The following is a 56,139-nucleotide window of genomic DNA, read 5'->3' as shown; positions in this document are numbered from 1 at the left end:
TATACTACATACTTTACCTTTCAAAAAAGAAGCAATCTGTCTAAAATCAAAATGTACTATATGTACTGTATGTATGTATGTACTGTATCTGTATGCATATATGTATTTATTTATGCATGTATCTACAGTAAGTATGTATGTATGTAATGTGTGTGTACCGGTATGTATAGGGTAAATAAATCACCATATTTATCTGTTGAACTGGCAGGATTCAGACGGACAACACGATTCACATCTTGACAGCGCAAATGAGATTAGTGGTCTGGATGACAGTTCTGACCAAAAGATAAGGTGTGGATGCAAGCGCTTACTTTTTTACAGCAAATAGTTAAAACAAAATTAAGACCAATCAATGTACACCTGCATTTCATATTGTTTGAAGGTGAATGCACTTTTCTTTGTCATCCATGAACCATTTCTATCCTCTCTCTCTGTCTACTTTTTCATCATTCATCACAGCACAAAAATAGACGAGTTAGAACAAAGGGTTCAGGACCAGGTTGGCCAGATCAACGAGAACCGCTGCAATGACCAGGAGATGATGATCAGCTTCCAGGACAAACTGACCAACGAGGTAAAGTGCTCTTTTCCCATGTGTGCCTTCTGGTCTTTAACCCATTTTAGCCTGGAGACACATATATGCTGCATTCAGGCTCTTGAGATTTGAGGGTTTTTATTAAACATGTGAGTATGTTAGGCTGAATGAACAAGTTCTAATGCAAGATGTGGATCCTAGCTTTTATGTGCAACTTATTTGATGTTTGTATGTGCTTCGGAGGCTGAGATATTTAGGATTTAATAGGCAGAGGGCACCCTGCTTTCCCAAAAAGGACTTAGGATAAAGTGGGTTAACCCGGCCCCTGTTATAAATATGCTGTTACCAGGATGACAATGACGAAGTGGTAATGTATCACTAAAGGCTCTATGTAATAGTAGTGTAGTGCTATGGAAGTTGTCTTTTCAACTTTTTGGCTGTTACAGCTCTCCACTGGTGGAATAGCGTGCATTATGGGGCAACACTTTTGTGGGCTTTTTGCCTTTATTGAGATGGTGTAGTCACTGAGAGAGGGGGTGACTGGAAAGTAGTGGGAAAGACAGAGTAAGGATTGGGAAATGAGTTGACTTCGGGTAAGGGTTATGTATCACAGCGGGGGGAAAAAACTTAATTTAGTTGAAAAAAAACATGTAATGTGCCTGGACCAGAATGAATGTCTGTTTGAGAATGAGAACACTTTGAAAATTACACCTACTTTACAATGATGCAAAGTCAAATGATTCATGAGTTGGGGCAGCTTTTATGTTTTCTGTGTGTGTGTGTGTGCGTGTGTGTGTGTGTTTGTGTGTTGGACTGTTGCAGCTTAATGGCTGTGATATGAGATCCCTGTTGACTTCCTGAGTTGTGCATTTGATGTGATGTGATCATCTGACCACCCCTCCCTCACCTCCTGTCCATTTCTTTCCCTCCTCTTCCCCCTCTCTCTCTCTGTCACCCATATGATATGATGCAATCTGACCACCAACTCCCCGCCCCCTTGTTGTCTTGTTCCAGCCTTCCCTTTCCTCTTCTTTCCTGGGTGAGTGAGGTGTGTCAGCACCCGAAGGACCACTTGACTAGCCTGTACAAAGAGAACTTTGACCCTTGACTGAGCGGTACATGTCATGTGATCCAACCCCCCACCCCCCCACCCCCCCTCCCTCCACTCTTCCTTCCACCTCCTTCACCCCCCCTTAACCTCATCCCCCCAGGTGAGAACAGTGTGCCAGCACTTGAAGGACCACCTGATCGGCACGTACAAAGAGAATGTGAATTGAGGTGTGACTGAATGAGCTGTACATCTGATGTGATCTGACTCTTCCCCTCTTCCCCCCCTCCACTCTCCCTTAACCTCACCCCCCCAGGTGAGCGTGGTGTGCCAGCGTCTGAAGGACCACCTGATCGGCGTGTACGAAGACAACAGCCAGGTCATGGAGTCCCGGCTCACCGAGCTCTCCCAAGTGCTGCAGAACTGCAGCCAGCTGATGGCCGAGCTACAGGCCGTCAGCCAGGACCTGGCCACCCTCAACACAGCCTTCTGTCAGCCCGAGGACTGACTCAGCCGCTACCGTCTTAACGGTCTCCTGAATTAGTGTTTGACCTGTCAGTCAGCAGATGCCATGCAGCAGCCTATGAATCTGTGAATAGTTGTACAGTAGTTGGAAGATCGATTTAGTAGTTGTGGTGGATACAAACGGTTTACTTAAGTATGTTCCCTTAAGATATTTATATTAATTAATTGATTGATTTATTGTATTAATTTATGTATTAGTTTATTTTAGTTTTGTAGTCATTTTTAAATTTATTTTACTTATTTATTTAGGACCTGGTGGCCCTAAACACGGCCCTTGCTCTGTCAGCTGTCAGAGGACTGACTCAGCTGTCAGCCGTCTTAACGGTGTCCTTAATTAATACGTGACCTGGCCATGCAGGTACCTAAATAGTAGTTGGAATATCGTAGTAGAAGTTTTAGTGAATTCAAATATTTTACTCATATGCATGTTCATGTATTTTCATTCATCCAAGTTTCCTAATAATTAAATGTTTTAATGTAATTATAAATATATGTCCTGTATTGTATATTCATACAAATAGGTGGTGCTGTGTTGCAGTGAATACACGCTTTAGTTATTTTTCTATATTTTACTTACTGCATGTGTTTATTTATTATTTGTACATTCATGTACATGCTGTAATTAACTTATAGAATACAAAACCATTATAGTGACAAAGTGTTTTCTTTAAATATCATCTGCACAAACATTTCTGCAATAACATTTTTTTTTTTATCTTTGGCATTTTCTGTATCCTGCTGATGTCCAAGCTGCAAGCAATGAGGACCCTCAATCGGGTTTTTCTGTCAGGCCGAGGACTGGCTCATCCAGTATAACAGTTGTGAACAGCAGTCACAGACTCAGTGATTTTAAGTCAGCCTAGTTACCGCCAAGCTTCCTGTACATGTGTGTAGCCTGGCAGCATCTGACTTGAAGTGAATAGCTGTAGTTGCAAGTGAATATAAATGTAACCATTTTGCACTTTAGTGAAAACTTTTTTGCAGACTTTTATTTCAGTGATAAGTTTGAACTGAGTTAACCTGAGTACCAGAAGCTTCCTGAACATTATGTTTGGTCCGACAGCCCCTGTCATGCAGCAGCCGGCTGTGAATAGTAGTTGCTGGAGTGAAAACAAGTTTTTATTATTTTTCAATGCTACATTTGCGCATGTACAGTGTGTTGTGAATAGGAGTAGTTGGAAAGCGATGTAGTAGTAGTAGGAATACTTGGTAGTTTTTTCCAACCCCCCTTCCACTTCTTAATCATTTTCTACATACTTATTCTACATACTAACCTTATTACATATAATTTACATTCAGATGTACAAGTAGGTGACCCAGCGGCACCTGGCATGTACAGTAGCAGCCAGCTGTGAGCAGTGGTTATAGTTGTAGTAGTAGTGTAGCCCAGTGATTTTATTTATACTGTATATGGTACTTGTGTACGTATGACATTTGTGCATTCATGTGTACAAACACAGTAGGTGGCTGTTTAGGCTACTTAATAGAATAAACCAAATGATTGAGTCACTGTGTTGTATTGCCCTTTAATATCACACCTGGACAGCACAAGCATGTATACATTTCTGCAATAAACAGTGTTGTAAGTCAATGGAAAATATTTTCTTTCCTTTAACACAAAAAACTCACTAAAATTGCTTTTCTTACCCTCTATAACGCACGTCACAGAATGGCAAGAAATGATGACTATTTGTACAGTCTTAATGGATAAGATCAATTAAGACAAAGTTAGAAACTGAACACGGCAAATAAATAAAGAGAATCAAGTTGATCATCACAGTAGCATATTTTGCCAATGTTAAAAACATTACTTATCGGAAGTTCAGTTAAATGTTGACACCACACTTAGCTTCACACTTATACAGTCTTGATATGTTTGTTAAGATTGAGATATCTTAAATGACATTTGAAAAAAAAATGATCATGTGTCAGGTGGCCATCCACACAGAATGCTTCGCTAAGACTACACTGCAGTCCTATAAAGTGCTATTGTTTTTTTTAAAAACTTTTTACAACTCCATAGAAATCTAAAACGGTGTTGTTTTATTTTTGTTTATAAAACGGTGTTGTTTGTTGTTTTATTGTTTTAAAATCCATGGCTCATGGCTGATCTGTAAACTCAACCAGGAAAACAGCTACATCACTTGAGGCACTAGTATCAAAGCTTGGACCCAGTTTTTTCAAACAAAAACAAAAACTTTACTGTAAGAGTGCAATGCACAACATTTAGAGGCACTTCAAAGAACTGAAGTACCAATTAAAGTCACTGAGGTTCTGTTGTGGCTTCAAGTGAGGAGAGGAGAGATGAGACAGTTGGATGATTCCACTTCCTATGAGCTCAGTTGTCAACGGTGAATGACTGCAATCCCGTGATGGCACGTCCCAGGATCAAGGCGTGAATGTCATGGGTTCCTTAAGAAAGGGAAAAAGACAGAGGATTGATTGATCAGGCGTATTGTTTTCTCAACAACATCAAGTGCAGTATGCAGGTTAGAAACTTGCTTGAGGATGACAGGCAAAACCTGTACAGTGCTGCCCTCTTCTGGTGAAATGTATGTAATGTACTGATTACTCAGCTTCAACACTAGACTGGGCACATGTGGTACATTGCATAACAGAATATATAGCTAGCTGGCACTTGATCCAAAGCAACTTACAATTATATTTTCATATACAGGGTAATGGTTACAGTCCCCAGAGCAAATTGGTGATTTGGTGACTTGGTGCCTTGCTCAAACACACAGTCTCGTCATTTATTGCACTGATGATGGATGATGGCTGATTGTACAATAAATAATGAGATTCAGCTCAGTGGTGTGATTTTTCATCCTCTGCAAGATCACGTTGTTGTCACTGTTCGCAGAGAAAATCTAAGTATTTTGCTGTTCACAAGCGCTAAGGTCTGTGGCATGAACACGACGGCCGCTTCGCGATTAGGTGCGGGAATGGGCTCCGACACAGTTCTCAGTTGGCCTGGGTGCTCTATGAGATCTCTCTATGTGATCTCCCTCCTCACCCTCGTATGTGTTGACGGCCTCCAGGTTCATGACGTGGCGGATGATGTGGTACTCGTCGGCGATGCCGTTGCCGCCCAGCATGTCGCGCGCCTGCCTGGCGATGTCCAGGGCCTTGCCACAGCTGTTCCTCTTCAGCATGGAGATCATCTCGGGTGCCGCCCTGAATGGCGTTAAGAAAGACAATTGCTACGTTTACATGAGACATTTAATTCGGAATTAACTAGCTTTATATGGCGCAATTAAACTTTATTTAGAATTAAACACCTCTTAATTCAGAATTAAAACCATCATGTAAATGTAGCCAATGTGTGCAATAAGCCATTTGCTTATTGTTCATCTTGACTTGGAGCAGGCTTCACCCTTAAATGTGTGTGTGTGTACCTCTTCTCATCAATGAGCCTGCCCAGAGCAAGGCAGGACTGCAGGCCGAGGGTGATTTCTGTCAGCATGTCTGCCATCTTCTTTTGCATCAGCTGGTTTCTGGCCAGCGGCACGCCAAACTGGATTCTGTCCGCAAGACAAAGACATACACATGGATGTTCATACTACATATCAATGATGTGCTTGATTATCTACTTACGTGTATTAGATTTCAATGAAAGGAATCTCTGTTTATTTTTTCTGTTTCAAGGGCAGTTTCATGTTTCAATAATGCGAGGAATATCAGCCAAACAAATTTCCATTCCAAAGTAAGTACATACGATATTCATACCTGGCTGCTTGATTACTGGTATGGATTATTACACATTCCAATTCTTTATCTTTATAAATCAAGACCGTATTCCGTACCTGTCCAAGGTGTACTGGCGGGCTGCGTGGAAACAGAACTCGGCGGCTCCCAGTGCTCCCCAGGCAATACCATAGCGGGCGTTGTTCAGGCAACCAAATGGACCCTTGAAGAGAAACATCATACATGATCATTCAATCTTAACTATCATTTATTGTCATAATTAAGGCTCAAAAATATAAGCCCAATTTAGGAAAAAAATAACATGATAAAATGAACACTCCAAGGTAACACTCTATTTACGAAGTTAGTGCTTGTTAGAAAGGTGTAAAACACAAAAAAAGAAAGGGTGGGGGTGCTGTGGCCCATGAATACATTCCAAAATGCAGACTTCCGTCCTCCCTTGCTCATTTGCCTGCTTGTGACCTCATGATGACGTCACTGACGACAGATAATTAATTCAATATCTTGCCAAAGCACAATTCTAATGTAATTTTCTCATTTGCAATTGGGATGGTGAATGAAAAACAACATTTGTTGTGGCTAGGCATAATTGTCATAATTAAGGCCCACACAGCCCAAAAAAAAATCAAAATGACTCACTCCGAGCCCCGAGACATGTGGCAGCAGGTTCTCCTCGGGCACCTCCACCTCGTCCATGAGGATCATGCCGGTGATGGAGGCGCGCAGCGAGAACTTGCCCTCGATCTTGGGCGTGGCCAGGCCCTTCATGCCGCGCTCCAGGATGAAGCCGCGCACCTTGCCGTCCTCGCACTTGGCCCACACCACGCACACGTCGGCCATGGGGGAGTTGGTGATCCTAAGGTGGACACACAAAGACAAAAGCAACGAGACCAGTGGTGAAAAGGTTGAAAACAGACATGTTGGCCACTAGCTAATACAGCTAGACATACAAAGTGTGATATAGTTCACTTAACCCAGGGGTGGGGAACCTATGTCTTGAGGGCGGTTTGCAGCCCCTCAAAATAAAAAGGTTCCCCACCCCTGACTTAACCCATTAATACGCAACATTAACCTTGACGCCTGGAGCTAGGAGTTGGTAATCCTGGGGTGGACACACAAAAAGACTTTAAGGACTTATTGTTACTGGTTTATCACTGGTCCATCACCGTCACTCACCAATGTAAAATGCTCAGTATTATTTATTACCTCATCACTTTACTGTTATTGGACCATCAGAGTTACTTGTCCTGTCTTGCACTTTAATGTCAGTCTGAAAATGTCAGTCCTGTGAATGTCTATGTCCTTCATGAAACTGACAATAAAAGCTCACTTGTCTTGACTTGACTTGAGCATTGAGTACATTTTGCTCTACGTGTATAACACTGATGACGTAAGGTGAGCATGCAACGTACGTCATGGCACATATGGGGCAGCACAAGACTCAAGTGACAAGGACTCAAGCTCCAAAACACTTCAACCCAGACAGAAGTAAGTGGAGTTTGGTGACACCTGAGTCACTGCCACCCGAGCCACAACACTGTCACCACCACCAACCCTGCCCACTGTCGCCCCAGTGTTATGGAGTGTTAGGAGAATAGGTTACACTTTACTTGACGCCGGCATCACACATGACATAAACATTACAGTACAGTGTCATGACAAGGTCATGGATGAGTTATAAACATGACATGAACATAATGTTTATGACACATGCGTGACATGTGTAACAATCTTTTAACAGTTTGGACACTTATGTCATAAGCATGACGCCGGCATTACGTTAAGTGTTACCAGAGAATATGTTTAATTTGTCCACTACGTGGCCCTAGGCATATAGGCAGCAAAGACAAACACTATGTCCACACTTACACTTCTAGAGTGAGTGAGTTTTACTTGCCAAATATCTCACTCTCTAACCCATTTACGGTTAAATCTAATAATCATTTAAGCCGTGTGCATTAAAGGCATTTTAAGTGTTCCTTGTTGCCATTTAGTCTGACATTTAGACTGACATTTAGACTTTTTTTTAAGACTACATCCTAAGAATTTCACTGAAAGTCAGGTCTGTCTGGTTCAAGCCAGATTACGTACTATTCGTAATAGACCTTGTAAAGTGTCCTTTCCAGTTTCACTACCTGAGCTCCTCATGACTATGTAAAGATCAGCAAAAGAGAACTCACACCTCTTATGACGAGTATAAACTTTTAATAAATAAAGTGCTACCCAAATGTAAGTGCAAACCATGTTCCAGTCACAGTCAGACCATCACAAGTCTTTGGAAAGTACCGTCCCTACTGGGTGTCAAGATCCCCACAACGTGTCCCGTCCCGTTTCACAAGCGGAACGCCTCGTGACTAAGTCCCCAGCCACAAGGGTCGTAACCCGGGCACATGGGAGAGCGCTATGGTGCATGGGTGGGGGGACATACCTGGGTGTGGAGTTACAGGGGGTGTGTGTGGGTGGTGGTGGTGGTCCATATATGGGGGCATAGTGCAGTACAGAACCTCAGATGCCATTTCTTATATAAGCCGCCTGCTCCGGAACCCTGACGGCTACTGTATAACCTTCCCGTTACACAAACATTGTGCAACGTTAGCATGCACGTGTTTACATGTGATCGCGCTGAGCGACATATACAAATATCACTGATGCCAAGGACATTAGGTTCTTTGACGCACCGTCACTGAAATTCAACCCGTCAATATCTCTGTTGGATAATAGCGTTTTTTAAATATTGTAGGTTTGGTAATGCTTCAGAAGCTTTCCCCTACAGAGCCAATTCTGTACATACAAAGAGACACAATGCCTTTCATACAGATCAAGCAGGGATAAGTGCCAAGGATAGCTCCCGTTCGATCGCTATTTCATCTATGCCATTTTTCAACAGGTGGTTAATGGGGACTTAACAAAACAAACAAACAAACCAACACACAAGAAAGCTTGTGGTACAGCATACATAATGGTGTTTAAAGTTCATCATGGGCCTACTTAACAAGTCTCCATTAGCATCCTTGAAGCCCCGTTTCTGGGGTACGCATCTAATTATTTGTACAATACTATTAGAGTAGCAGCATCCTTCTCACTGGGGAGGGGATGTATCGAATCCTCATCTCAAAGGTTTCTGCCTAATATCGAATCCACTGCTTAAGATTAAAACGAATCCGAAACCGAATACCAAATCCTACTCCGAAAACTCACCAAAAACGAACCCTGTCAACAAGGCCAAATCTGTATGAAAGGGAAACCGAATCGTTGATTACTACTTCTTACCATGTCTTGGCTCCGCTGATGGTGAAGGTGCGGCTGGAGGGGTTGTACTTGGCGCGGGTCTCCATGCTGCTGGGGTCGCTGCCGTGATTGGGCTCCGTCAGGCCGAAGCAGCCCAGGATCTCACCACGAGCTGGGGGAGGACGAGGAGACACAACAACAGTGGGAATCGTTACTTTGTCATTTACAGCTTATGTTGTTTTAACCTATTTTCAGAAAAAAATCTCTGACCAATACTTCACTTTCTCACTCATTTCCCACTGAATTTTTAATTATGAATCCCAGCCAATCCCCAAAACATCAACTGAATTTTGAATTATCATCATACTATTAGGGGACTGAAAACTTCAAATGAAGTCATGAGCAAGGTGTGAAGTAGTACGGTATGTGGTTTATGTGAGGTTCACCGCTTGAAAGCACCCCTATCATTGTCTGGATCTTGCTCGACCTGTAGTTCCGAGCAGCTTCGTGAGCTCCACTATTAGGGCTCCAGAGCTACACACACAGAGGTCTGGTAGAAACCAGGCTTCCCCTATCATAGTATAAATGTGGTTCCCCACAGTGCTCACCGAGTCTGGGCAGGTACTTCTCCTTCTGTTCAGTGGTGCCGTAGGCGTTGATGGGGTGCATGACCAGCGAGGACTGGACGCTCATCACGGAGCGGTAGCCGCTGTCCACCCGCTCCACCTCCCTGGCAATCAGGCCGTACGCCACGTAGCTGACGCCAGCACAGCCATATCCTGGTGATGACGACAACACACCGTTAGATCATGTCACTATAATGGATCTAGGATAGGAGTGAGTGACACTTATCATATCTTGTTTTTAAGGTATGTAAAGACTGAGGTGACAATGACTGGCAATGATTTTTAAAATTATATTGTTGTTAGTATTAACCAAGTCCAAGTCGAGTAGTCTTTTGATGTTCAAGTCCAAGTCAAAACACAAGCCTTTAGACATTTTGTCAAGTCGAGTCAGAAGTCATCAAATTGATGAATCTCGTCAGACTCGAGTCCAAGTCACATGACTCGAGTCCACAACTCTGGTATTAAGAACATTGAGCTGCATGTCTTGTATAAATTGTGTAACACAAATGCAGATGTTTTTATTAGTGTCATCCATTTAACTGGGGGTTCTTGGTTATTATTCATACAGCAAAATTGAGCAATTGATGTGTTCTACAGTACAACTGACCTAGCAGTGTAGAAGACCGTAGAAAAAGGCGAATGTCATGCTTTTGAGGTGTCAACACAGTACCACAGCTTCTAGAAATGTCAATTCTGTATGGTAATTTGGGTTCTTGGTTCTAGCGATTGTTTACGGGAAAAAAATCAGACAGAGTCAAAGTAACTTCTGAGACGTAAACCTACCTTGAATAGTTGGGCCCAGTACACCGAGATCCCCCATCTCGTTGACAATCTCTCTGTGGAAATCTGTTCATAGACATCACCAAAACACAAAAGTGCCGTTTTAAGAGACTGAAGTGTAAGAGACACAAGTTAGTGTGTAGCCTATGGCACAATCAATTCCCAAATTGTTTGCACATGTTTAGTGTCTTGTGTGTGATCACTCAAAAGAATGTGATATGCACGTCTCATCCTGAAGTCTGTGTGTATATTTGCCTACATCAGCAATTCATTTATGGGAGCTTTTGCAGGAGTCAGTCAGATCAATCACTCATCAAATACAGTATGTTCTGCCCGTCTCATCCTAAAGTATGTGACTAACACAAGCACATGTATGTACATATTATCTATATCTCAGACATTTATTTGTGTGAACTCTTAAAGGAGTCAAGTCACTCATTCAATGTTAAAAAAAAAGACAGAAGGAAAGGGATCCTTGGCCCAGGCTCTTCAGTTGATTGAAGAAGTAAAAACAAAAACAACAACCAAATTTTAGTTTGAGCCTGGACCAAGGACCTTTTTCCATCAGTCTTTTTGAACATTGCAAACTCCAAGGGCACCAGTTGATTTTGAGGGATACTATTAGCTCTCTGTTGTGTCTGTGTCTAAAGTTAGTGAGTAGGCAGCACGTGCCCCAGCCTAGCCAAGCGCCAGTGCTCACGTTCGTTCCTGTTGGCCATGAGGACGCGGGGCATGAGCTTGTCCTGGCAGTAGTCCCGGAAGGAGTCTCGGATCATCACCTCCTCCTCCGTCAGCAGACCCTCCAGCTCCAACGCATCCCGCCAGTTAAACTGCACTTTTGCTGAGGAGGAATTCAAATGTCAAAATTAAAATTAACATACAATCCAATTTTTTAAAAAATCCTCTCTCCAAGGTGCTGAAATACAATTAAAAATGTATAACAAACATACTACATGAACAAACATGTAGGGGCTACAATAGTCTTCAAATTGTGTTACATGAGTTTGAGAGTGTGACTTACGGGCTTTCTGGGCTTTCTTTGGCTGGACATTATCTGAAACAAAAACAAAAAAGATTTTACATTAGGCCTATCAAGTACCAAAAACGAAAATTGTGTCTTTTTTATTATTAAAGAAGCGGTTTAACAACAGGCATGCATGACTATCCTACATTCCATGCTGCATTCCCCTTTTTTCATTTAAGAACAGAAACAGCCATAGACCTACCTTGTGCTGCTACTGCTGTTCCTTGTGCTCTGGAGGCGGTGGCCAGAGCACACCTTGGAGAAGCGAAGAGGCGAGTTGCAGCTGTCCTGAGAGCCATGGCGCTTTAAGTTCTGAGAAAGGAAGAGATGGGCAATACATGTCACTATAGAGTTCTTCAGCGGAAGCGGAAGCATGTAGTAGATTGTAGTCTTTCATGTTAGCATTTAAGGACGTCCTGGTTCCTATCGGCTTCCGGCCTCCATAGGGAATGAATAGGGGTAAATTTCAAATAAGCTCCGAGTGCAAGCACGCGCTTAGCGAACCCCCGCAAACTGTCGAGGGTGTTAAAAATAGGCTGTAGGTATGACATGGTTGATCATTTTGTGTCAAACTTCGACATAAATACGATGTTGCGTCCATATGCTAAACCCGGAAGCTTTTGGCGACTACAGAAACGGCGCCAGTATCTAACGGCATGTACGTGCGGAAGGTTGTACCCATGGCAACCAAAGGAAAGTATGTAGTTCGGAAGTTTTAATGATCAGAAAGGGGTTAGCAATATTGAATTATAATCGTCATGATTTAACATGTGAATACACCAACATGATGATACGATCCGTTCCACTAATGAGAAAGGGATGCGGGGACACGCTAATGTTCGTTGTTGCCGTGCAACTTATATTTTTGCCAAACCTGAATCTCTATGGCGTTTTGCAATGTAAAAAATCGCCAGGGAACCAGTAGTCCAAACGCCGCATACAAGTTGACGTCAACGCTGAAGAGCTCTATTGCTCCTATACTAGTGAATAGATAGGCTACATGTTAAATCACCATGTGTTAGCAGGACTGCACTGTTTTGGGCCAAAATTCAGAATTTCAACAGTTAAGCGCAGTATGTTTGTGTTATTGTATACAAAATATTGCATTCACAGCCAACTTCAGTACAGTTTTATAACTGAACAAGTACCAATTTCAGTGTTTTATAACAGTTTACCCCAATGTAGCCTATTATCTTTAAAAAAAAATCTATATTGGTTCCAGTTATCTTACGTTTCGTGCCATGTCTCGCAGAGCAAAACGTTTTGCAACACTGCCTACAATTGAACTTGTACCCGTTTAAAAAGTTGAATTATGTCATGAGAAAACGTCAATACAATGTTGCACGTGAGACAGCAACTCTTGCGGGCTACGAACTGCGAAAATGTTGAAACAAGCTGCCTCAAGTTGTATCTCTTACAAAAGTCAATGTTCTTACATGTAGTTGCAATTTAGAAACATAATGAAAACTGTGCCATACCTGTTTTCTTGTGTTATGTCAGAGTCGCGGCCGATTGCTTTGTACTTGTGTAACTCTGAGGCGCACCCCTCTTTATAGACTGCCCTTCAGCGCTCGCAAGTTTTGTAACTGTATGTGGTGAGGTCACCGTCGCTGCAGAGGACGACCTGTTCTGCCATCTTTAGTGAGGCAAAACGAATGCAAAGCCTTTCCTTTGGAGATGGTAGCCTATTGTCATCATAACAAAAGTATCGTAATTCACTTATTTGAGTAGGTTTATTTGAAATAGAATAAGCATTTTCACTAGAACTATTGTTAACTTTCAGAGGGACCCCTTTTGTCAATGGCAGATTTATGTTTGTAGTGAGGTAAAATACAACGTGTTTATGGCAAATACCTTTTGACAATTGGCGCTTCAGGGGGGTGTGCTTTGACGATGCCAAGCGCACTACTGCATGCGCGCGTGAACGTGTGCATTCTATTTTCTACTGCACCCTGAACTTGCCTTTACCAGAGAGGAAAGAAGAAGAGAGGGGAAAGTATCATTGTTTCCTGCTCGTGCGTGAAAATGCCTTAATCAATGTATAGTAGACATTCAAAACATTTGACTCCCAAGTCAGGTAAAAAACACGTTTCGCCTCACATGCGTTGGCTCCCAAAAAGTTAACTGACATCGGTCATGAAAACACCTAGAAGTACTCTAGGGGCCTACAACAGTCAAATGATATCATGCACATTTCCTGTTCACGTCAGGGTGAACATTAGGAGTGAAAATGGAAGTTTGGAATAAAAACCGGAACAACACAGCAGCAGAACTAACGTTGGTTTAGTGTACTTAGGCACGTATCCTTTTTCTGAAGAACTAGCACTTCTAGAAATTACACATGCCCATCGGACAAAATGTTCGCTGGCTGATGAAAATTTATGAAACTGGCCGGGAGACTAAGGCTAAAATTCCAAACAACGACTGGGAGGAGATGTGTTAACTTCCATTTTATACTTACGAATAAAATAGTTATACTCAACATAGGCCTAATAATTTAACATCATAGACACTTAGCTGTCCATGGAGATATGCTAACGTTAACGGCCGACACACATCACCCACTGTCCAGAAAGATCCATGAATACAACCATAATATTAAATCCATTTGATGACGAATATAAAGATAATGACGAACTTACTGCTAAGTGGATAGTTACTTGTCATATTTATGCAATACAAAAACATTAAGCCACTTGCCTTTTCAGGAAGAGTCAGCGTTGCGTCTAGAAGTTCCCAAAAAGGAACTTTTTTGTAGAGTTGCCGTTTCCAGTCATCACGGGTTTTTTTTTTAATAAAACGTAGAAATCAACTATTAATCCCGTATCAAATGAATACAATGCGAAATAAGTGAATTTGATGAAAATGTGGTCGACAGAGAAAACAACACACGGTTTCATTCCTCACTCATGTATGAGTCTGAACATTGTGTTATTTACATGGAACGTCCATATCTAACAAAATCAAAATGGCGGCGCGGTGACGCCATAGAGGCAGCTGTTTCCGCTCTCTTCTTCTTTCCTCTCTGCCTTTACTTAGCGCTGCTTAGAACTGTTCAGTAACATTCTGCTTCTATTAATAGAGGGTTAGAAATTCCTAACTATACCAATGCATGATTATCCAATTCAAAACAGCTGAAAAAGTCAACTAATGGTGGCTTGTTGTCCTTGATACCAGTGATGCTTGGCTTTTTTTGGACACTAGTTTTTTGGCCCAGCATTTTTACAGCAAGCTCTTTCTAGTGTTGCTTTCACAATGTGTACACCACGTACCCCAGGTAAACAAGTACTTAACCACTAAGAAACACTATGAGCTCATCTTTGATATTTCAATATCAAATGTCCCCCTTTCTCCTTGTGATTGTGGCCTTGTGACGTAAGGCAAGACATCAATGATGAGAAGTTGTATCAATATAGTTTTGGGTAGGGTGCGCACATCCAAAAACACTTATTGCAGGTGCCAGACAAAAAGTCAGACAGTTGAAAAAGGTAGGTCTGCACACTGCTGATCAGCTCCAAAAATAAACTTTATTATTTAAAAAGCAACGTTTCGATCACGTTGGATCTTCATTATCGAAACGTTGCTTTTTAAATAATAAAGCTTATTTTTTGAGCTGATCGGCAGTGTGCAGACCTACCTTTTTCAAAAGTTGTATCAATATCTCACAAAAGCACAATTCAGTTGTTTTGCCCAACAGTGGGGAAACAATTGTTTTCTCCATGGAGGCAATGGCATGAGAGAAGCACAAGGACACCAGCACAAAGCAAGGATGGGAGTTCAGAGAATGAGATGGACCCATGGTAACTACCCGCCACACTGAAACCTTGGGGTGCTTTGTGGGGCTGCCCCGTTGCACGGGTGAAGCGAAAATGAAGTTTTATTGTGTGCACTCACTGGGGTGTGTGTGTGTGTGTGTGTGGGCATGTGGGAACGAGTAGGCTGAGAGGATGACTATGCTTCCCGACGGCCAGGATTGGGAGCACCAATTCTATGGACCGACATTAGACAACCTGGGGGGTGAATTGCAATACATTTGCAGCCACTTAAGAACGCCAACAATTCCAGTCGATTCATTGCATTCAGATCAATTTATTTAAAAAATCTGAACTCTGAATATTCATAGAACATAATTTTAACTGTGCTCCACAGGCAAACTAAAACATTTGCAACATTGGGGATTTTTTTTTTTTACACTTGTGCACATTCAATTACAAATATGTATAACATTATAAAGTTGAGAGATGTGCAAAACATTAATGAGTCAATACAAAAATAAACAAGGAAAGATCTTAACATTGATACAAAAATGGTCCAAGCTCCAGTTGCCCCTCCCACTTGTGATGTGCGGTGCTGAAGCGCTGGAATAAAGTTCACTCATGGGGAGGTCAATAGAGGGGAGGCCTGCCTCCTTGATTGATCAAGGAGACGTAGCCAGATACAACATCCTGACTACACGGTTGGTCAAAGCGTGAAGGCACATCAGGAGGTCAATAGAGGGGAGGCCTGCCTCCTCGATTGATAACGGAGACGTAGCCAGATACAACATCCTGACTACACGGTTGGTCAAAGCGTGAAGGCACATCAGGAGGTCAATAGAGGGGAGGCCTGCCTCCTCGATTGATCAAGGAGACGTAGCCAGATACAACATCCTGACTACACGGTTGGTCAAAGCGTGAAGGCACATCTGGAGGTCTGGGGATCTTCAGCACCTCTTCCACATATGGAGTGGGGTCCGGGAAGACCTTGTCAAACACCAAGTCCACCAGCTCTTCTGCATAGCCTCAGAAAAAAAAATGAAATTGAACATTTTGGAAGTTGTTGCTGATGGATATGCATTTTGTAAAATTTTACATACTATGTAGGTTATGTAGGTTGATAATATTGGTTTCATAGGCTAAATAAATGTTACCCACTTACTACTTATGCAAGTGTTTGTCTTTAGATGTATGGAACTATCTATGAAGAAAAACACTTACGGTATGTTGGCTCCACCTTCACAGGCTTGTCTGTGCATTCTCTTGTCTGGGACTTGGGAAACGCCACCCTGAACAGGGGCTCACCATCAGCTGAGGTCGCTTGGGGACGGCCTGAGTTTTCATTAAAGTGCAGCGCTGCCAAATACAACCTTGGAGGCAGATAAAATACACATGTAAAGTATATTAGGTTCAATGTAAGCATTTCCATTTCTTTACAGTTTCTTGGGTTGGAAAGTGGTAAACCTTGCCCATACAGTAGGTGTTCATGGAACTAAAAAGTATGTAATTTACCACCAATTAGGGTACTTGAAATTGGTGACGGTGGTAGAAAAGGACACATGTGAAAGAGAAATACAAATGTTGATAATGAACGCTTAAAAATACTACACAAGATTTTTTTGAGCAAATATAGACACAGACTGTTCTTGTGATTCTTCAATGATGACACAAGGGCACTTCATTCACCTGCATAGTCTTCCTTGATAAGGCAGAATCACATGTTTGGGTGTGAATCGCGTGCTGACGCTGCGGAAATCCTCAAGTGAAGTTGTGTGGGGATGAGGGCTGAGTTTCCATATATCTTTCAGGATCTTCTCAGTGATCAGTACCATCCTCAATTCGTCAAGGGCTTGCGGTACTTTCGGGGACAAAAGGAAAAGGGCCAAGAATGAGTGAAGGTCACTCATACAAAACAACTTTTCTTTACTGTTTACAAATGTTTACAACACAACAGATTTACAAGTAAAAGCACTTCTCCTGTGAACGCACCATCTATCAGCTTTTTTGGTGGATCCTTCTGTGGTTTTCGTGAAGTGTACAGATTCTCAGGGAATTGAGAGTCGCCGTGGACATGGAGATTTCGGATGTGTTTCATAAGAAGTCGCCACTTTGCTTCTCTCTCCGGTCCTGTAGTGGAGGTCTCTGCTGTCCAGTACAGGTGTTTCCTTATGGTGGGGAACCATTTCTTCAGACGTGGGAAGAATTTCTTATGCGACAATGTTTGCAGCTTCTTGGAAAGTCCTACACAAGAACACGACAGCTCAGAAATGTACAGACTTGCAGTATATAGGAACAGCATGAGACACAAAGACACACAAAACATATAAGGTTTACTCTGGCACTGCACTGTTCAGAGAGGTATACTAAGAGGCTGGTTTGGGAGTAAACTGGGTTACGTTTAAATTGGTAAATCAACTAATAGAAGAGGCTGGAGAAGAAAATGAGGACTGATGAGGATGATTTAGCCTCAACCTTTGGTCTTAACTTAGCCTGGTTTACTCCGGAACCACCTTCTGGGTATAGGCCCAAGAAAGCCTGTGAGGAAGCCCCAAGTTCAACGATTCAAACCATCGTCTTGTTTACTAGGCTAGACTGCACCACCCCACTCTAGTCAGACAGACATGAAGAATACATGACTTTTCAATGACCCAACCTAAGGAAATGCCCAACACAGTACTTTCCCCTCTAAAATAAATCCAAACAAAATAAAACCTCCAAACCTTTCTCCATTGATTTCAACCAATAATCTCCCTTCATTGTCCCTATTAGAATGAAAGAAAAAGACAAAGTATTTGTAGGGGAAAAAACAGACAAAGTACCTTTTTCGACGTGTCCGACATCATAGTAGTGCGTGAAGGTGGCCTCACTGAGGAACTCCTCTATCTCGGGTCGAGCCTCTGTGACGACAGTGTCAGGTCTCACGTCATGGTCCTTCAAGAGAGCGAGACTCCTTCCCAGGCCTTTTACCTCCATGCTCTCATTGGCACCAACCTCACTACTCTAATCACCACACAGGTTAAAAAACAAAAAGAAATATCCTCAAAGCAAGCCAGATTCTTTGTAAGATATATTGATGATAGCATGGGCCAGGTTGCCATCTCTCACTGCTCTTCCTTCACTCTCCTTCTCCTTGACAGTGACATCACCCCAAACAGCAACATACAAGTACTTTTTACCACACTGACACAGGATTTCATTTCAATAGGAAACACAAACAAACAATAACGCATGTTTTTATCTCTTACCTGAACTAGCTGAACATCGGTGACTTTGTTATTTCTGAGGTCCATCATGGTGTAGCTGCCAAACCTGGCAGTAAGGCCTGCCCAAAACACATTCATATTATTTACTGTACAGTGTATTCCCCCTTTAATCCATATTATAGAGGTGTTGTGGGTGATCAATTGAGATGGCCCAGACTTAACATGGTGCAGTCAAGGAAAAAATGCTACCAAGTCAGCGGCTCCTACTGTGTACCTGGAAGGTCTGTCCTCATGTCTCCTCCAAGGTTGATGAGGTGCTGTTGAGAAAGCTCTGCCAACAGGCCATCTTGGGTCGTCCTCCACTTGTGGACGATAGCTGGCTCTATGTACATACGGGCGTGCCTTTGGAAGGTCACGTAGTTGAACATTTTCAGGTTCATGGTCTTAAAAATCTATAAAGGGGGACATTCACAATATTACATCTGAAAACAAACTTCAAGAACTCTCAAGACTACATCTGAGAATATACTGCTTCATGTGACGCATGGTAAATTACAAATGGTTAATGGGTTTGAGTTTTGTTGGAATTATTTGAGTATGCATGGGAGTACTGTTGAAAGCACTTGTTGTCTATCCGTTACCTGTTCGATGTTGGTGAAAGATGCACCATTGATGTAAATGGCCGCAGCCAGTTGTAGGTTCCCTGCAGGAGTGCTTCCACTAACAGGCTGGCTGTTCCATCGTCGCGAGTACTGACAGTATTGGCAGTGCTGGTGCACAGTCACGAATGTGCCCAAACGTCTCATGCGGACATCCATTTCCAACTTACAGTCGGGGCACTCTGTAAGCAGCTCCCTTAAACAGGATTCGTAGACGATGTACGTAGACATCTTATGGGAAGGTGTTAGTGAATCGGTTCTGTTACAGAATGGAAATATTTGCACAAGAAGATTAATCAGTTATTTTACTCCTGCAGACATGGACAAGACGCCTACAAGTGGCTGCATTTAGCCTACTTGCTACGTTATCAATCTTCTGCAGCTAGCTGAATATCACCCAAGAGAACAGAACTCATCCTGGACATCAGGGTGCAATAGAGCTTGATCTCCCTGTACAACCTTGGACATCAACAGACACTGAAGTCGTAAGAGAGCATAGTATGGCATTACTGGAGTGGAGAAAGTGGAGTCACTTTCTTCTTCTACTGTCAGTACTGGTGCCATGGTAAAGTGCAATGCCACTACCACCAGTGCTGGAGTGTGGAACAGGTCTTAGGACACCATGAATTTTTGACAGCTGACATTAATTATTTGATCAACTCATTTGTCTGTAGACCAGAGTTCGTTCTCTCAACAGCCGTTGTAAATGTGTTCTATTGAAACAGTCCAAATTTGTCTTTCGGAACCCCGATCCCAGTACCCCTTCAATTGCACTTTCCCGAGGCGGAGGTCGGGGTCACCAAGCTTCAAAAGAATGAGCCATTAACACTGACTGACAGCCGTATTTAATTTGGCCACAAACTGAACATTGACAACCGGACATTCTCCTTTGACCGGGCCGGAACTCGCAGCAGCCGCTAGCATCCACAATAAAATTACAATTTCGGACATCCTGAGTCATTTTGGATTCACATTTTTATCCATCGTGGCATCGCACCCACTACCCATGCGCACTGTGTCCCCAGGCTACGCCTACGTACTACACTGTGGCCAATGCATTTTCCAGCCACTAGTAATCGTTCTTATCCAATCTATTTTCCTTGATCAACAGTGAACCTGCTGACCTATGCTATGTCAGTATGGCACGGTATGAGAGCAAGAGAATCACAATTCCGTGTGGGTTACCAACACTACACAAAACGAATCTCGGGCTGCCCTCCGCAACTCCAGCAGTGTTTGAGAGTCAACTCACGTCAAATCTGCAGACTCAGTCTTGATGGTCACCGTCTCCCCGATGTCCATCAATGAGCTGCTGTCCAACGTGTTCTCGGTTTCCTCCTCCAGGTCCAGACGTGGCCTCTTGCTCTGTCTCTCGTAGGGATCGAAGGGAAATCTCTCGACCATCTCCGGTTCAGTGCTGGCACAGACATCGCTGTAGATTACAGACGTCTGTGTTTCTGAGACAAGAAAAAACGGGGTCTCCCATAAGGTTAGTCAGGGGACTCAAACACGATAACTGTACATGCAGACCAGGAGTGACCATTTCTGGATGGAGATTCAGCCAATTGCTTGATCCAAGTGAATTTAAGCACACCAGGACACCAAAGCAATTTCAGCAAGTTAAATCAAAGTCAGTTAGCTTTATGATAATGATGCGGTTCAGCAAAAAAACCATTGGAATGTTCATATCTGTTCATATCATATGTCAAATGTCCCAGGCCACTCTGTGATAAGTCATCCAGAGCAAATAGGATGAGTAGGACTATTCAATGACCTCAACCTGTTTGCACAGTAAGTCATGTCAAGTACACAAAGAAACCAGTGGTATAATTGGGCACTGATAATCGTACCTCTGGTCTTGCAGTGGGGTTTAAATGTCTCGATAGACAACTGTGTTCCAACGGTAGATATTTCTGGTGGGTCAGTCTGGCAAGACACATGTTGACGCATCGAACGCTGCGCAGATAAAGTGCCCTAAAATTTTAGAGGAATAATTAAAATACTTGTAATACAATAGCTTTGTCATAAACACTGACAACCATAACATATACAAATAAAACAATCAAATGGATCATTTATTGCCATGTGCACTTTTATACATGCGTTTAATCCATTTCCAGAGGTTTGTGCCAAATGGGTCAATCAGATCACCAGGGAAAATGGCACCATAATGTCTACAATAAGACACATCCCAATGAATTTCAGCCACATCCAATTAATTGTACAAATACAGCTGCACCTTTGTATAAGCCGCAGATGCCCACATTGCAACATGGATTATTGAAACACAACATTAGGTCCATCGCTAACTCCCTTCTCATTATACTCGTGACGCGTAACAATCCAAACATTAGCCGCATCATGATATCAGCTGCAGGGTTCAAAGCATAAGAAAAAAAGTAACACAGAAAACGTACAGAAGATGGTAGATCACAAGTGGCTCCAGCACTGGACGGCAGAGGGTCGTGGTTGGAGGGCCGATCATTGTGGGTGGAGGCAGGAGAAGAGGGAGGTGGCATGGAGCAATATATCAAATGCAGCGCAAACTGAGGTTTGAGCACAAATGTTAGCGGGCAGAAAAGGCAATGGAAATGGTGCGCTGCGTTGCGCGTTGCATGTGGACCCAAAGCATTTCGCATTTGCCGGCACGGCATATGGCATCTGCAGATGACGTATTCTACAAAACAGAAACAAAAAAACCCTCGTCATTGGCAACAACTCATAATGTTCTGGTGAATGAACCAAACTCCGGACAATGTCTAGAACAATGACAAATGTCTATAAAGGCCTGCTCACATCTATAAAGATAAGTACAATCTTAAAGGAGAAAACTTTTCATACATTAAAAAGTTGGGCCGCCATTTTGAATTTCCAGCAATTAGCATCTTTAGCTGCAAAACTTACTGTGCTTTGGTCAGACCAGTATATATTAGTTTATTACTTAGTAAATATTATATAAAGATCAAATTTGTCAATGGGCAACCTATCCTACTCTGTACTGGAAACCATCCTATATACTCCACCTTTAAATCATTACAACTAGCGAATGGTTATGATTATCATCATATTCATACCTTTAAATGGAAGGGCGTGATTGATGTGGAACTCCATGTGTAAGGTGAATCTGATTTTAAGTTCTGTGGAGAACTTGCAGCATGGGCATTTGTAGACCAGGTCCTTTAGATATTGCTTGTGATCGGGGCGCCCTTTCAAGTGTGTGGGATGCTTAAAAGTATATATGTAAAAGAAATCCGTTAAGCATGGTTCTTTAATGACTACAGGAAATCGTTCATCTAAGACACAGACCTTTACGAAAACACATTTTGTATTTATGCATGCAATTACTATTCATTTCAAACAAGATATGGGCATTTAGTAATGGCTATGACAGCATAGAGAAAGAAATTGTTGGGGGAGAGAGATGGGGCAGCGTTGGGAACCGACCCAGACTGGACCCAAACCTGGTTTGAGAATTTGACTATTTGTGCAATAAGCCTTTTATGGAACTTGAACTTGAACGTTTCCTTTTGAGTACAAGAGCAACTCCCTAACAATAAGTCTACTCTATGGAACTTGAACTCCAAAGGAAACTTTCAAGTTTAAGACCAACTCCCTAACCATTAGGCTATGGATGAAGAAATAATACTCAACACATAATCACATCTTGATTGACACATTGAAGTGGTGTACCAAATGAAGATGGTGTTCCATGAACTATTCTGCCGTACAATTTCAGAACGCAGTATCTCGAAAATGCTCAAAATTGGTATAGGTACTTAAGGTGGAATGTATGTATATTGTCTATGTCCACACCTAGAGTATAGAGAGTCTATGTCTGTCTGCATGGGAACAGTAAGAAACGTAATTTCAATTCTTTGTATGACCAGCGCATGTAAAGAGATCGACAACAAAACCGACTTGACGAATTGAGTTTAGACCGGAAATTGGCTTTAAAATACCTTCTTTGTCTTGAGTAAAAAAAAATGGTCCAATTTTGTCCCATTTCAGAAAAAAAACATACAAAACTATTATACTTCGCTTTTTTGTTTTAAGAGGTTACGTCGTACAAGCCAAAAACGCAGTATGTCACGTGAGATACTGCACTCATCCATTGAAATTGTGGTTTGGGTGTAGACAGTAATACCACAACAGAACGCAGTATCTTCATTTTTCAGCAAAAAATTTATGAGAATGTTTTTTGTTTGTTTTTTTCTTGTGTGCATAAATTTCCACCATAAAAAAGTTTCATATGAAAGTGTCATCACTACTTTGCCTCCAACTGAGTTTACCAGTACAGAGAGATACTGCGTTCTGAAATTGTAGGGCAGTATTACCGAGTAAACGTTATAAACAGCGTCAACTACATAGAGAATAGGGGTGCTGTGGTTCAGTGGGTTAAGGCAACGTACATCCAGGGTCCAGGGACATGGATCAAATCAGACCCCGAGGTCATTTCCTGATCCCATCCCCATCTCTCTCTTCCCATTCACTTCATATCCCTCACTATCCTGTCAAATTTAAGGTGTAGAAGCCTATAAACTATCTACAATAATAACAACAATAATTATAATAGTAATAACTACAAATGCACTCAAAGAATGCAGACCTCTGCCAAAGAAGTTGTTTGATAGAACACTTCACTTGTTATACCCTATTTTTTCAAGTCTTTCTGCCTTCTTTTTGTGGATTTAGAAACTGGAATGTCAAAATTCGCTCCATCCCGTCATTTTGAGGAATCTTTTTTTAAAATCCTGGATCACCAAAAAAATGTAAACACTTGTTCCTTTTGTCATTTTCAACAAGTTTACTAATCTTGTAGTCTGAAATTGGCCTTACTATATTGTAGGGTGCATCTGTATCTTCATTGGACTCCAGTTCCTGGTCCCTCTGTGATGGAGTGTTGACACTTGTAGTCTGTTCCATTCCACTGGGGTTCTCATGAGTGCTCTGCAATGGGCTATCTGTAAAGATCAGGACAGAATAGGTACAGGAATGTACATGGAGATGAGGAATATAATATACATGTGTGCGTGTATACATGTACATGGCAGATTTGTTGTATATACGCATGTAAAGTTCCTTTTCCAAAAAAATGTTAAAATCATGAAAAAAGTTGATTCAGTTCCCTATTCCATCAAAAATGCTAAACTTTTAAACATTATAGATTAATGGCCCATCTTCAAAACTATTTCAATAATTCATTTGTTTAGTCTGTATTCAACTGTTGGGCTTCCAGCTAAAAAAATGAATTGAGGATTTAAAACAAAATCAGACATTGCGATAAAAATTCTTCAGAAAAAAAGAAAGAAAGAAATTCTGACCAAATTCGGACTACATTCGGACCATATTCAGCTGAAATATGGAACTTTCCAAAAGACATGTCAATATTCAATACAATCTCTTTGTCTTAATCACTGCCCTGATTCTCTTTAACATTGAAGTGAATGGCAGTGGCATTGGATGGGAGTTATGGAAGCCCAGATTATCCTTGATGCTTTGCTGGCAGCTGTTTTTTTAATCTGACGATCCACACTTCCCTCTTGATTATACCTCATAGATTACCATACCACGTTTGGCGCTTTGGTGGTATGGGCATTCTAAGTTGTTTACAACAACTCACTCACACCATTTGAAATGCCCTATTACATTGTTATTACATGCCTTGTTACACATAGTGTGATTGCGAAATCTCAAATGCTGACCTAATCCTAAACTTCTACCAAAAGCAACATATTTTGTGATGGTGTTGCACCATATGAAAATGTCAACATGCAAACACAGTCTGCTTGATTGTGAGGTATCCAACAATTGCTATGTGGTACAGATTTAACTTGTACCATAATGTTACTTCACAACACTAGCATGTTTGAAAGAGAATCTCACATGCACAAAATTACAACATTGCTTTACAGAAGAAACATCACTAAAATCAAGACAGTCATATGAAAAATGGGTGGGTGTCATCTCTCCAAAATTGTGTAAAAAGTTAAAACAAACATCAGCACCAGATGCATTTCTGGGACTCTACCCTGCGAGAAAGGCATACCTTCAAATCTCTACCAGTCGAGCCCGAAAGTGCCTGATTTCTTACAGAAAGGACCATTTATTCCAAACAAAAAAATACGTACCCCACATGGTTTCACTCTGGTCGCTCACAGTAACATTGAGTGTGCTCCTTCTGGACATTTCTTCGGCACCTTCCTTTTCACTCTTTGGAACACATGCACCATTGGCTGTGCTGCCTTCGTCATCATCATCATCATCATCATCTTCTTCTTCTTCTTCTTCCTGCTCTTCTGGCTCTTCTTCGTGTTCCTTCAGGAATGTTTCACTGGTTATTTTAAGTTTCAGTGGATCAAAATCCTCCCCATTGCTCACCATTGCCAGTTCCATTCGTTTGTAGAGGGCACTGGTGTATGAAACAGTTATGCCAAATTTTGAAATGCTATTGAGGCCTCTCTTCCTCACCCCACCACACTGTAGGATGTAGGACACAAAGTAGGAGAGGGCTGATAGGCGTGGCTGTCTGCCCCTCAAAGCTATCGCTGCTGCGACACATGCAATGTTCTCAGATCTTCTGGAGACGCATGAGAAAATTGACAGCAAAAACGGGGCAATGCGCTGGAGGTCTTTGTGCAACTTCTTAAGGGAGAAGGCCTTCAGATCTTCGGCGGACGTCTTGGTCAGTATGAAATCGGCGTCTGGACTGCAGATCTTCTTGCACTCCTCCTCAATCATGTTCAGGGTGTTGTCATTGAGCGGTCCAAGTAGCTCTGCGTGCCCCATGATCTGTTTGGCAGCCCAATTCCAACGTTTCTTTGCAATGGCTTCCACTATGGCTCCTGTGTCGTCTGGACACACAATGCGCTCACGTTTGGAGGGATAGTAAACAACCACCTAAAACAACACAAAAATGTTCTGTAGTCAGTACCAGGGGATAATTCCAGGAACATAAGCAGAGAAGACAGAAATGGTAAACCTGGCCAGGTCAATGAAAGCCCAACTGGGAAACTCCAACTCTCATTGTCATTGTGACACAGCACTCCACAGCACACAAGTGTTCACTGCACACTGACTGCACACAACGAAATTGCATTTATGCCTCACCCGTGCAAGGGGGCAGCCCCCAATGGCGCCCCAAGGGAGCAGTGTGGCGGGAGGGTACCATGCTCAGGGTACCTCAGTCATGGAGGAGGATGTGGGAGAGTACTGGTTAATTACTACCAGCCCCCACCTGGCGGGTCCGGAGTCGAACCGGCAACCTTTGGGATACAAGTCTGACGCCCTAACAGCTTACCCACGACTGCCCAATCTGTGTAAAGTGGTAAATCTGCTAACGGATGCCTGTGCTATAGCCACACTAATTGGATACATTTGATTCTAGAAGCCGTGCTATTGGATCTGCTAGAAGCTAGATGGACGAGTACTGTACGAGACCTGGGTGGCCCTTGTGTGTGTGTGTGTGTGTGTGTGTGTGTGTGTGTGTGTGTGTGTGTGTGTGTGTGTGTGTGTGTGTGTGTGTGTGGACTTACCTCGACAACACCTACTCTTGTGTTTTCAGCTTTTGGCATAGGAAAATCACAAGGTGGGGGCCAAGTGGTTGCTTTACGTGCAAGACGCAACCATTCGGGCTCATGTTGTTGCATGCTGTTGACTGGCGCATGCTGACCATCAGTTTGTGAAGAAATTGTAGTGTGCGTCTTCACTTCCTCATCTGCATCACTCACTGATGGCCGTGTAGTCGACGATGAGTTACTGACCTAAATAATATACAGTGCACAGCGATGAGTACACCTGACCCCTCTGTTGAAAAGTAACATTTTGAACAATACAGCTCCAGGCTGCATAATTAGAAGCTGAAAATGAATGGGGTTTTTACTACGGCTGAGTTAGATTGTCTTAAGCACCAGAACGTGTTATGGTAATCTATGAAGAGGGAAGCATGGGTCACCACCAGATCTACAAACAAAACAGTTGGCAGCAAAGCATCAAGGATATCTGGGCTTGCATGACTCCCATACAATGCCAGTGCTACTGACTTCATGACAGTGATTAAGGCAAAGAGATTCCTAACCAGGTATTGAACATTGACATGCTATGTATAAAGTACCAAGTTTCAACTGATTTGATGTGACCTGAATATATCTTTTCTTAAGAAAATGGATTATATCAGAATAATCATTTCTAATATTGTGAAATCCTCAATTCATGTTTTTCCCCCGTTGGAAGCCCAAGATATGTAAAAATAAACAAATAAATGCTTGGAATAGTTCAAAATGAGGGCAATGAATCTTGAATCCATGAAAGTTTAACATTATTGATGGAAATAAGACAACTTCATGGCATGCTGTGTGTGGCCTGGACATGTATTTCAATATGCACACATTATTTCCAAAAATGTGCATAGTGTAAGTTCAGTATTATTTGACACTGGACAGCGAGACACCATTCATTCGGTCGGTCGGTCGGTTTGTGGTTTTACGTTTCACACACAGTTCACATGTTAAGGAAAACTCACCTGGGTAATGCTCTCCCCAGAGTTCAAAGGGCCTCCGGGACTGGTGGTGACTGGTGATGAACGTGGCTCTGGTGATTGTGTTGCCTCTCTTGGTCTTTTCTCTGTGTGGGGTTCCGACGAGGCTCCAGAAAACTCCCTTTCCCATTCTCGAAAAACGGGCAGGATCCTTTCGATATGCGTGAGAGAAAGGACACATCTCGGACAGATTCTCTCCGATTTGTCGATGTCAGCAGTAAGAGTGAGACCAATGTTTAGAAAACGTTCCGCTACTGACAGTGGCTTGCTCCTTCTCTCGAACAAGACACTAGAATGCGAATATAGACCAGACACTCGCATGTTATCTTTGCATGTCCTGCAAAAGTTGTTCCTCTCCATTTTCGCGCGTGTTGTTGTTTTCCTTCTTGTCTTCCTGTTACTCAAGCAGTTCCCGTTGCGTCACGTACGTCAGATGAAAGACTGATGTGATTGGTTAAGCTTCAGTACAGCCCAGAGCTAGCCTGGTCCTGACCATCCCATAATACTACCATTCCTTTGGCGGAAGTACGTAGGATGGCTCGCGAGGCTAGCCCAGAGCCCCAGAGCCGTAGATTTTTTTTTTTTTAATGAATGGGGTTTTAGCCTATTTCTGGTGAGTTAAGGGTGTCCAAAGCACCAAAACGTGGCATGGAAATCAACGGGGGACAGTGTAATCATAGGAAAGTGTGGGTCACCAGATCAACAAACAAAAACAGCTGACAGTAAAGCATCAAGGATATCTGGGCTTCCATAACTTCCATGCAACACCTCTGCCATTGACTTCAATGTTAAACGCAGTCCTAACCAAATATTGAACATTGATATGTTATGTAGAAGGTATCAAAGAACAACTGATTTGATGTAACCCGAATTTCTCTCTTTTTTCTGAAGAAAATTGTGATTTCATTAAAATATTCTAATAAATCCTCAATTCATGTTTTTTTTCACCTGGAAGGCCAAAATATATAAAAATAAGCAAAAATGATTGGAATAGTTCAAAACGTGGGCAATGAATCTATAAGCCTTGAAAGTTTATCACCATGGATGGAATTATGTAAATAAATAAACTTTTTCCCACAATATTCTAATAATGTGGCGGGGAGCTGTATACCAATTATGTCTATTTTTTAGATAATATTGATCCGGCAGTTTTATTCAATATCTCTCAAAAGCACAAGTCAAAGGTCATTTTCTCCTTTTGAAACTTATCAGGTAAGGAGGACGGGAGTTGAGATAATGAGTGCATCTTAATATGGGACCTTGCCTCCTCCACTTGCCTCCTCCACTCGCTTCTCGTCATGATGACATCACTGACAACAGCATTATATTTCAATATCTTGCAAAAGCTCAATTCTAGAGTCTTTTTCTCGTTTGCAATTGTTATGGTGAATGAAAAACAGTCCCTCAAAAGTTGTTGTGGCTAGGCTGACAGCTGGGAAACTTTATCGTTTTCTCCACGGAGGAGGGGCCAGGAGGCGGGGTGAGGAGACAAGCGCAAGTGGAGTAGGCAAGGTCACATATTAAGATGCACTCAATGAGATGGACGCATGGTAACATCTAAGCCGCCATACTAATCCCTTCGGGTGCTTTTTGGGGCTTGCATGGGTGAGACGTAAATGCAGTTTTGTTGTGTGCACTGTGATGTGTCAAAAGGACAATAGACAATGCCCAGATGGGTGGGGATCAGCACAATGTTGAAAGGAGTAGAATGTGTGCACATGATCCCACCCGATGGGACAGGTGCAGGAAAATAAAAGCGTAAATCCAGGTTAAGTAAATCAAGTCCACTCGACAATGAACACTCCTTGGGCCTCATTTATAACGGGTGCGTACGCACAAAAGACTGCGCACGCCAAGTTCACCGCAAGGTTTGGTATTTATAGAAAAAGAACTTGGCGGTAAACATGCGCAGCTCCACGCAAAGTTTGACCCATGCGTAGGCACTAAACAAAAGACCAAACGCGGAAAGCGCGACCTCGGGAGGTAGCTGGAAGAACGACCCGAAATTGGTTGAAGAAAAAAATCAAAGGTCACGTGTCACGATAGCTACTTTAACATTAGTTAATCCAGTTCGCAACGAAAACGCGGTTGTTTGTTGTTTGGTAATGGTGGAAAATGATAAGTAGGCCTGCCTGGCCTATCCATAGCTACATGCATGTAATAGACGCTTGAAATTGTGTAGGATAGGCCTACGTTACATTTGAAAATACCCTACATTTTATTAACAATAACCACGGACCTTTCCAGTATCGGGCTATAATCGTATCGGTAGGCTATAAAGTGTTCCGAGTCTGCAAGAAATTACGTCAACATTTAAGCCAGTTGCAGAATCATCTGCTCGAGTCCAAGTGCATCTGTAATGGTTGATTTTCTCAGCCATACAGGCAAGCGCAAGTGCCACTGTGTACACAAGTGTACTAATGGACAGCTTCGTTTCTCTTGTTGCATGTCATTTCTTTTCCATGCGGTTATTCGTCATCAAAGCAGAGGTGTGCATTTGACAGCTGGCCTTATACACTGATAATGTACGTTTATAATACACATATTTAATAAATACAGACTAGAAAATGCCCATATGTCATGCTGTCTGTGGATATGTCGATCGACAGTTGGGGCGTCGCTTTGAACTGAAAGCAGACAGCTGCGCGCAGTGACCAACGGCAATTGTTGAAAAACGTTTAAACCCGGTGCATATGAGGTGCGATGAGACAGCGAATAGATTTTCTACCGGTGAATTTCTCATGTGGACATGCCATGTGAGATGTTTCCTTGACGCAGCTATTTTTCCCTTTGTTCACAACTCAATTAATAGGCCTACTAGCCTACATGTCCATGACTTGGCAGGTTCATGTCCATGCCATCCTTATTTTATTTATTTTTTTTTACTTCTGGTGTAGCGTGATTTTTGTCAACATAACCATCCACATGCTGCAATTCAAGGTTTTATTTTTGTAGCCTAGGCCTACGACTTCCCAAACTTAACCGCTCCACTTCGCCCAACGTTCTCTAGGCCTATCTAATAAAACTGTTTGCTCCACATGTGGTAATAGGCTCTCTCGTCTGCTTTCCGCACGCCGTCCACAGATATAAATATTCATTTTGGGCGTTTCACTGAATATTCATAGATAATTATGGGTGTGTCCACAGGTGCGCACATTTGCCGCAACTTCAGAGTCAGTTGGGATTTATAAAGGGAAATTGACGTGGAACGTGCGTGCGCCATGCTTTATAAATCTGAATATTTTCTTGCGCACGCACATCCTGAGTTTCGTGCGTGCGCCATCTTTTGGCGCATTTCTTCCGCAAAGTTTTATAAATGAGGCCCCTTGTCTTCTGTGTTGAATTCAATAGCAAGAGTGCAACGTTTCGACCCTCAGGTAGGCTATTCATCAGGCAAATGAAGAAGTGATGAAGACCTGAGGTTCGAAACTTTGCGCTCTTGCTATGAAATTCAACACAGAAGACGAGCAGTGTTGCAGACTTTATTTACTTAACCTGGGCATCAGCACAACCAGGGGGCTATACTACAAAGCTGGTTCAGGATAAGTTAAGGTTAAGTTAAGAGGTAAATCATCTAGTAGAAGAGCTTTTCTTAAGAAAATGAGGAGTCCAGGCTCTTCTATTAGATGATTTACCTCTTAACTTATCCTGAACAAGCTTTGTAGTATAAGCCCCAACTATGCTTCATGTCGGCAAGTCTTGGGGGGATTGAGTGGTTCTTAACCTGCGGTGCTGGTAGCCTGATTATCATTGACTTCTAAATCTCGTTGGGACATAGGGCCCTTCTCAAAACCTAGGACAGTGCATTTCCAATTGTATTAGTCTAATTAGTCACACCCAGTGATTGGATATTCCGTAGAGTTCACCAAAGAGTATTGTTTTATGTGTTGGGGTCTTGTGATCCTTCCTGGATATAACACTAAAATGTCTGGGTCACCTGCGTAGTCAGGATTTGGCCACAAGAGGCAGAGATAAGGTGCTAGAAACTTTTGGGGAAGTCCACCAAAGTGCCACACCCACCAGAAAATTTGTCATCAAAAATATGATCTCATGGACAGTAGAAGGCTACCTGTATAATAAAAAGGGTCGCCACATGCCCCAAGTTCAGACGGAGAAAGAAGACGCGAAGGAGCAGACGAAGAAGGAAGAAGACCAGGAGAAGAGCCAGCCGGGGCGAGGACTAGGTCCTAGAGGCGTCAAGATGCAGCAGAGATGGATGGCCCGTGGCCAGCACTGCCTGTTCATGCGTCAGGGAACTTTTTATTTTGTACAATTTTCATTTTTGACTATTACTCATTTTCTTTCTTGGTTTTCTAAAATAACGTCAAACAATTTTGTTTATTTTATTTACTCATCTACCTGTATTTATTTACTTATTTCTTTTTAAAGGGGATCGCGGGGCGGGGTATGTACAAGGCAGTGGTTGAAGTAGTAAGAATCATTGCAATTATTCACTGAAGTCATTTTTTAGTGCGTATACACGTTTAGAAGTTTGGATTAGGGGTGTGCTATTGGGCACAGGTAAGGGGCTGTGTTAAGAGAAAAAGGTTAAGAACCCATCATCATTAGACAACCGGGGGTGAATAACAATACATTTGTCGCAACTGAAGAAGGCCAAGGTTTCCAGGCTAGTTATTCATTACAATCAGAGCAATTTATTTTTAAAAAATCTGAACTCTGAATATTGATAGATCAGAATGTGAACTGTGCAACACAGGCAAACTAAAACATTTGCAACATTGAGGATTTTTTTCACTTGTGCACATTCAATTACACAGCTGTATAACATTACAAAGCTGAGATGTGCAAAAGATTAATGAGTAAAAAAAGAAACAAGGCAAGATCTTAACATTGATACAAAAATGGTCCAAGCTGCAGTTGCCCCTCCCACTTGAGATGTGCCGCGCTGAAGCGCTGGAATAAAGTTCACTCATGGGAAGGTCAATAGAAGGGAAGCCTCCCTCCTTGAGACCTAACTGGATACAGCTTCATGACCACACGGTTGGTCAAACCATAAAGGCACATCTGGGGGTGTGGGGAGCTTCAGCACTTCTTCCACATATGGAGTGGGGTCTGGGAAGACCTTTTCAAACACAAAGTCCACCAGCTCTTCTGCATAGCCTAGGAAAAACATAATCAAATAGAGCATTTTGGAAGCTTTTTGTTACTGATGGATATACATTTTGTAAAATATTACACATTATGTAGGTTTATAATACTTGTTTCATAAATACATAAATGTTACCCACTCACTACTTATGCAAGTGATTTTCTTCATAGATAGTTCCATACATCTAAAGACAAACACTTACGGTGTGTCGTCTCCACCTTCACTGGCTTGTCTGTGCATTCTCTTGTCTGGGACTTCAGAAACGCCACCCTGAACAGGGGCTCACCATCAGCTGAGGTCGCTTGGGGACGGCCTGAGTTTTCATTAAAGTGCAGCGCTGCCAAATACAACCTTGGAGGCAGATAAAACACACATGTACAGTATATTAGGTTCAATGCAAGAATTCCCATGTCTTTAGAGTTTCTTGGGTTGGAAAGTGGAAAACCCTGCCCATACAGTAGCTGTTCTCAATTAGCACATCACAGCAAGTGTACGACAAGAAATTAGGCATTCAGGTTACTGCATGTCTGGTTACTGCATTCAGGTTACTGCTGCTTGAAGGGGTCAATGGAGATGGCAGTTCTGATGTAAATGGGGAGGGCGTTCCATCTCTTGGGCGCGTAACATTCGAAAGAAGTGATCTAATTTACCACCAATTAGGATACTTGAAATTGATGACAGTGGTAAAAAAGGACACACATGTGAATGAGTTATACAAATGTTGATAATGAACACTTAAAAATGTTACACACACTGCACAAGATTTTTTGAGCAAACATAGACACACACTGTTCTTGTAATTCTTCAATGTTGACATAAGGGCACTTCATTCACCTGCATAGTCTTCCTTGATGGGGCAAGACCACATTTGTGGGTGCGAATCGCATTCTCACACTGTTGAACTCCTCCAGTGAAGTTGTGTGGGGATGAGGGCTGAGTTTCCATATATCGTTCAGGATCTTCTCAGTGGTTAGTACCTTCCTCAATTCGGCGAGGGCCTCCGGTGCTTTCGGGGACAAAAGGAAAAGTATGAATGAAAGTCGCTCATGTAAAACAACTTTTCTTCACTGTATATCAGATGTTTTCATCACAACAGCTTGACAAGTAAAAGGAGATTTCTCCTGTGAACGCACCATCTATCAGCCATTGTGGTGGATCTTTCTGACGTTTTCGCGAAGTGAACAGACCCTGAGGGAATTGAGAGTCGCCATGGACATGGACATTTCGGACGTGTTTCACAAGAAGTCGCCACTTTGCTTCTCTCTCCGGTCCCGTGGTGGAGGTCTCTGCTGTCCAGTACAGGTGTTCTCTTATGGTGGGGAACCATTTCTTCAGACGTGGGAAGAATTTCTTATGTGACATTGTTTGTAGCTTCTTGGAAAGTCCTATATAAGAACAAACATGTCAGAAATGTACAGACTTGCAGTATATAGACACAGCATGAGACACAAAGACACAAAACATATAAGGTTTACTCTGGCACTGCTCTGTTCAAAGGGGTATACTAAGAAGCTGGTTTGGGAGTAAACCGGATTACGTTAAAAGGCAAATCATCTAATAGAAGAGGCTGGAGAAGAAAATCAGGTCTCCAGGCTCTTCCATTAGATTATTTAGCCTCAACTTTACTTCTTAACTTAAAGAGGTATGCCACTATTTTGGGGCTTAATACAGTTAAAATCGTTGGCTGGGGTTTATAAAGGTGGTAAAGTGTCTTATTTTTCATGTTAAGCGTTGTCTTGCTTTAAGACAAGTTAAAAGAGGGAGTATGTCGCTAAGCTAGTGAAAGTCAATGGATCCGTGTAGCATTGCTACATGCTACATGGATCCACTGACTTTCACTAGCTTAGCGACATGCTCCCTCTTTTAACTTGTCTTAAAACAAGACAACGGCTTACATGAAAAATACCTATATATATATATATTTTATTTATTTTTTTACCACCTATATAAACCCTGGCCAATGATTTTAACTGTATTAAGCCCCAAAATAGTGGCATACTCCTTTAACCTGGTTTACTCCTGAACCAGCTTCTTAGTATAGGCCCCAGAGAGCCTGTGGGAATGCCCCAACGATTCAAAACATTTTCTTGTTTACTGAGCTAGACTGCACCACCCCATGACTTTTCAGTGATCTGAACAAATCCTCCCTAAAAAAATAAATGAAAAATAAAACCTCCAAACCCTTCTCCATTGCGCTCAACCAAAACTCTCCCTTCATTGTCTTATTAGAATAAAGAAAAAAGACAAAAAAACAAGTATTTGTAGGGGGGGAACCAGACAATGTACCCTTTTCAATGTGCTTAACATCATAGTAGTGCGTGAAGGTGGCCTCATCGAGGAACTCCTCAATTTCGGGTCGAGCCTCTGTGACGACACTGTCAGGTCTCACGTCATGATCCTTCAAGAGAGTGAGACTCCTTCCCAGGCCTTTTGTCTCCATGCTCTCATTGGCACCAACCTCACTTCCCTAATCACCATACGGGTTAAAAAAAAAGCAAAAAGAAATATCCTCAAAGCAAGCCAGATTTTTTTTTAGCAAAACTGTGCTCTTACCCTGCTACCGGTAATTGAACTTTCATACAGTACTTCACTTTACTGATGCAATGTGCCATTAATGAACATTGGCCAAAAGGCTGGTCCAATTAAGCCATGAAACTTCCCACACTAAAATGACAGGTGTCTCAGTTATTTTGTCCAACCCCTGTATATTGATACAACACTGACTCGGGATTTCAATTCAATAGATAAAAACTAAACAAACAAGTAACGCATGTTGATGTCTTACCTCAACTAGCTGAATATCGATGACTTTGTTATTTCTGAGGTCCATCATGGTGTAGCTGCCAGTGCGGCCTGCCCAAAACACATATTCATATTACACACAGTGTATTCATCCATATTATAGAGGTGTTGTGGGTGATCAATTGAGATGGTTCAGACGTTGCATGGTACAATCAAAGCTACCAAATCAGTGCAAAGTCCTGGAAAGTTACCTGGAAGGTCTGTCCTCATGTCTCCACGAAGGTGGATGAGGTGCTGTTGAGAAAGCTCTGCTAACAGGCCATCTTGGGTCGTCCTCCACTTGTGGACGATAGCTGGCTCTATGTACATACGGGCATGTCTTTGGAAGGTCTCGTAGGACAACATCTTCAAGTTCATTGTCTTAAAAATCTATAAAGGGGGACATTGAGATGAGATGAGATGAGATGATATGATTTTATTCAATATCATAGCAGGTGAAGGAGACATACAGCGAATTCAACATTCACAATATTATCACAATAAAATCTGAAAGCAAATTTCCAAGAACTCTCAAGATTACATCTGAGAATATACAGCTTCATATGACGCATGGTAAATTACAAATGGTTAACAGATTTGAGTTTCGTTGGAATTATGTGCAGGGTTCATACACTTTTTCACCAATTTTTTTCCATGACTTTTCCATGACTTTTCCAAAACCTTTTTCTGAATTTCCAGGACCGAAAAACCAATGACCAATCGCGCGCGGGGGGTGGGGGCGTATTAGGCTATATTACAGGCTATATTACGTAGCCTAAATTATAAATACGTAATTACTGTATATATTTATACTATAGACTATGGCATATTATATTATATATTACATAGCCTATATTACAAATATGTAAACAATAAACATATTCATACTATAGGTTATCTTTTACTACAAGCTATAAGCAACCATTATACTTCATGTTGTATTACATTAATTCTGCTATTATTCACCAATGTTATATAATTCGCTTGTCTAATGTACAGTCAGAAATGAAAATGAATAGGCCTAGGCCAGCCTATAGCAAATTAGGTCGTGAAATCATCATGAAGACACATTTGTATCAACATGCTCTCTACGGAGATGGATAAATGCTCATCCTGCCCAAGTAAGAAATCATAGGCCTGCCTACTACACCTGCCTAAGCACAACAGTCCAAAGCTCCTGTAAGAATGATAATGTTGTCATTTGTTGTGGTCGTTGCTGGAGCAAAAAAAAAGAGAGAGACTGCACTGTTCGTGGCATAGTTCTAGTCTGACGCCCACTCAAGGAGATGCTACGGTGAGTTTCATTTTGTGTTACAACGATCTGACCGATTTGAAAACAAAGCCACAGATGGGTCATTCCACGCCAAATCAACAAGAGCCCGCACACTTAGGTCTCAAAAAAATCTGAAAATATTACTGAGTGTACCCATGGTACTTAAGACAAACACTGTTACTTTATTTGAATGTAAGATGTATACTCTCCATGTTACAGCCAATTTCACTGGGGGAGGGGGGCGCCCATTTTGTTCACACTCTTTTTTTTGTCAAAGTTCACAAGCCCGTAGCTCAAGAACTAAACCTAGTAGGAAGCTCAAATTTGGAATGCTGGTACATAGATAGGAATAGTTTGTTGCAGAACTGTCAGTTTTGGTCTGTATGATCCTGCATCGTCATGGCATTCCCTCAAAGATGATACAAATTGTACTGGAGTTTTTGGCTGTGCTCTGTTAAGGCCTTCAGAAGACATATTTGTGCCCAACATAGCCTCATGATTTTTTCCCCTTGTAGATACAAGTAGAAACACTCCCATAAAAATCTATAAATAGAAAGGAAACCCCATCAGTGTTTGACCAGAAGACCTCACAAGTCTGACAAATCATTTTGGGTGTCATTTTCAGAGCACCAGAACACCTTGTGGGATTGTCCACAGATTTTTAATTTATATTTTTCTTCATTCTCCATTAAGTCTTCTTTTTAAAAATGCCAATGAGACTTGTCTTATGTGATGTTTTCTTTTGTAATTTCCACCCTATACATGGCCAAAATGCTAAAAGAGAGCAACATGATTTTGATAACATTTAATGTAAAGACTAAATAATCAAATGCAAATTTTGCCCAGACATGATCACCCCGAGAGTCCCTGTGCAGGGGTGCAGGTATCCCTTTCAATTTAAATGATTTCAGGAGCGTTCAATGTGGGAGCAGGTTCGCACACCAAAAGAGACAGTAGGTCAGGCACAAGGAGTCATGTTGTTACTTTTTTTGACCACAGATGGGCAGCGGAAGAAACGCATAGAAAACATATTGCCCTCAATGTGCATGATGCCCATGTTCAGGTTGGAAATTACAAAGAAAACATCACATAAGACAAGTCTCATTTGCATTTTTAAAAAGAAGAATTCATGGAGAATGAAGAAAAAAATAAAATAAAAATCTGTGGACAATCCCACAAGGGGTTCTGGAGCTCTGAAAATGACACCCAAAATGATTTGTCAGACTTGTGAGGTCTTCTGGTCAAACACTAATGGGGTTTCCTTTCTATTTATAGATTTTTATGAGAGTGTTCCTACTTGTCTCTACAAGGGGAAAAAATCAAGAGGCTATGTTGGGCACAAATATGTCTTCTGAAGGCCTAAACAGAGCACAGCCAAAAACTCCAGTACAATTTGTATCATCTTTGAGGGAATGCCATGACGATGCAGGATCATACAGACCAAAACTGACAGTTTTGCAACAAACTATTCCTATCTATGTACCAGCATGCCAAATTTGAACTTCCTACATGGTTTAGTTATTGAGCTACGGGCTTGTGAACTTTGACAAAAAAAAGAGTGTGAACAAAATGGGCACCCCCCTCCCCCAGTAAAATTGGCTGTAACATGGAGAGTATACATCTTACATTCAAATAAATTTACAGTGTTTCTCTAAAGTACCATGGGTACACTTGGTAATATTTTCAGAATTTTTTGAGACCTAAGTGCGCAGGCTCTTGTTGATTTGGCGTGGAATGACCCAGATGACTTTTTCAAACTCTAGTCACGCTGCCGTTTATACCGTATTTCAAAACAGGCGCGTCATGCAGATATTGGTAATCGTTTGGCTCGCGGTCAGCTGCACATAGACTACTGTACGGATTTCATTTAATCTTTCAGCACACTGGACAAGTTCACTCGCAGGCAGCAGGTGCATTGCTTATCAATATCAAAATCTCGGGGCTTACCGAAAGCATAAAGGTTCGCTTGGTGCCCTATCTGGCAAATTAAACCAAGACCAAACAGGTCTTAGGATTGTATTCCTTTTGGCATTAGCTACGTTTCAGTGGAACCGCTAAATATTTTAAAACGCGTATAACTGCTAACCTGTTAGTAGCTGAGGAGGTAACCGCCTGCTGTATCTTGCCCTTCAGGTGGCTAACAAGTGCCGCTGCTTCGCCCATATCGGACGGACACATCACAACTTTTGTCCTCTCCAGCCATTGTTGATCATCTTTTCAGAAAGTTAAGCCGCGCATTGTTGAAGTAACACTTCGCGACATGCTGTAATATCGTACAGAACCACATTTCTTTTCTAGGATTAGAGCTATGATCACCTCTCACCACCACGCATCTAGCTCGCGCCTTACGAGGCGGGTTGCCAGGTGTGACTGATTTCTAGCGCCAAAAACGCTTGAAACCCGCCTGGAGCCATTACAACATGCGTTATTTGAAACCCACTCAATTTGGCAACACATGGTTAGGCAGACGCAGCTTGCACTAGACAACATTTCCACGAGAACTCGGACATTTAGATTTTATTACGCCGTGGCATCAACTTCATAAAGATAATTGATGAAACACTTGATGGTTTTCCATGACTTTTCCAAAACTTTTGACCAAAAATACGTTTTCCATAACTTTTCCAGGCCTGGAAATTTGAATTTTCAAATTCCATAACTTTTCCAGGTTTTTCATGACCGTACGAACCCTGTATGTGAATATGCATGGCCCTACTGTTGAAAGTGAAATGTCGTCTATCCGTTACCTGTTCGATGTTGGTGAAAGATGCACCATTGGTGTAAATGGCAGCTGCCAGTTGTAGGTTCCCTGCAGGAGTGCTTCCAAGAACAGGCTGGCTGTTCCATCGTCGAGAGTACTGACAGTATTTGCAGTGCTGGTGCACCGTCACGAATGTGCCCAAACGTCTCATGCTGACATCCATTTCCAACTTACAGTCGGGACACTCTGTAAGCAGCTCTCTTAAGCAGGATTCGTAGACGATGTACGTAGACATCTTATGGGAAGGTGTTAGCGAATCGGTTCTGTTACAGAGGGGAAATATTTGGACAAGAAGATTTAAGTTATTTTACTCCTGCAGACATGGGCAAGACGCCTACAAGTGGCTGCATTTAGCCTACTTGCTACGTTATCAATCTTCTGCAGCTAGCTGAATATCACCCAAGAGAACAGAACTCATCCTGGACATCAGGGTGCACTAGAGCTTGATCTTCCTCTACAATCTTGGACATCCACTTTTGACCGGGCCAGAACTCGTAGCAGCCGCTAGCATCCGCAAAGCAACAAGCAGTGTTTGAGAGTCAACTCACGTTAAACCTGCAGACTCGGTCCCTGACTCCCCGATGTCCATCAATGAGCTGCTGCCCTTCTCAGCTTCCTCCTCCAGGTCCAGACGTGGCCTCTTGCTCGGTCTCTCGTAGGGATCGAAGGGAAATCTCTCGATCGTCTCCGATTCAGTGCTGGCACAGGCATCGCTGTAGACTACAGACGTCTGTGTTTCTGAGACAAGAGAAAACGGGGTCTCCCATAAGGTTAATCAGGGTCCCAAACATGCTAACAGTCCATGTAGACCAAGAGTGACCATTCCTCAATGGAGATTCAGCCAATCGTTTGATCAAAGTGATTTTGGAGTTTACAAACTAGGCTTCCAGAGCAATTTTAGGAAATTAAATCAAAGTTAATTAACTTTATGGTAATGATGCCGTTCAGCAAAAAACAATTGGAAATGTTCATATCTTAAAATGTCCCGGGCCACTCTGTGATCCAGAGCAAATAGGACGAATAGGCCTAGCCTGATTATCGACTTTCAAATCTCTTCGAGACTTGGTCTCACCAAGAGCATAACAGTTGACATTTCCCAAACGGCATGGTTGTCCCACCTCTCTTGGTTTGCTAATGGCTGTTTGCTTCCTGACAAAGTGGGAGGAGTTCCCGATTTTTGGGGGGCTCAGAAAGTACCTGCATTGCTCTTGACCTGACTAGTAGCAACGCTGAAGGTGTTGTGTCACTAGGAGAGCATAGTCTGACTAAAATAGGCCTATTCAATGACCTCAACATGTTTGTTTCAGTTGCTTTTGAATCAAACACAAAATAAGTCAAGTACCGTATACAAAGAAACCAGTGGTATAATTGGGCACTGATATACGCACCTGTGGTCTTGCAGTGGGGTTTAAATGTCTCGATAGACAACTGTGTTGCAACAGTGGATATTTCTGGTGGGTCAGTCTGGCAAGACACATGTTGACCTGCTCTGCTGATACTCTGCTCAGATAAAGTGCCCTATAATTTTAGAAGAATAATTAAAACATTTTTGTAATACATTTGTTATGTCATAAACACTGTTTTAATTTGATATGCTATAGTTATCAATCAAATGGGTCATTTATTGCCCTGTGCACTTTCCCCCCAAAATGGAGCGTAACGCACATTGCACACGTTACGCCAGTTATACTGTATGTATATATCCAGATCTAACTCCTTTCACGTTGTGCTCGTCACGTGCAACAATCCAAACATTAGTCGCATAATGATATAAGCTGCAGGGTTCAAAGCATAAGAAAAAAGTAATACAAAAAACATACAGGAGATAGTGGATCCTTAATGTCTCCAGCACTGCTGGGCAGATGGCTGTGGTTGGAAGGACGATCGTTGTGGGTGGAGGCAGGAGAAGAGGCAGGTGCAATGGAGCAATATATTAAATGCAGCGCAAACGCAGGCTTCTCCGTAAATGTTAGTGAGCAGAAAAGGCAATGGAAATGGTTCGCTGTGCTGAGCGCTGCATGTGGACCCAACGCATGTCGCATTTGCCTGCACGGCATTTGGCATTTGCAGATGTAGTATTCTACGAAAAAGAGACCAAAAAAAACCCTCATCAGCCACTCATACAATGTTCTGGTGAATGAAAAACGCAAATGTCTATAAAGGCCTGTTGACATCTACAAAGATAAGTGCAATCTTAAAGGTAGAGTATGAGCAGAGTAATATTTTTAGTCGTTCATTGGAATTGATGCGGCACATCCACAAATGTTATCTTTTCCATGACTATTTTTCACCACCATCAATTTCCACCGTCAAAGTACTTATCATGACTAGGAAAACGTTCCATACATAAAAAGGTGGGTCTTCTCCATGTCCGCCATTTTGAATTTCCAGCAATTGGCATCTTTAGCTCCAAAACTTACTGAGCTTTGGTCAGACTTGTAAATATTAGTTTATTACTTACTAAATATTACAAAGAGATCTGCTTTGCCACTGGGCAAACTATTCTACTCTGGAACCCATTGTATATACTCCTCCACCTTTAAAATTGAAATCATTATAACTAGCGAATGGTTATGATTATAATCATATTCATACCTTTAAATGGAACGGCGTGATTGATGTGAAAGTCCATGTGGAAGTTGAATTTGATTTTAACTTCTGTAGAGAACTTGCAGCATGGGCATTTGTAGACCAGGTCCTTTAGATACTGCTTGTGATCGGGGCGCCCTTTCAAGTGTGTGGGATGCTAAAAAATATATATTTAAAAGAAATCCATTATTAAGCATATAGCAAACGTATAAAGAAATCCATTATTAAGCATGGTTCTTTACTGGCTATAGCTCATCTTTCATCTAAGACAGGGTCCAGACCTTTATAAAACATGCTTTTTTTTCCTAAAGATTTTTTTGGCCTTTTAACAACTTCATTGATGACAGAACAGTTTGAGAGGTGGACAGGAAGTGAATGGGGAAAGAAAAAGGGTGGGGGTTTGGAAAATGACCCGGCCGGGAGTCGAACCCGGGTCGCCGCATGGCAGACCAGTGCCCTACCGTTTGGCTACGGCAGGGCCAAACATATTTCGCTTTTATGCATGTAATTAGACTATTCCTTAAAAAAAAAGTAATCGGACCCCGAGGTCATTTTCTGATGCCGTCCGCATCTCTCGCTCACTTCCCATCACTCACTATCCTGTCAAAATAAAGGTGTAAAAGCCTACAAACTATTCAAGGAACCTTCGCCAAGGAAGCTGTAGTTTGATAGAACATTTGAGTATGTTGCACCTTAAGTCGTTCTGCCTTCTCTTTGTGAAGTTAGAAACTGGAATGTCAAAAAAAATCCATAACTTCCAACAAATCCATCCAAAACCGTTCATAACTTCATGAATTATCCTACTGACAAACAGACAAACCAATGCGACCGAAAACATAACCTCCTTGGCGAAGGTACCGGTAATTAAAAAAACCTATGCACAACGAACTAAAAACCACTACTAATCTTGTAATCTGAATTTGGCCTTACTATATTGTAGGGTACATCTGTATATTCATTGGACTCCAGTTTCTGGTCCCTCTGTGATGGACTAGTGTTAACACCAGTAGTCTGTTCCATTCCAGCAGGGTTTTCATGAGTGCTCTGCATTAGGCTATCTGTAAGAAAGAGGACAGCACAGCAATAATACAGGGATGTACATAGAGGTGAGGAATGTGTGTGTTTGTGTGTGTGTGTGTGTGTGTGTGTGTGTGTGTGTGTGTGTGTGTGTGTGTGTGTGTGTGTACATGGCGGGTTTGTCATTTCTATGCATGTGAAGCTCCTTTTCCAAAAAAATGAGAACATCATGAAAAAGTTGATTCAGTTCCCTGTTCTATGCATGTGTGTGTCATCTCTCCAACACTGTGTAAAAACAAACACTAGCACCAGATGCAGTTCTGGGGGGAAAGCATGCCTTCAAATCCATGCCGGTCAAACCCCAAAGAGCCTGATTTCATACAGAACAATACAGGTATCAAACTCAAATTGACTGAGGGCCAAAATCTTGAACAATGTCGCAGGCCAAAATCAATTATTAAAAAAACAAATCAAAATTGTGCGTGCATTGTGGCTAAAATTGTGTGTGCTGTGCATGCGCTTAAAACTCTTAATACTGTATTGCACATGAGTGTGAGCTGTTTCACTGGATTGAGTCCATTCGTATTCCTGTGACACACCAAATTCCATGTTCCAGTCCTGTTACGCTATACATTAATGGTATATATGGGCCAATTGTAACACAATTTTTGAAATTCCGGGCCGAATAAAATGATTCCGCGGGCTAGATTTGGCCCCCCGGGCCTGAGTTTGACACCCCTGATTTATTACACACAAGACAAACTCATACGTACCCCACATGGTTTCACTCTGGTCGCTCACAGTAACATTGGATGCGCTCCTTCTGGTAATGTCTTCGGCACCTTCGTTTTCACTCTTTAGAACAAATCCACCCTTGTCTGTGCGGCCTTCGTCTTCATCACCATCATCTTGTTGTTGTTGTTCTTCGTCTTCTTGTTCCTTCAGGAATGTATCACTGGTTACTTTCAGTGGTTCAAAATCCTCCCCGTTGCTTGCCATTGCCAGTTCCATTCGTTTCTTGAAGGAACAGTTGTACGAAACGGTTATGCCTAGTTTCATAATGCTATCAAGGACTCTCTTCTTCACCCCACCACACTGTAGGATGTTGGAGACATAGTAGGAGAGGGCTGACAGGCGTGGGTCTCTGCCCCTCAAAGCTATCGCTGCTGCGACACACGCAATGTCCTCAGATCTTCTGGAGATGCACGAGAAAATCGACAGCAAAAACGGGGCAACGCGCTGGAGGTCTGCATGCAACTTCTTAAGGGAGAACGCCTTCAGATCTTCAGGAGACGTCTTGGTCAGTATGAACTCTGCGTCTGGACTGCAGATCTTCTTGCACTCCTCCTCAATAATGGGTAGGAGTTTATTTTTGTCATTGAGTGGTCCAAGTAGCTCTGCATGTTCCATGATCTTTTTGGCAGCCCGTTTCCAGCTTTTCCTTGCCATGGCTGCCACTATGGCTCCTGTGTCATCTGGACACACAATGCGCTCACCCTTCGGCTTGGAGGGATAATAAATAGTCACCTGAAACAACACAAAAATCGTAGTCAGTACTGCCCTGCTAAGGCAAAAGGCAGTAACTTCAAATTTTTCAAAAATGAGTTTTTGTCATATTTGCAATAATAAGCATCAGTTTTATCATGTGAACAAACATGGTGTTTGAAATCAGTTGTTTTGAGGGTAAAAAAAGGTGTAAAGTAAAACAAGCTGAAAATCCTTTGGGTAAACTAAGGCAGAAGACAGTAACTTCAGTTACTGCTTTTTGCCTTCTGCTCTGGACCTGCAGAATTCTGGAATTCTGATGTTCCAAACTGAGGCAGAACACAGTAACTTCAGTTACTGTTCATCTGTTAACAGTTAAAACTCCTTCTTTAAATTTCAGTCATGTAAATAATCAAAAAAATATAAAATGAAACTATTATATTATGAAACATGATCGGCCTGCTAGGAAATGTGTGTAACTATTATTTGAGGTAGTATGAAATACAAATACACACACAAAACCCATTTATAATTATATTATTATTATTATTAACAATTTATATGTTAATAAACATGACATTTTGTCATAATGACTCTAATAGTGTGTATACTGCTTAAATTATATGTGAAAGTTGTATTTGTTGCTTATTATTCAGATTTAAAATGGAAGTTACTGTCTTCTGCCTTAGTATGACTAATTGTCATTCCGGGGGCAATGCTAAGGCAGAACACAGTAACTTCCAAAAAAGGGTCAAAGGTTAACTATTTGTAAAATTATTTTTTATGAATAGATGTAGGCAGACATACACTACAAACTGTGAAAATTACAGCTTTGTAGCTATAACCAGATTGTGGTGACATTCATTTATTTTAAGATAACTTTAACATCATTTTTCTCAGTTTCACACTCTGGTGAGTTACTGTCTTTTGCCTTAGTAGGGCAGAGTACCAGGGGAGCGTTCAAGGAACGTAAGTGATAAACCTGGCTTAGTTAACCTGGGTGAAGTGGTAAATCTGCTAACGGATGCCTGTGCTATAGCCACACTAATCAGTAGCGTGGCGTGAGGTTTTTTTCCTAGGAAGCCAAGGAGGGAAAAAATACCCACCTGAGTAGTATTATTATTATTACTGTACTACTATATTATTATTATTATTATTATTATTATTATTATTATTATTATTATTATTATTATTAACCAGTAGCGGTGGCTGGCTGGGCAGAAAGTTTGGCGGTCGAGTCCATGACAATAAAATCAATAAGGTATAATTTATGAGTTGCGTTGCTTTGCGAGCCAGAAAGGCGTACCAGTGGTTTAGAACTGCCCCTAATATGGGTCACCTACGGCTGACTGGGACAGCAAGCTGGGCAGAAAGTTTGGCGATCGAGTCCATGAGAATAAAATCAATAAAGTATAATTTATGATATGCGTTGCATGTTTGCGAGCCAGGAAGTACGGGTACGCGAGTACAGGTGACCTCCGCTGCGCAGCACAGGATGGAGAGGTCTCAAGTCACTGTTTTGTTTCGACAACACATCACGCGCGCAGCTGCAGCTTTTACTTATGCGGGTGACTACTTTTGTTAAGAAATAACAAGAGAAATACTCTGTCTGTTCAGAGTTGGAGTAGTAACAGGCAATTGCGCAAGAATTTGCACTTTACGCACGACACCAGATGCTCCACAACAAGCCCCCTAAACACAACAATTCTGTCTCATCCGTAAACCTCAGTGCCAGTTCAAATGCCCCACAGAACAGAATGCAATAACACAGGCACCGAACACCATGCACTGACTGACCACTTGTAGGCCTAAGTTATTCTACTGTTGATACGATAGGTTCAACCGGCTCCTCTGAGACGTGCACATCTTGTATCGAATGCCAAATGCTGTGTATGCGCGCTGTATGGTTGCCAGATGTATGGCGATTTCCAGCCAAAACATGCTCAAAACCCCCATGGAAAAATAACCCTGATGCACATGGTTGAAACAGAGCACTGAGAAGAGGCATGAGTAGCTTATATTTAGGACCTGACACTTTATGCCACTTTATGCCATCTAATCACCATAGCTTATTGCCATAATAGCAAGAGCTAACAAGCAGCTAAAAACAAAGCTAGCTGCACAAACCGTTAGGTGGCCTGCTTATAATCTACTGTAGTAATAATTTTAATATCGGCAGACAAGCAACTCAGGTGGTAAGCACTGCAGATTTTATTGTTAACGGCCGGAGAAGTTACTGCGTGGAGACAGGAAGTATTCCACCCAGAAAGTTCTGAAGTGGATACAAAGGCACCACTATTAAACCATTTCCCTCCCCCACAGTCCATGTCGTCAGCTTCCTCTGCGCCTGTGGGGTCCCGCATGGCCAGATGCCCACTGTCCATTGTCTTGTTGTCCAGCATATGCCATTTCATATGTGTTGTTCAGCAGCCACACCAAGTAGATGCACATGTTTCCAATAATGTTGAGTGTCCCGTGACCCATTACAGAAAAACTTACACACAAGAATATGTCACTATATGGGGACTTCCCCAGCCAAATCATGACAATAAAATGAGAATATAATATAAGAATAGTAGAAGGTTAAGAAAACTCAGATGAAACTAAAAATTTCTCCACACTACGTTTCTGAAACAATAAAACAAGTTTGCCTACCGTTGTAGAAGTTATCCTGAACGTGTAGGTGTCCATGTGAAGATCCTGCCGTTATATTAAATCCATTTTATGCATTGCCTGCCTTGACATTTGGGAGCCATCAACGGTGTGCGCGCGCTTTCGATTTTGCCCACTGTAGACTGTCACTATTTCCCCGTAGCCTGTCCTATGTATTTTCTAATGACAGGTAACTGGCTGCCAGTCCTGAAGTATCATCCATTTCCCTCCTTGGCAAATCATAGACGGGCGAGATGATTCATCTCGTGACCAATTGTGAGCAATCTGATTGGTCAAGCATTCAGTTTTTTTCAAACACTCCAGAAATTTTAGGCTGCCGAGTCGAGTTGGCAGCCATGGCACCAATATTAGCAACGAGAGACGTGTAGTACTTTGTTTCACCAGATGGTTACCTAATGGGAGGGGATGGGGCGCTATTTCCCCAGCTGGAAAATACTCACAGAGAAAACGAGAGTGGAAGGGAATATTAAAGTAGGAGACTCGATAGACAGAATGTTTTAATGATTAACGGATATTAACGCTGTTGTTGGAGGAATTAGGGGATGCCTGGCATCCCTTGGCATCTGCGACGACACGCCACTGACACTAATTGGATGAATTTGATTCTAGAGGCCGTGCTATTGGATCTGCTAGAAGCTAGATGGAGGAGTAGGCTACTGGACGAGACCTGGATGGCCCTTGTTGTGTGTGTGTGTGTGTGTGTGTGTGTCTGCGGCAGGCGCCGCAAGAAGGTAGGGAGGTGCGTAGACCATGTTATATGGTGTTCGTCCTGTTATCAGTCTATAATGTGTGAGGATGTGTGTGAGTCGCTGACCTTGATAATATAGGTAAGGAAGAATGGCAAAGAAATACAACAGTTTACATCATCCTCTTTGCCTCACGAGTCTCGGTTTCGACTTACCTCGACAACGGCCTGTCTTGCTCCGTTTTGTTCGCTTTCAGCTTCTGGCCTGGGAACTCCACAAGGTGGGGGACCAGTGGTTGCTTCACGTGCAAGACGCAACCAGTCCTGGTTGTGTGTCTCGGGCTCATGTTGATCCATGCAGCTGACTGCACTCACTGATGGCTCTGTAGTCGACGATGAATCACTGACCTAGATAACATACAAAGTAGGGATGCAAACGATAATGCATTTATCGATTAAAGAACATTAATCGCCAATTGAACTGACAAGAGACCCAGGTAAATTGGGCATGTGAAGAGTGTGTGTGAAGAGGGGTGTGAATAGTGGGAATATTTAAATCACCTTTGGATTAAAGAATTAATTTAAAGGGACACCGTGCAGGAAATGGTCAAAATAGGTACTGCAACTATGCTGCTCATTGAAACTTGGCTGCCTATTGCCAAATTTGGTCTTAACATGAAAGTTTACTAAGTAATAAACAAATATTTTCTAGTATGGTCCAAGTAGTCATTTTTGCAGCTAAAAATTGCTATTTTTGGAAATTCAAAATAGCGGACCATGGAGAAGATCCCCCTTTTCATGTATGAAAAATGCCATTTTTCCAGTCATAATGGAGAAACATGGAAACGTGGAGATTTCGGGGGAAAACGCTGCTTATCAATTAATCGTAAGTCGATTGATAAGACAATCAACTAACGATTAATGAATTAATCGATAATTTGTACCCCTAGTGCATAGTAATGATGAGTACCACCCTGTTGAAAAGTACATTTTTTAACAATATTTCAATAAGCACACAAGTTATTTCCAAAATATGCATAGTGTAAATTCAGTCTTATTTGACACTGGTCTGCGAGATACCATTCATTCTGCCACAGAGGGCGCATTCAGGCAGACTGAGCACCGTGCCGGTGCGCGTTCCTGCACTTAATCACGAACCGGACGTCATGTTCACGCCAAAGATATTAGCGTTCGGGAATTGCGAAAATTGCAAAATGCTGTTTTTCTCTGCAAACTGTGACGACAACATGGCCGTCAGTAGGTTCATCCGAGTAATACATTCACGTGCGGAAACTGTTCAGAGCCCGGTATGAACATGGACGGTTTGCAGATAAGCACTTTAGTGCCGAACGTAACTGGTGTGGGCACCGGCTCCGTTCTGGTCGGCCTGAAAACCTTAAGAGAGTCAGTCCTTGGGAACCATGCCAACAAATGCCAACAAGAAAAACGGCATGCTTCCCAGTGACTTGCGAACTTATGGCAACTTAATTACTCCCGTTTTCTCCCGTTCAAAACATTGTGAGTCATTTTTTAAAAATGTATTTAATATATGTTTATTAATTTAATACATTACAATCTCAAACGCTTTCTTGAGTGCCAAATAGTCAAGTCAAGTCAAGTCAAGTCAAGTCAAGTTTATTGTCAATTTCTTTACATGCACTGGTCATACAAAGAATTTGAAATTGCGTTTCTTGCTCTCCCATGCAGACATAGACTAATCTAGGTAAGGACATAGACAGTATAGACATAGACAGTACTCATACATGGACATAGACAGTATGGACGTAGACATTGCTCATACAGACATTTAAAGTGCAAGACTGGACAACAGAAGACTTGTAGAGAACATACATTAAGAGGAGGTATTTTGTTGTTCTTTTTTCTAAAAGTCCTTTATAGCGTTCTGACATAGTAATAGTAGCATTTGAAGAAATAAATAATTAAAATAAAATAAAAAATAAAAAAAAAAGTCCTGAAGCAACTCTCTGTACTGTTGTTCCAGTGGCTTTTCAGGTGGCTTCTCAGCTGCAATATCTTCTACACAAGGACACACACACACACACACACACACACACACACACACACACCAGTAAAACATCAGAGCCATGCAGAAACAAAACTTATTAATGGAAACATATGGTAGTGGTTTAGCATTAAGGCAGTGTTGTAAAATTACTGCATTCACAACGGTAACCCCAAGTCTTTATAACCTGTTATAACCTGTGTAATACTGAAGTGAAGTATTATGGTAATAAAGCTACACTTAGCTAACACTTTTATCCAATGCCACATACAGTATTCCACGGGGGTATTGGTTACAGTCCCTGGAGCAATGTGGCGTTAGGTGCCTTTAAGTATAACTTTAAGCCATCTATGGTGTATGATTTATAGAAGTAATGTTACATACCCGTCGGTCCATCATTAGGGGCTCTTCCATCTTTGTGCCTTGTCTTTTGTGGAAACCTACGACAAAGGAAGGAAGGGAGGAGCGTAAACATACACAAATGGAAAAAAAAGACATTATGCATAAGCTGTTTCGAGAAGTCATGAGAAAGTAAACAAGTAAAAATTCAAAATACCCATCCCACCAAACAACATACCTTGAAACAGCAGCTGACCCATCCCCAGTGATGCTATTATGAGGGAATATGGAGGGCACAAAATCTGGGCTATCATACTCCAGCGATGGCTCCCCTGAGGTATGAAAACATGACAGAGGAGTATTGAAGGCCACATTGACAGGGAGTGAGATAGGGAGCACAAAACAATCTTTCGGGGATATCTGCTAATTTCCCCTGTCAAATTCAACAAGTCATCATGTAGGCTATATTATGTATTTCCTACGTGTCATGATAAAATTCATGTAACAACTCACTGGTTGTAGCTGGACAGCATCACACAGACACCCGCCCAAGGTCCAACAAAATTATTTTCAGGAAACAAACCAGCGCACACTCTGTCAATCAGTCGCGTTGCATGTCAACTCGTTCTGGGGTGCGTTTCTCAAAAGTGTAGTTAGCCAGTTAGCAACTTGGGTAGTTGCCAATGAGAATATGCATTGCAAATAGCAAAGTACCTAACACAATTAGCAACTATGGTTTCGAGAAATGCACCCGAGTTGTTATGAACTGAGCAAGCTCTCTGTCCCGACTCCCGTAACAACTTAATTAATCAGCGCAGTCTAATCGAAATTTCCACGCATGATGCAAGGATGAATCGCAGCATTGTTGCAAATGTCAATAGAGCAGAACGTTGTTCTCACGCGCCTCTAAGCAAAATGACTCGGAATGACAATCAAATACTTTTACTGTCGGAATGGCATATCAAAACAACAGTAGCTAGCACATTGTTTAGTCAAGTGCTGGTTATCTACTACTTTACTGCTCAAACGATTTCAGTCTACTTAACCACAATTAAGTTTGTGAAGTTTACTGGTTAACACAAACAATGACACTGCATGGTTATTCAGACAGCAAGAAAATACACTAAAATAGCCAACACTCCTGCAAGCATGCTAGATAGCTAAATTGAAGATAGCCTCACTCATCTGCTTATCCAAAATTAACCGTTTTGCAGGCGAATGGATTAATGCTAACACGCCATTGACCACAGTGGTCATTTAAACTTACTTATAGATCAGTTACATGATTAATTAGCCGCAACATAACACTTACCAGAAATGAAATGTGCACTACAGACACCCGCATCTCCTTGTGGACCATTTGTGCCCCAATCCGCCCTCTTTATAGCTTGAAGCCATAACCTTCGTCGATTTTGGGCGAACGGATGCTTACTCCTTGGTATGTTGAAAATCCGGATCCCATTTCCAGATCTATTTGCGCAAAACAAAACACAACAAATCCTTGGCATTTTGTCTGGCACTGTCCCACCTACACCATACAACCCCAGACTGTTGCTAGAGCTACGTGGGTTCTAATTTTTTGTTTTCCCCTGGCTGCACGAGCCTTGCTGCGCACAACTCAACCTCTGATTGTTGGAAACCGCCGTCGGTCAAAAAATTAGCTCACGTGGTTGGCTGCCTGTGTCTTGCCCCTGGAAAAGTTGGAAACCTTGCAAGTGCCATGATGACAGTAGGCTATGATGAACAAACTAGGCTGCTTTGTAATTTTGCATTTCACACACAGCTCACTGGCGGCTAAGGAAAGCTCACCCGAGTAATGCTCTCCCGAGAACCAAATAGGCCTGCAGCACTGGTGACTGGTGAACTTGGCTCTGGTGATGGCTGTATTCGTATTTTCTCTGTTATTACAGGGGGTTCCAGCGAGGCCCAGGTGACTCCCGCAAACTCCCTTTCCCACTCTCGAAATACGGGCATATCCCGTTCGAGCCGCGTGAGAGTACTGACACATTTCGGACAGATTCTCTCTGATTTGTTGACGTCTGAAGTAATAGTGAGGCCAATGATCAGAAAACGTTCCGCTATTGACAGTGGCTTCTTCTTCCTATCAAACAAAACATTAGAATGCGAATATACACCAGACACTCGCATGTTAACTTTACACATCCTGCAAAAATCGTGTCTCTCCATTTCCGCATGTGTTTTTGTTGTCCTCGCTCTTCTTCCGGTTACTCAAGCAGTTCCCGTTGCGTCACATACCTCAGAGGAAAGAGTGGTGTGGATTGGTTAAGCTTCTGCACAGCCTTTTCTGGCCTTGACCAGTAGCAAACCGAGGGAGGCGGGGAAACGTGGATCATAACCAATGGTCGGAACCTAGCCTAGTAAATCAGCGCCACCCGCTGGACGCCTTTTTTTAAATTATTTTTTTTAATTAAATGAAATTACACATCCAATCTCACATTTAGGTTGGGTACGTAAAATGCAGCAGGCCGTGAACAGTGTAGAACTACATAACTGGGCTCTTGAGTGGGGATTTAGAATTTCAGTGGAAAAGACAAAAGTAATGTTTTTCACAAGGAGAGCAATTAATCATGACCTACAGATAACCATTGGGGGTATTAAATTGGAAAGAGTGGACCACTTTACGTACCTTGGCATGTGGTTGTTTGACAAAAGGCTAATTAACATGAGCAGTTTACGTTCAGAAGGTTTTGGAGAAATGCAAAAAAAGTTTTGAATGTCATGCGATATTTGAAAGGTACAGAGTGTGGGGCTAATAGGCCAGCATTAAAGTCAATTTATACAGGACTAAATTTGGCATCAGCACATTTCAAAACATTGCATTAATCAGGTAAGTATCATGTTTCAAGATTACAAAGACACGAAAAGACACGATAGTTGTAGGATAAGGGTAAACTATGACATAAAAAAGGCAGCATGGGGATTCGTGTAGATTTTTTGTTTTAATAACTGCAGACTGCCGTGCAAAATGTTCCTCACAGTCGTTAAAGCCTTGAGTGCGCGGTAGGCCTACTTTGCGCGCCGCTCCCCAAATGCGCATCCCAATTTGGAACTAATAGGCCTACTTGTCTCCTTAAATATTAAGCACGGTAGCCAACTGCACGCGCTTTGTCTGGTTTAACGGCGTAGCTCATGGTTTTGCATGATTTCATTGTGTGTGCATTTTATTTCATTTGCCAACAACAACTCCTGTCGATAGTTGCAAACTGCTACAAATGTAGTCCCATAGAAAACAACTTTTGATACTGACACACGCCTTACATTTTGTAAATGGTTTAGCAGCATGACGGCGCAGTTCACTCCGAGGACACTTCAGCACCACATATATATAGATATAGATTTATATATATATAGCGAGTTGTTGCACCCTCTTTCATTTTCAAGTAGCCTAAGAAAGGGAAGGCGACGCAGAAAATACATGATAGTTGTAGGCGAAGGGTAAGCTATGACAAAAAAAGGCAGCGATGGGGATTCGTGTAGATTTTTTGTTTTAATAACAGCAGACTGCCGTGCAAAAATGTCCTCACAGTTGTGAAAGCCTTGAGCGCACGGTACTTTGCGCACCGCTCACCACATGTGCCAAGCTCTGCTCTCCCTATTCCGACTCTAGTAGGCTAAGCAATAACAAAAAGGCAGCGAGGGGATGTGTCAATTTTGATGGACATTGTTTTTCATAACCGCATGCGGACGTGCTCCCGACAGTTGTCAAGCCTTGAACGCATTGAGGTTGTAACTTTGCGCATCCCAATTTGGAACTCCAACTAGGCCTACTTGTCTTCTTAAATAGGCCTATTAAGCTGCAGTAGCCAACTGCACGCGCTTTATCTGGGTCTTAACGGCGTAGCTCATGGTTATTACCGTCAGTTGGGAGTTTTGCATGATTTCATTGTTTGTGTGCATTTTATTTCATTTGCCAACAATAACTCCTATCAATAGTTGCAAACAGCTACAAATGTATTCCACCTTTTATGGAGAGCAACTTTTGACACTTACACACGCCTTACTTTTTGTAAATGGTTTAGCAGCAGATGACGGCGCAGTTCACTCCGAGGACACTTCAGCACCACGTAAATGGACAGCGATCCTTAAGAGCGACGCTACGAATGATCTTAGAGGCTGTGCACGCGCGTTCATGTACGAATGTCTTTGGGAAACAGTCGTAGAAAATCTAAGAACATTCGTAGGATCACTGGTTAACGACACACGTAAGGCTAAGAACCATCGTTATCGGGAAACGAGGCCCAGGTCATTGCCCTCTCTGGTGCAAACCAGAGCTTGCTTTGGGAACAGCCCTCTGAATGACTGTCAGAGGCTCAGTGCACATGGATGAGCCTTTATAGATGTGCTCAGGTCTCCTGACACGCACAGTATTGTTCATCTTGTAGTTGGGCACTTTCGCTCCCCTTTTGTTGTCAGTGTATGTTTTGCTCTGGTCAGTTATGGAAAAGCTAGGTCTTGTCCAGTACGAGCTTTGCGGCCATATATGGGAGCCATGAAAACGCCACCAGTTGCAGCCTTACTGGTGGAGCTGGGAGACCTTTATGCTTATGAAGAGATCATTTGGCACTGGTTTAGGCCTACTGGGCTAACCTAAAAGGCCACCAGGAAGGTCACTTAGGCCTACGCTCACTGACTAACTGTCTAAAGAGGGGAAATGACAAAATCAGAAGCTTTAGGTGGGTCCTTGAAGTGAAATGGAGATTAACAATCTAGAAGTTTGTCCTACAGTCAGACGCGCATCTTGCCACCAGGCAAAGCAGGCAGCCGCTTGGCGCCCCAAGGGAGCAGTGCGGTGGGAAGGTACCATCACAGACATCATATATGAAGACTAGATACGTCATCGCGTATTTCAAGCACGTCCGCACAGGTCGGCCATATAAGAGCAGCCTAAACTCTCCACAGACCCTCCGTTACAGCTGAAGTAAAGTGAAGACTTGAAATGTTGGGATACTTAAAAATGTATTCTGTTGCTTCGCTGAAATATTGACACGTGTTTATAAATGGTAGGGCTCCTTAAAACTTAAGTGTAGACTGGGGTAAAACGCCCAGGAGAGTAATAGGCCTATGCTTCCCACTTAACCTATTTGTCCAAAAAATTAGATAGACCTACAGCTAATACACATTTTAATCATTGCTGTGCATTACGTTGACGGCATGGATATATTCATTGCATCAAATTATAGACGACAGAGATGACGTACTGGAAGAGAGATGTAGCCTACAGCGCAACAAGTTAATTCTATCTGGATGGCTTTAGCGTCACGACTCATTTTGAACACAAGGTGGAGCTGTCGAAACCAAAGTAGAATGTAGACTAAAGTGAACGTTTATTTGTTATTTTACTGAAAATATAAAAGATTACTTTGTGCATTTGTTTATGGGGTCTATTTAATTACCTGAATAAGCCTACTGAATTATATTATACATGATTTTAGACCTATGAACATTATAATATAATGTAATATAATATAATAATAATGTGGATATGCATCACTATGCAGTATCAACATATACTTTCGTTTGGAATTTTTTATACTGTGTAAAAAACCAACCCTTTCGAAAATCGAAATAAATTTGAGGGAATTATGGCCATCTGAAGACTATACAACACCAACAACTCACTGCAACTGGTTGAGCCAGCAGGCTGCTCTAACATGGCCGCCATGCGCGGACGTTCGGCTTGCATGATGGGAACGCGGACGACGCATCTAGTCTTCATATATGATGTCTGTGGGTACCATGCTCAGGGTACCTCAGTCAT

General features: G+C 42.1%; 2 protein-coding genes across 2 annotated transcripts; both read right to left on the bottom strand.

Moving 5' to 3' along the window:
• Positions 1–3,618: 3,618 nt before the first annotated feature.
• Positions 3,619–13,039, bottom strand: gcdha (glutaryl-CoA dehydrogenase a). The gene is made up of 12 exons (XM_063202117.1): positions 12,953–13,039; positions 11,677–11,786; positions 11,472–11,504; positions 11,151–11,291; positions 10,454–10,516; positions 9,653–9,823; positions 9,087–9,216; positions 6,456–6,672; positions 5,915–6,018; positions 5,507–5,632; positions 5,125–5,285; positions 3,619–4,520 (listed from the first exon to the last, which is right to left on the bottom strand). Exons 2-12 carry the CDS (start codon positions 11,771–11,773, stop codon positions 4,447–4,449), a joined length of 1,317 nt encoding a protein of 438 aa, XP_063058187.1. The 5' UTR covers positions 11,774–11,786; positions 12,953–13,039; the 3' UTR covers positions 3,619–4,446.
• Positions 13,040–15,547: 2,508 nt separating this feature from the next.
• On the bottom strand, positions 15,548–52,224 carry LOC134451634 (uncharacterized). Its single transcript, XM_063202114.1, has 21 exons — positions 52,170–52,224; positions 51,673–51,830; positions 50,599–50,692; positions 50,406–50,461; positions 49,971–50,035; positions 49,572–49,604; positions 48,215–48,406; positions 43,929–44,682; positions 43,069–43,196; positions 42,145–42,295; positions 41,370–41,629; positions 40,938–41,067; positions 40,098–40,287; positions 39,536–39,812; positions 35,728–35,905; positions 35,520–35,587; positions 18,049–18,229; positions 17,219–17,470; positions 16,916–17,087; positions 16,451–16,599; positions 15,548–16,254 (listed from the first exon to the last, which is right to left on the bottom strand). Exons 7-21 carry the CDS (start codon positions 48,353–48,355, stop codon positions 16,064–16,066), a joined length of 3,222 nt encoding a protein of 1,073 aa, XP_063058184.1. The 5' UTR covers positions 48,356–48,406; positions 49,572–49,604; positions 49,971–50,035; positions 50,406–50,461; positions 50,599–50,692; positions 51,673–51,830; positions 52,170–52,224; the 3' UTR covers positions 15,548–16,063.
• Positions 52,225–56,139: the final 3,915 nt, after the last annotated feature.

This window comes from Engraulis encrasicolus, chromosome 1, assembly GCF_034702125.1.
Source record: "Engraulis encrasicolus isolate BLACKSEA-1 chromosome 1, IST_EnEncr_1.0, whole genome shotgun sequence".
NCBI classification, from domain to species: Eukaryota; Metazoa; Chordata; class Actinopteri; order Clupeiformes; family Engraulidae; genus Engraulis; species Engraulis encrasicolus.
Note: the sequence above shows the minus strand (reverse complement) of the source record. Positions and strands in the feature narration are given on the sequence as shown.

Excerpts from the sequence above, each read along its gene's own strand:
- gcdha (XM_063202117.1), bottom strand. The coding sequence starts at position 11,773 with ATGGCTCTCAGGACAGCTGCAACTCGCCTCTTCGCTTCTCCAAGGTGT. Across the intron at positions 5,286-5,506 it reads AGGCTCATTGATGAGAAGAG|GGCGGCACCCGAGATGATCT; the intron begins GTACACACACAC and ends AACGCCATTCAG. Across the intron at positions 4,521-5,124 it reads GGCCGTCAACACATACGAGG|GAACCCATGACATTCACGCC; the intron begins GTGAGGAGGGAG and ends CCCTTTCTTAAG.
- LOC134451634 (XM_063202114.1), bottom strand. The coding sequence starts at position 48,355 with ATGGATCAACATGAGCCCGAGACACACAACCAGGACTGGTTGCGTCTT. Across the intron at positions 40,288-40,937 it reads ACCCCACTGCAAGACCACAG|AAACACAGACGTCTGTAGTC; the intron begins GTGCGTATATCA and ends CTCTTGTCTCAG. Across the intron at positions 17,471-18,048 it reads TGTCGGACACGTCGAAAAAG|GACTTTCCAAGAAGCTGCAA; the intron begins GTACTTTGTCTG and ends GTTCTTGTGTAG.